We start from the raw sequence: 72,089 nt of genomic DNA on the forward strand, positions 1-72,089 counted from the left end.
TGATTTGGGATCGACTATTGACAGCTCAGAGTCATCAAAAATCATATTCTGACGTGCAACGACGAGATTTAGAGTTCAGGGTTGATGACTGGGTATTCTTAAAGGTGTCTCCTATGAAGGGTGTGATGAGGTTTGGCAAGAAAGGCAAACTTAGCCCACGGTATATTGGGCCTTAGAGGATCATTCAGAGAGTGGGCTGAGTAGCTTATGAATTAGAATTGCCCTCGGAATTGGAGTCTGACCATCTAGTTTTTCACGTATCTATGTCTTGAACGTGCATTGGCGATCCTACCCGAGTGGTGTCCACGAATGATGTACAGATTACAGAGAACTTATCATACGAGGAAATTCCGATTGCTATCCTAGACCGACAAATCCACAAGCTGCGGAATTAGGAGGAAGCCTCTGTGAAAGTGCTTTGGAGAAACAACAATGTGGAAGAGATGACTTCGGAGGCCGAGGAAAACATGAAGTCTAGATATCCCTAATTATTTCCTCCTCCAGAGAAGGGTCCGACTGAGACATCATAATTATAAGGTACGTGTTTAAATTCTTGTGTTGATTATTGTCATTAGTTATGTGAGGACATTGTCGCTATTAATAATTGTTATCCGGTGTAGCATTGTATTATTAAGCTTCTACAAGGAGAGTTGGTAGTAGTGTTGTTACAAAGGCGACCCTGCCAAAGTTATATAGATTACGGGGAGTTGAACATTCGAGGACGAATGTTTCTAAGGGGGGTAGGATGTTGCATATCACGTTTTTGTACGGAAAATTTCGTCTTCAATTTAACTGACGTAGACTCGGTGATGAGATCATATTGACGTTAACATACTTACGCTATTTATAATAAGCGATAAATAAGTGTTATGAAGGATAAAAGGGGTACAAGGATTAAAGATAATGAGTTTTGTTGAAAGTGGTCAATTTGGAATAAAATACGGGTCGAGCGATAATACCCGATAATTATGAACTAGTACCATGCAAGGTACCATACGATCACAGTAGTATAATATATAAAGTATATATGAAGTATTTTAAAAATAAATAGAATTTTAAGTAATTTGTGGTAATTTTTAAATTATGCGGGTAATAGATTAATTATCGGGTAACGAAACATTACCCAGTTAACCAATAAATGGATAAATATTTATAAAATATAACCATCTAAAATGTGGCAAAAAGCCACCATGACAAAAATGACTCATTAGTCATCATGCCATGTGGCAATGTAAGGGCTTATAATGCCATGTGGCCAAAGCCACCAAGACATAAAGTAACGTAAGTCTTACTAATTGAATGGTTATCTTAATTCATTTTGAAAGGAGTAGTAAACGTTAGGCATTTTCAAATCAGCAAAACAAACATTTTGCATTCTGCCGTTGAAGCCAAGAACGCAAGAACAAAATTTATTTCATTTCGTCCAAAAAAAAATCCTTAGCCAAAATTTTGAAATTCCCTGAACATCGATTTGGCTTCTTTAGCTGAATTTCATCCATATTTCGCAGAAGCATATTCGTTCAAATAATTCTAGGAACAGGTATGTTAAGGCTCTCCCTTCTTTCTTTTGGCATGATCCAAATTATACTGAAGGAACGAGCAAATACACAGTTTCTATAAATTACTCTATTCATAGAAATTGTAGGGGTGTCTATATTCTTGATTCCCCATGAGAATTATTATTATCTTCTATTCATGAGTCTCAGAATAATATGCAGTCGGAAAAGTTTATCCGGAATAAATATCGAGATTATTATGTATTTTTTGTGCATTTCACTCATTTATACATGTGCATTAACTCATGACCAGATGGCATTATATATGCGTATATATGTAAATATATGTATATGGGATATGGGAAAAGGTAACGGCGTTATATACGCACCACCACCTGATCAACTGGTATATGATGATGATGTTGTCACAGTGGCTGAAATATGATTCAAACGGCATTATATACGCGTATATATGTATGTATATGTATATGGGATATTGGAAGAGGTTATGGCGTTATATACGCACCACTATCTGATCAGCTGGTATATGTTGATGATGTTGCCCACACTGACCGAGACAATATGATGGGATGCCCTTAGTGGCTGGATGATATTATGTACACCCATATCTATTTCTCATCTTCCCTTCTATCTCCATTAGTCCTTGATCCAAGCATTCTAAGCTCTCTGTCGACTTAGTGGAAATCTCTTTCCATTCCCTTATCACTTCCATGTTTACTTTATGTTGCTCCAGATGCTTAGCTTCGGATTCAAAAACCCTTTTGCGTAGCCTCTTGTACTTCACCTGCGCCTCATCTACTTCGTCTATGGTCCTATCTTTCAGACTGATTCCTAGTTTGACGTCCCCAGAAATATCATCTTTTAACCATGATAGATAGTAGTACATAATGGAGTTCCAGCATAAGTACACTAGAATTCCAATGTAATATATTGGAGTTCCAGTCCAGCATAATATACTGGAGTTTGGAGCACCGGTGCTCCAGTCTCCAGTATATTATACTGGAGCCAGCAAAGTATACCGGTCCAGCATAATATGCTGAAGTTCATACACAGGTGCACCGAAATCCAGTATATTATGCTGGACCGGTCTCTGTTAAAGCAAAATAGTGGCTATTTTTTATGGGATTTTTACCTATCTATACCATATATCAAACCTTATTACCAAAAATGTTCATAATTTGTTATTTACCCGTGTAGTCCACACTTTTACTACAAATTACCAATCCAAAAATAGATAGATTTTGCCATAAAAACGCGCTAAAATGAAGGCACCAGATCTACGTGTGATTCTGTCAACATTAAATTCGAATTGCTGCGTAATTCTCTCCTTCCTCAACGGAAAGAGATCTCTCTTCTCTCACTCAACTACAATTCTCAAAAAACGCAAGCTACTGAAGCTCCAGTAATCAAACGGAAAGGAGATTTCTGTTCTTCATCTTCATCTTCATCTTCATCTGTTCTTCCATATATTTTCCACCATTGATAGCCATTAAAAAGCTTGAAAGCTTTGAATTCAAATTTGGGTTTTCAAAAATCATTATTTGTTTGGATTGGGTGTTGTTGTAAATAATTCGGAATATGTTTAGGAGTTTATATCTCAATTTTGAGGGGTTTTGGTGAAGATTAGACTTGGTTTTGACTGAATTTTAGATTGAAACTCGAAGAAGAAGAAGAAGAAGAAGAAGAAGACGTATTTCCAGAAATTGTAGATAAATTGTAGTTAAATTGTAGAATTGTAGATAAATTGTAGATAAATTGTAGATGAATTGTAGATTGGGAAGACTAAAACTTCTACAAATCTTCTACAATTATGTCGAAAATGCCAATTATGCTACAATTGAAATGAGAATTTGGATATTAAAATTCAATGTATCTATTTTGTAGATATCTTGTAGATAAATTGTAGATTATTTGTATTCTGATTGTAGATGCATTATTTTCTGTTTTCACAAATCCAAAACGACTAAAGCTTCTACAAAATCTTAATGCTTAATATACTTAATTTATTCTTAAATATACTTAATGCTTGCATATTGCACCAAATTCTAATGCTTGCATACTGAACCATATTCTCACATAAAGCCAGTTTTGCTTTCCTTCAGGCTTGAAAAGGACATCCGTTTTAACTATTTTTGGATGCGATATGCAAAATTGATCTCTGTAAGTCACAGTTATATATAATTTAAGCATAGGATCCTAAAGATAACTCTGGATATTAATTCATTACTAAGAATATGCATTTGAGATCCCTAAGCATAGGAGCATCGTGAGTTTTGTGTGTGTTGTGAACAGTTGAGATGAAAGGAAAGAGAAAATGGGAAGATACAGTCCTATAATTATGCCTAATATAAATGAACCCTTAATTATATCCCTAATTTGAATTATGGTATAGAAATGGTAATTTGGTATGCTTAAATGTAATAAACACAAACCTTAAACATTGAGGGTAACAAGGTTTGATATATGGTATAGATAGGTAAAAATCCCATTTTTTATTGACTTGGTAAACGCTGACTATTTTTGAATGATCAGTCCCAAAACTGGCTATATCGTGCTATTTTTACTAATAAAACTGGATATCTGCCAAATAATTCATTAAGCAGCCCAAGTCATAAGAGGCCCAGCTAAAAGTGGGACCCTCTGTTCCTCAATTCCTTTCCCTTTATCTTATCTGCCCAAAGAATCCATGGTGTGTAACTAACTATTCATCCATTTCCTCACTTCCTCTACAGTAGCCAAAATGGCTTCTTTGACACAACAATTCGGAGGGTTGAAATGCCCACCAATTTCAACAGCAAGGGTTGAATCCAAGAAGCTTAAGGTGAATCCCATTAATCATCAGAATAAGAAGGCTAACAAAGCAAGAATAGTAGCACAAGCTGCAGCAGTGGTCACAAATGCACAAACAAGAGAAAGACAAAAGCTTAAGGAGATGTTCGAGGATGCCTATGAGCGATGCCGTACTGCACCTCTGGAAGGTGTTGCCTTTACTGTTGAAGATTTTCACTCTGCCCTTGAAAAATATGATTTTGACTCTGAAGTTGGTACCAAGGTTAGCTCCCAACTTCTTCATTTTTGTGTTTAAAAAGGGATTCTTGGACTAATTAGGATAAATATTAGTTTATGATAGTAAATTGGGTCACATTTTGACAACATTTCAATGTAATTAAATTGGTACCAAGGTTGGTTCATTGCACGCTATATCTGTAGTCATATCAAATTCTTGATTCTGTTTTTTGGATGAAAAATGGAGTCTTGGACTAATTGGGAAAGCAATGAAATAGTTGAGTGCTGTTTATTTTTAATTGTAAAATGGGTTACATTTTGAAATGCTAATTTGGGTTAACAGGGGAATTATTTTAACCTGATAAGTATATGATTTCATAATAGCTTGAAATGGATGGTTTGGGATTAATTGATGTTAGTATACAATTTCATGAAACTTTCATATTAATCTGTTATTATTTATGATTCGACCTTTGAGCCTAGCTTGATTTAGTCAAAGAAAAGCTTATAGCTGGAGTTCACCAAATGAAGCAGCAAATGGATTTCATTTTTTGCACATCTTCTTTCCAGGTCAAAGGAACAGTTTTCTCTGTGGATGCAAATGGAGCTCTAGTTGACATCACTGCTAAATCATCTGCATACTTGCCTTTACGAGAGGCTTCACTTCACACCATCAAGCACGTAGAGGAAGCCGGAATATTTCCTGGTTTGCGTGAGGAGTTTGTGGTGGTTGGCGAAAATGAAGCTGATGATAGTTTGGTTTTGAGCTTGCGTTCGATTCAATATGACCTTGCATGGGAACGATGTAGGCAGCTACAAGCTGAAGATGTTGTTGTCAAAGGCAAGGTATGCATTTGTCCTGAATCATCAATGCTTTAGTAGCACATTCAATCCTGTAGCAATGGTCAAGTTTAGTTCTTTGGATGATTTTGCAGGTCGTTGGTGCAAATAAAGGTGGAGTGGTGGCTCTGGTGGAGGGGCTTCGTGGTTTTGTTCCGTTCTCGCAGATATCAACGGTTAGTTGACTATTCACCACATGAATTATAACCTATTTTGCGAAGCTGTGACTGTGAGAGGGGGGGGGAGGGAGAGAGAGAGAACTACTTGGTCATTTTATTGAAACTCAATAAAAAGTGGCTCCTTATACAGGACTTGTTACCCTATTCTAATAGGATAAGTCACCTAATTTACAAGGATCTTATTAAAACGAATTAATCTCCTAACTAAATGTCCAAAACTGCAATATTCTACGATTCTTACAGTGAATCTGGACTTGACAGATATTTCAGATTGACCTATCCAGCCATTTTTTGTTTATTTTTACTGACTGATGCCTCTTTTAATAGTCTGTTGCAGTTTCTGTCCTTTATTTAAGATTTGCATGTGGTGATAGCCTGATTCACTCTATTGTGCCGCAAAGATCCAACTTCTCACAAAGAGCACATTTATCAGCCCAAAAGTGAGACCAGCTTTTATTTGGCAGATAGATTGATACTTCTTTTCTGCTATTAAATGGCAAGCTAAAGAAATGTAAAGTGGGATTTACCCACCATTAAGTTGTTTGAGCTGGCTGAAAAAAGCGGTATTATGAGGCCTAGGGGTACCCACATCCACATGTTGAGAATAAAAAGAAAGGTTGCAAGTATGGGATATTGTGTCTACTATCTGTTTGTTTAAACAATCATTAGCGCAATTTACTTCTTGCAAGGCCTACTTTTGCAATTTTTATCATAATTTTACAGATATTCTAAAGTTGCATGTAAGATTTGATACTCGACTAGAAAACTTATTTAGTTAATTGTACCAGATTAGTATCTATGCCGATATTCAATTTCTCCTACAAAGAGAACCAAGAAAATTTCCAAATGGCCGGTGATTTTACTATATGGGGGACAATTTTGCGATTTGTTAGTTAAAAGACGATAGAATATAACTGAATAGCTATAAGTCTAGTTTTGCATCCATTATTGCCTCAGTGTTTTTCACCTATGAAATTATCTTATTAATTCGAAATCAAACCATGGGGTACAATTTGGTGATTAGGAGCTTTGTCTTTCCTTGTTACAAAAATAATTTTTTGGTAACAGTAGTGTCTTGGCCTGCTTGTACGTGCCTCAATTATTCCACAGAGTTACATGCTAACTTCCACGGGAACAGATAAAGGGTACTCTACCAACCAAGCCTTAGGCATATATGAAAAAATCACCTTGTATTTTTAGTCTTTGCTGGGATTTGAACCTTGTTCTCCAATGGTTTTTACCCACTTCATTGACCACTAGGCCACACCCTTAGGTGCGTTTCCAAAAAATAAATTTGCTATGATTACTTGAAACTCGCCTTATCAAATTAAATAAATAATTCTCTTTCAATATTTCAGAAATCAACTGCAGAGGAACTTTTGGAAAAGGAGCTTCCTCTGAAGTTTGTTGAGGTTGATGAAGAGCAATCCAGACTTGTGCTCAGCAATCGTAAGGCCATGGCTGATAGTCAGGCACAATTGGGAATAGGCTCAGTCGTTCTTGGAACAGTTCAGAGCTTGAAACCATATGGTGCTTTCATTGACATTGGTGGGATCAATGGCCTTCTTCATGTGAGTCAGATCAGTCATGATCGTGTCTCTGATATTGCAACAGTCCTCCAGCCTGGTGACACTCTCAAGGTGTGTGTAGAAATCTCAAGCTCGGAAAAGTTTTTCTATGACTGGAGAAATCTCTAATCATCTGCTCAATGTTGTTGTAGGTCATGATATTGAGCCATGATCGTGAGAGAGGTCGAGTGAGCCTTTCAACAAAGAAGCTAGAGCCTACACCTGGTGACATGATTCGCAATCCAAAGCTTGTCTTTGAGAAAGTAAGTATTTCCAAATGTTATTTATTTGTCTGCACTTCTAGTGAATCATCATTTCATGTTTGTGCATTTCTCCTACATTTGGCTTGGGCTTAGCTTTCATGATGTTGAAATAGTTTCTTTTTTCTACTATGGTTATGCAACTGGATATAGTTCATCATTTCTGTGTCTCTCGTCTCCTTTTCTGTTTCCATTAATCATTCTGAATGGAATTAATTAATTCTTTGAAAGTGCCAATACTTAAATCTGTATCTTTCCACTTGATCCATATGATTAAGTTACATTTTTGTCAAAATTCCATATTCTGGTTCTGAAAATGCTTTAGAAATGCAGGGTTAATAATCTCTTAGTGTGGCTTCTTGCTCCACTTGGATAATATTCGTTCTTGTTAAAAGCTTGTTTTAGCTTCTTTTTTTTTTATTACTCCAAATTTGCTGAGCTTAACCTTAATAAATGGCATGGTCTTTCCAAAAAGAAATTTGCTCCAATATTCCAAAAAGTAAAGCATGAGAGTTGGAAATTATGATATACTCCTGGAGAACATATAACGATCAATCTTTAAGCTGTGAATTAAAGCTTGGAGTTTTGTTTTCACAGGCTGAGGAGATGGCCCAAACATTCAGGCAGAGAATTGCCCAAGCTGAAGCCATGGCCCGTGCAGATATGCTGAGATTCCAGCCTGAGGTATTTTTATTATGTCTTACTAATATGACAATTGTTTCATTTTACAGGCATTGTAAAATATTATTATTTGAAAAGCTTTTTCTCCAATTGATCTTATATGAAGCATGCCAACATTATTTACATAAACTTATTGAGTTATGTGGAAATAGAACTCTGCCAATTAAATTCTCGCTGAGGAAGTAGAAAGAATAGGAAACAGGGAAAAAGGTGCTTTTTGGGTGTGTTGTACTCATCGGGTGGAATAAAAGGGGTGACATTTTTGCTAGAGGATAGAAGAGAGAGGAGATGGGATTAGAATTTGGATGAGAGGTGTAGAGTAACAAGAGAGAAGGAAATGGGGATAATAGAACAAAGAAAAGAAGGAAAAATGGATCCAGGTGGGAGGAGCCTTGAATAACAAAGGATATAGGAAAAAATTTAAGCTGTTGGTTATGAGGATACTCAAGTCCGGTTCTTGCTTAATCGTCTCCCTTTAATATCTTGGTATACAGTATGCTCATGCCCGCCAATCTTCTTTGCTCAGCTAACCAAGTATTATGGTTTAATATACAAATTGCTCAACTTTCTTATGAATTTCAGTACTATCACATCTATCCTATCTTATTTGATACCATCTGATCGGGCACAAACTTCAAAATATTAAAGTAATACATCGTTGGAAAATCTGTTTAATAGTCAACATATCAAATCAAAGTTCTAAATTTGAAGTGAATTTGAATTCTTGAAACTTATGAAATTTGTATAAAATAATAATGATGTCAAATGCTATAGAACGTCTAGAAACACAAAGTGTCATATAAATTAATTGGTCTTCTGTTGCTTCAATTGAAAGCTGAACTTATCGTCATATTCTTTACCTTGAAATAATTACATGTGACTGAGAGTATTGACTTGTGTAAGTCTCCTTTTCTTTTTTGGTAACTTCTCAGAGTGGATTGACCCTGAACTCTGACGGGATTTTAGGCCCGCTGACCTCTGAACTACCTGAAGATGGACTGGATTTGAGTGAGATTCCGCCAGCTGAAGATTTATGAATTCTAAATGGAGAACCCGCTTCTTTTTGACCTTTTTGTTGCAGAAATTGTATAAATGCTGTTTGTAGGTTTAGGAACCATTCACGATAAACGTATTCCTCCCGCAATCATTCTACTGTATTAATACCATGAGATTCTAAACAATTTGGCTTGCACTTCTTGCTAAGAATGAAGCATTGTTAAATAGCAGTAACTGTTAAAGTACATGAACTTTTGTTACTGTTGTAAGAATGATGTCCCGATATGATGAATCGTCTTAATACTGTAAACCTAAATAGAGTGAAATGTATGCCGAGGAATAGACTTCACGTGATCTGAGATTTATTACAATTGATACCTACTTTATGTGTCACTAAATAGAATATTGTGACTGCAATTTTTTCAAAATTTTAATAAATATTTTGAATTAACTATTATGACTTGAAGGACATTTTCATGTAGCTTATAAGCATGTAAACTTTCTTTCAAAAAACTTACAGGATTATATCCGCCTTCATAACGGAAATTAAGTAGTTTGATTTTACATACTGAATTCTCATCTCAATACACAATGATTGTCTTCTTATGTCATGGTATGTAGAGAAGTCCCAATGTCAAGAGTTGGTTTAGAATCTTATAATTGTTGAGACATTAAACTGGACCAAGATACTGCTCACGGGAAACAAAATTTGAAGATCGGTCAACGACTTTGGCTTGACAAGTTTGGGGGACAAGATGGGCTGACTGGGCAGAATTAAAGGTCAGCGGTACAAGAGGGGAAATCATCATATTATGGGATAATTGTCGGTGAAATTGCATAGACATTCAGTAATGATCTTACTTAATATCTTAGCTTGCTGGAAGGAGTACATGAGAAATTTCAATGGAGATTTACAAGACTATGCCCCACACACTAATCAGAAAAGGGAAGAGCGTTGGCATGAGCTAGCAGCAATGGAATGATCATTAATACATTGGGAGAGACTTGAATATTTGCAGGTATGAGAGTGAGCGCTTAACTGTGTGAGGAGGTCTAAAGCAATGAAAAGCTTCTCAGACAAAACATGAACTGAGTTGATCTTCCTTTATAGGGCTTAAATGGAACGACAGTTTCATGGTTGTGAACCAGCTTCTTCTTCCTAAGGTTATCTCAGATTACTGTCCTATCATGCAGGAAAGTGGAGATTGGGAAAGAAACTCTTCATATTTTAAATTTGAAAATATGTGATTTCAAGCTGAGGGTTTCATGGACAAGGTAAAATAATGCATAGTTACATGGTAAGAAGGCATTCCTGATTATATCTTAAGCAGAAACTAAAGTTTTTAAGTAAGGATATCATAACCTGAAATAAAGAAGACCTAAGCAGATGATGGACGAGACTCTGGAAGAGTGGCTTTCTACTGAGGTTGCTTTTGACGGGCTTGTTTTTGGTAGAATTGCATCGCAACAAGCATAAAAGTGGAAGCCTCAATCATAAGAGCAACAACCCAGATCACTAAACATGCAGAAATCGACAACTAGCAAAGGCAGAAGAAGTGTTATGAAGGCAAAAATTGAGGTGTCTATGGCTCAAAGCGGGTAAAATACTAAATACTTTCAAAAGAATGTCAGTTCATACAAAAGGGTCAACTGTATTGATTGACTATGAAATGGACAGTGAAATCATTGACGGTAAAGCGATATTAGAATTGCAACAAAACTACTAGTAATAGACTCAAAAGAGTGGTGGGAGAGGTGGTTTCCGGTCATCAAAATGCCTTTATAAAGAACATGCAGATCGCTGATGCTGCCCAATTAGCTAATGAAGTGCTGGGTTTGAAAGTAAAAGAGTGGGGGATCGATCGGCTATTATTTTCACGCTAGATATAGAAAAGGCTTTTAACCCACTTAATTTCTCTTACCTCTTCATAATATTAAGAAAAATGGGCTTGGCGAAGTATGAATCAGGTGGATGTGTGATGCTGCACATCCATTGTGAAATACTCAATTTAGTTAATGGAAGGCATGTAGGATTCATTTCAGGCAAAGAGACCATCTTTCACTTTTCCTCTTAGCAAAACGCCAGAAAAGCCAAGCAACTGCAACGAATGGAAGGCTTTAATGTAGGCAGGAACCTTGGCAACTCAATTTCGGTGTCACGTTTGATTTATGAATATGACACTCTTATTCCTATGGTGTAGAGAGATCCCTAGTACTCCATCTCAACTTAATACTGTGCATGTTTAAGCTTTGTTAGTGTCACGACTCAAATAATGCCAAGGTTGTGATAGCACGCAATTCCCTCGCTAGGTGAATCAACATACACACCACAAGTCTAAACATTATAAAATAAAAAATAAGTCTTAATAGAGATAATATCATAAGATAAGTCTAAAACTAGCATAACACATGTGGAAATAAACAAAACAACCCCTAGGAACTGGTGTTGCAAGCCTCGAAGTCACCCTCCTTATCTTTCATTTTTATTGTATTTCTCTAGTGCTATAGTAGATATTCTAGATTATTCTATAGAGCTTATGACTCAGTTCCACCGATTTTGGGAGAGCTGTGGTTGAGATCCTATTTTGGAAGTTTATATGAGTTTTCAGTCTTGCTTTAGAATTCCTGTTTGATTATTTCTGTTGAGTAATTATTACATGTTAGGCTTACCTAGTGTTAGAGATTAGCTGCCGATGCCATCACGACATTCTAAGGTGGTAAACTGGAGCCGTGACATCGTTATACTATCTGGCCAAATGTATCCCTACTGTTATACTATGTAGCAAAATTTACCCCTACTATCAACAAGCTTTTTTAAATTACCCTTTGATATGTTAAGTAATCCAAAATCTCTCAATCTCCTTTTATTTAAATCACTTGTTGTTCTTCTTGCTCCTCTATTTTTTAAAAATACTATTGATGTGAATGCTAAAGGTACTAGACTATACAAATTATTCATGGATATTTTTAATTACCAATGCACCCACTTCTATTCTTGTGATAATGAATTTGGAATTGATTTATTTTATTTATTTTTCAACCATATACATACTGTAGAATTCAATGGATCTATTTATTACGTATTATATGCAGCTGATTATGTACATGTATATTCGAATATATTTTGTTATTGTCTGGTTGGTATAGAGTTTAATAGACTAACTAAAGAGTGCACCATACGTAGGCATTTGATTGAAGCAATGTTGAATTCGACAATGTAAAGTTTCCAAGAAATTCAACTTCTATCATTAGTACTTGCAAAGTCTCCATAACTTTGGTACAACGAATTCATTAAAGTCGAGATGTTGTAAATACTTTTGAAATTTAGACAAGCTACATAATTTAAATTCTTCAATTTACTATACTTTGTTTACTAACTGTTGTATTATTTTTATATTTTTTTCTCTTATTTTTTTCAATCAAGAAAGTAGGTAAATGCCAATTATTTCGTAAATAGTGGATCAAGAAGAAGAATAAGTGACTTAATAAAAATAATTTGGGAGATTTTGGATCACCTAGCGGGCTAAGGGATAATTTTAAAAAGTTTGCTAATGGTAGAGATAAATCTGGCCGGATAATATAACAAAGGTTAAATATAAATAATATCCGAAAGTAGAGAAGTATATTTGACCCTTTTCCCTTTTTTTTTCTTTTCTAAAAGCTAGTTAGGCTGTGTATATTGTACTAGTAACAATACTAACGAGTTGCCTATAAAGAAGATTAAGGGGTCGTTTGGTAGGATGTATTAGATAAACTAATGCATGCATTAACTTTGTGTATTAATAATATCTTCTTTGGTACATTTTTTGAACATATGCATTAGTTATGCAAGCATTAGTTATACACCGTATTTGGTATTATCCTATGTATAATTAATGCATAAGAAACTATGGTATTAACAATGTAATGGATTTTAACGCATGCATTAGCTTAGTTAAAGACGAAATCGTGCTTTAAAATTTATGCTTGATTAAAAATGTTATTATATTAATGCAAGTTTGAAATAATCCAAAAAGTGAGAAATAAACTTATATCCCTAGTAAATAAATAAATACTTAGTATACTTTCTTTTTTATAAATAAATATTCAGTTTAATACTAAAATATAGATAGACAAATCAAACATTTTTTTTAAACCCTTTTTCATATAAAAACATTTCTCAACATATGTTTCATTTAAAAAGATAAAGTGATGGACTGGTTATGAGGGTATTTTTGTAAACAAATAATTCTTTTAAAAATTGTACAATGTTTTAATACATTAAACCAAATATAAATAAGAAATATGTCAGCATAACTAATGCAAGCATAATTAATATACCCTATTCAGCATTATTTTTATACACTCTACCAAACGACCCCTAATATTTAACATAACAGTGATGGGTTTTGACAAAATCAAAGTGAACTTAACCTAAGATTAGCGCCGAGAATGGATTTGATGTGGCCCACCACCAAAGGATTATTCCAGATTGTTTTTTTCTTTTCCGAGATTATTGATTGAATAACAAAAGAAAAATATCTCAACAACATAACCCTAGATTCTCCATCAGGCGCAAATCACGTGACCACCAAAATCACAAGAAAAATGGTACACAGCGCGCCGCAAACTATTCACGCTCGAGAAACACTACAATATCTACTTTCAGCCATTGGATCAGTCACCACGTCATCGATCCGTGTTATTTCCTGATTCAACGGCTGAGATGAAACGGTCTGCGTAGCTACTCTGAAGAACGAAGATGCTTCTCTATTCCCACTTTTTCTCTCTCAAAAATTTCTGAAAATTTTAATTTTGACTTTTCTGAAGGAAAAAAAAAGAAAAAGTCTCCGGTGAATTTTCTCCGACATGGCTATTATCGACGATGAGCGAGAGTTTGAGGAAGCAACAGTTCACGACGAAGTCGAAGAGCTTGACAAAAACGAGGAAGTGGACGCCGAGGACGATGATGAGGACGACGATGATGACGGCGACGAGGACGCCGAGGATGATGAAGATGATGAGAAAGAGGTCATACAGAGCTCGGGTAGTGGTCCACAAGTTCACTCTGTAGATGACGATGAGGATGACGAGGACGATGAAGACGACGAGGATGATGAAGGTGATAGTGACGATGACGATGACGATGATGACGACGAGGAGGAAGGTGAAGAAGATGAGGTAATGATTGAAAACTACCTAGTTTGTAATTTTCACTCTTTTTTGCCCAAAAATTACATTTTTGCTCTTTGCTTATGATAAGTTTGTTATATATGTAGTTATTTTTGTTGGTACCTATGCTTGTTGTTGTGTTCTTCAATTGTTCTTGTTGAAGATTCTCGGATCTGCTCTATTTCAGTAGTATTAGTTGCTTGCTTAAGGTAAATAACAGTTTGCTTGTATTTATTTCAGTTTCAATGTTCAAATAGTTCAGATCTGTAGTTTTTTGGATAGTTCTAATGTTTTTGTTAAACTTGGGTTTATTTGGCAATCTGATGTTTGGTCATGTTTGTTTGAAAGGAAGAAGTTTTTGGTGTATGTGAACTTTTTTATTTTCTATTTTGAGTTATTGGTGAGATAGTCTAAGTTACATATGCAGATCTGATGAATCCAGAAAAGAGATTTTGGTCAGTGCTTCTCTATGGTCCTTTTTGATAAAAATATATCCTTTGTGCTGTAAAATACGAGTTTTTCTCGTTTTAAAAAGAAGTACGATATTTTATCCTAAGATTCTATTTTTGGTGGAAGAAAATTATTTTCTGAATTTTGAATTGATAGTTTTTCTTCCCCCTTTTCTTTGGTAATACACTATTGAGTGAAGCTGGTATTTTGTGAATATTCACAAATATTTGGATCTCCAAGTAAAAATTTCTATGAACGTTTTCCTGGAAGCTACTTTTACTGTGGGCAAAAGGTCTCCTTTCTGGAATTTTTTTGGTTTGTGGGTTTGCATCCTGCACGATAGCTGCATACTAGTGAGATGACTCTTGTGTGTTCTCTTTCTCTTTTCTTTTTTTTTTTTTAAAAAAAAAAAGAATTTTGGTATGGTTTTGTGACTTGTTGTTGGGGTTGGTGGTTTGGGATTTCCTTTTTGGGATAAATCTGTGTGTCAAAATTATCACCTCGGCTCTTTTTTGGTACTCTATGTACTTGTATGTTTTTTCTTGAAATTGATGAATTATCACCTTGGAAGATTTCTTCTGGCTAGTACGTCTATTCACTAATTAAATGCCTATGTTAAGCCCAAAAAAAAATAAGGTCCTTGCTTTGTAGGTTACATAAAGAAGATGTTTACCTTCTTTTACATAATCATTGGCTGTACTTGTTTGAGTAGAACACGAATCTTATGAGGCCAGAACTGTTTCTGAAGATCTTTATTATTGCTAGAATTTTAAGAGTCCAGCAATTTGCGAATTTTCCTTTTGTTTTAAATACATTCGTTGGTTTTTTGGTTCATTTAGTCTTCTTCAATCACACTGTACTTGCCTGTGTGGCTTCTACTATGAGTCACCTTTGTTAGACCCTCTTCTTTGGTACTTCTGTTTAGTGCCTGGAGAGGGATTAGATTTGCTTGCATATTAGCTTGTTGTTTACGTATAATAGTTGATTATTATTGCCTTTGCTGCTAGTGAAAGAATTGTATTACGGGTGAAGTTGGTGAAGCTTAGATAGAATTTCATTCTTAACCACTCTAATTTATCTTGTAAAATTTCATTTCCTTTTACGTGTTCTTGCTGAAGATCAATGCCCACTCATATATTACTCTGAACTGTATGCCAGGGTGATCTGGGCACAGAGTATCTTGTTAGGCCAGTGGCCCGTGCTGAGGATGAAGAAGATGCTAGTGATTTTGAACCAGAAGAAAATGGTGAGGAAGATGCATTTGAGGAGGAAGAGGATGATGATGAAGACACTAGCGGAAAGGTGGAGGCGCCGCCAAAGAGGAAGAGATCAGGCAAAGATGACTCTGATGATGACGGTGGAGAGGATGATGAAAGACCATCTAAACGATAGGGCTTGGCCATCTTGAGAAGATGGCTGACCCTTGGTATAGAGGTCAATCTCCGCTTTCCTCTCCTTTAATCCAACAATACCTCTATAGAAAGACTTTATGTATGATGATGATTCTCGTAGTTTTAGTTCTAATCTCTTTTGGAGTTTGCATAGTGAAGCTGGGTTCTGCGATTGTGACCCAGTTTAGTTTAGTTTAGTTTTGTATAAGAACTTTGGTTCTAGCTTTAGCTGCAACTGCAAGGTTTATGTGTTGTTTTTAGTTGTTAAGCTTTGTTAGTCTGCCGGATGATATTTTGGTGCAAATATATGTGGTGGGCTTAATTTACAGTGTTCAGTTGTATTTTAAATAGCGTCATTATTATTATTATTATTATTATTATTATTATTATTATGATACTCTTGGTCTGGTGGCTTGCTGGCTTCTCTTGAGCCAACAAAACATGAGAAGTGGTTAAAGACGGTGGTCCGTGCCGGCTGAAAGGAGTTTGCCAGTGGGCCTAACGTAGTTACGTTGGATCTTGATGGACCTTAATTCTTGGGCGGTCTGACCTTATTGGACTAAAAGGAGCCGTTAACCCTCCATTGGAAACAAACTGTCTTTAACTAGAACTAGAATGGTAAAATTTAAACTTAAAGGGTTTCAGTGGCTGTTGAGCTATCCAATTGGATGGACGCAAATGAAATTGAGACACGTAAGAATGATTAAATAAAAGATTTGCCTGTGGGCCAATAAACACAACAAAGTGTCTTGCAACTTTGTTTTTACAATCTTCTCCCTATGATTGCTTCTGCACTCACTACACTATGACTTGACTGTAGGGGGACGTTTTAGCAATTTTAATATTACTACTCCCTATCTTTGTCCATGAGCTCAGTCAACTATCCTCTATTTGATGGTCCACTCAAACTGTAAATAGCTATTCGATTGGATTTTCAATCTATATTTAGGACTGTTGAATCAACTACTTCGAGTTTTAACTTTTGGAACCGATTTCATATTACTTCTTTTTTCCGTTTCCTTTCACTTCATATGCATACATGTATAATATGGCGAATACTGACTTGATCTTGCTGATTTATTCTAGGCCAGCTACGACTCTATCTGTGGGTAGAGAGAACACAAAAGAACCAGAACTGCTTCAAATTCAAACAATGCAATTTCAGCTGTCAGTTGACCTCCCTCTACTCGCTTTTGTTGGGGCATTGTATACGGGTAAAACCGAGCCCATGGGATGTCTCGGTTTCCAATGAAGTAAACGGAGCAAGAAATGTGAGGGAAGGAACCGGAATTGAGGCAAGGAGCCCCTCAATCCGGGGTCTGGCTAGAATACATGCCCTCGGGAATATCGGGGCCATGGCCCCAGGTCCAGTTCGAACCCCAAGGGCCTCGGAAAGCATTACCAGACGATCGAGTACGACCAACAGAATCGGCCGGATATCACAGCGTGAATTTCGGCGCGTATCAACAGAGAATCGGTGATTAGTTAAACATGAGAATTTTACCTTTTATGGGATTGTACTTAGGGTAAAACTCTCCTACTATATAAAGGGGAATCTGATTCTTCGCTAAACACACTGTAACACATGTATCAAGGCAATATACTATTATTTTCTCCGTTATTCAAAGTTTTCACTTTTGTTCATCAGTGCTTCGTTACTGTGAGTCCGGAATTGAGGCAGACACTTTGTGAAGGCTGTTATTGAGTCCGGAACCACCCTCTTAAGCGGTTTGACAATTTACTCAATCTCTTGTCTGTTTAATCTAACGCAATTTATCGTTTGTATTGAATTAATCCGCATATCCTTAAAATCACTTACGAATTTAATTATTATCCGCTTTTAGGGTAAACAGATTGGCGTCCACCGTGGGGTTAAGGATATTAGTGGCTATTTGATACAAATTTCCGCAACAAACTCTGCTTTACTTTTGTTCTTTGAGATCGTAATTTCAGGAAAACTTAAAGATGTCAAACTCTCAATTTGCTAACCTAAATGTTGGTGCTGAATTCGGCCATCATGGCGAGAACAACAATAAAGTGCCCAGCAATGAGGTTCACCTTGCTGACCCTAACGGAGGTCCTGATCGCATACCCAATCGATGCCAACTCCCATGAGGCCATCGACGCTAACTTGCCTACCGATCCGAAAAACAACGTTCGCGGGGGAGCAATGTCGATAGTCAGGGATATGCATGGCGGTGAAGGCGATGGGATCAACTTGCGGGTGATCTTCGAAATGCTCTAGGCTCAACAGGAAGTGATAGCCCAGTAGCAGAACCAAAGCCGCCCTCCCAATAGAGTTGAGCTCGAATCATCCCGGGATAATACTTGCAAGGATGAACTAGTCACAGAGAGGCCGAGTGAAGCTTAAACCGGGACCAACCCTGAGATAATAAAGATGCTCGAGGAATTAACGAAACAAGTAGAATAAGGAGGAAAGAAAATTGAAGCTAACGACAAAAAGGTGGAGACCTATAACTCCAGGGTCGATCAAATCCCAGGAGCACCACCGATATTGAAAGGCCTAGATTTTTTATTCCAAGAAGTTCGTCCAAAAGCCTTTCCCTCCAAGCGTAGCTCCGAAACTGATCCCTAAGAGGTTCCGTATGCCCGAAATCCCGAAGTATAATAGAACGATTGATCCAAATGAACATGTGACCTCTTACACTTACGCCATCAAAGGGAACGACTTGGAGGATGATGAAATTGAATCCGTTCTACTGCAAAAGTTCGGAGATACCTTATCGAAAAGAGCCATGATATGGTATCATAACTTACCCCCTAATTTTATTGACTCATTTGCTATACTTGCAGATTCCTTTGTAAAGGTGCACGCCCGAGCCATCAAGGTCGAGACCAGGAAATCCGAACTTTTCAAGGTAAAGCAAAGAGATAACGATATGCTCAGGGAATTAATATCGGGGTTTCAAATGGAACAAATGGATCTGCCTCCCGTCGTAGATGATTGGGCCGTTCAGGCCTTCACCTAAGGACTCAATACTCGAAGCTCGTTGGCTTCACAATAGTTGAAGCAAAATCTGGTAGAATACCCGGTGGTGACTTAGGCTGATGTCCATCATCGGTACCAATAAAAAATCAGGGTCGAAGATGATCAGCTCGGGGCCCCTTCCGAGTCCATTTATCCCGTTAAAGCTAGTGACAGACCCAAAAGAGACATTGATCGTGAACAAAGATCGAATAGAGACCGGTATCAACCATACATCAAAGATTGAATGGGTAATGTGTCTAGACGGAATAATGAGAAGTGAAAGAAGAAGCGACTGAGTTCATAATAATCAGGGACTCATGAGCAAAAGCGGTTTTGACAGACCCATCGGGCCTAAAGAGATCCAAGGTTATCGGAGTACAACTTCAACATCGATGTTGCTATCATTGTATCAGCCATCGGACGCATCAAAGACACTAAGTGGCCTCGACCTTTACAATCCGACCCTGCCCAAAGGGACCTCAATCTAATGTGTAAATATCATGGCACCCACGTCCACAAAACCGAAGATTGCCGACAACTAAGAGAAAAAGTAGCCATGTTATTCAACAACGGGCACATCCGAGAATTTTTGAGTGATCGGGCCAAAAATCACTTTAGGAATAGAGATGCCAACAAACAGATCGAGCAAGAGGAACCTCGACACGTCATTAATATGATCATTGGTAGAGTTGACATCCCCCAAGGGCTGATGTTAAAACACACTAAAATATCCATTATAAGGGAAAAGCGGACTCGAGACTATGTACCGGAGGGAAGCGTATCTTTCAACGAAGAGGACACTGAAGGCATCGTGAAACCATACAATGGTGCACTGGTAATATCTGCTCATAAATAAATCTCGAGTTAAGCGTACTTTAATTGATCCAGGTAGCTCGACCAATATCATTAGATCGAGGGTCGTGGAACAGCTGGGTTTGCAAGACCAAATAGTGACTGCAGTCCGATTCTTAAACAGATTTAACATGGCTTGCGAGACCACTAAAGGTGAGATAACCCTACCGGTAAACACTACCGGGACCATTCAGTACACAAAGTTTTACGTGATCGAAGGAGACATGAGGTACAATGCTTTAATCGGGAGGCCATGAATTCACAACATGAGGGCAGTACCCTCGACGCTACATCAGGAGTTGAAATTTCCTACATTGGGAGGTATCAAAATAGTTTACTGGGAACAACCGGCTGCAAAAGAAATATTCACGGCCGATGAGGTGGTCCCGACTTCCACACTTTCGACATCGAAAAGGCCGAGTTTAGTCACCAAGGGAGAAACCAAATAGCAATCATCGACACCGGCCCCAATCGAACCAGAGTAGGAGACATGTGAGGATGACGACTACGGAGTCCCTAGGTCTTTCATAGCCCTAGACGATTCCGATGCCACCAAGTCAACGGTTGAGGAGCTGGAGCAAGTCAGGTTGATCGAGCACCTGCCCGATCGAAAGGTATACCTGGGCACGAGACTAACTCCCGGGCTCAGGAAAAAACTCATTGAATTCCTTGTAGCTAACATAGATTGCTTCGCTTGGTCCCATCTTAATATGACAGGGATCCCGCCGGAAATAACTATTCACAAGCTGAGCTTGGATTCGAAGTTTTACCCGGTTAAACAAAAGAGGAGGCCTCAATCCGAAGTCAAGCATACGTTTGTCAAAGACGAGGTATCCAAACTTCTTAAAATAGGCTCAATTTGGGAAGTTAAGTATCCGGATTGGTTAGCAAACATAGTGGTAGTGCCTAAAAAGGGAAATAAATTGAGAATGCATGTAGACTATAAAGACATAAACAAGGCATGTCCCAATGACTCTTTCGCTTTGCCTAAAATCGATCGAATGATCGATGCAACGACCGACCATGAGATACTCAGCTTTCTCGACGCCTACTCCGGATACAACCAAATCCAAATGGACTCGGATGACCAAGAAAAAACTTCCTTCATCACTAAATACGACACCTACTGTTCTAATGTAATGCCATTTGGACTAAAAAATGCCGGTGCCACTTAACAACGCCTAGTAAATCGGATGTTCGAAGAGCAAATAGGAAAATCAATGGAAGTTTACATTGACGACATGTTAGTTAAGTCCCTGCGAGTAGAGGACTATTTGAAACATTTGCAGGAAACCTTATACATATTGAAGAGATACAATATGAAGCTGAACCCGGAGAAATGCACATTCAAAGTCAGGTACGGGAAGTTCCTTGGATTCATGGTGTCCAACCGGGGGATCGAGATCAATCCCAACAAGATCAAGGCCATAGAAGACATCACCGTGGTGGACAATGTCAAGGTCGTTCAAAGGCTAACCGGGCGCAGAACCGCCTTGGGTCGATTCATTTTAAGGTCCTCCGACAAGAGCCATCGATTCTTCTCGTTATTAAAGAAGAAGAATAACTTCTCATGAACCCCGGAGTGCCAACAAGCCTTGGAAGAACTCAATCGGTACCTTTCGAGCCTGTCTTTGCTTCATAATCCGAAGGCAGACGAGCAGTTGTACCTATACTAGGCGGTATCCGAGATAGCGGTAAGTGGAGTCCTAGTCCGGGAAGAGAAAGGTACGCAATTCCCTATATACTATTTAGCAAGAATCTAGGCGCGGCCGAAACTAGGTATCTTCACTTGGAAAAGTTGGCGCTCGCTTTACTAAGCGCCTCCAAATAGTTAAAACCGTATTTTCAAAAGAATGAATTTGTGAGCATTTCAAAAGAATCAATTAAATGTTCGGGTAAAAGCGAATACCATGTTAAGGCCACTTTTGTGAGGGCTTCTCCGAATTTTTTCAGCAGAACCGACTCAATTTCATGCTGAGCCAAGTCGTTTCCTTTCACTGCCATTGTATAAGTTGTGATGTGCTCTTGAGGATCTGAAGTTCCATCATATTTTGGTATGTCTGAAATCTTGAACCGTTTCAGAATCAATTCCGGTGATGCGCTCAGCTTAAACGATAACTGGGTGTACTTCTTCGAATCTGGGCCCTTCAAAACTGGTGGTGCGCCTGGAATTTGGTCCATTCGGGCATGAAATTCCTTCGCATTCTGGTCCATCTGCTCGTTCATTTCCCTCATGAATCACATGAGTTCGGTTTTGAATGGGTCATTACTACTGTCGTTACCTGATCCGCTACCGGTCCCCCCGGCTCCGTCGAAGTTGAGCTCACCCTTCATAGTGTTATTATTAACTCTTTGAGCCATCTGATTTGCAGGAGCGCGGGAGGAGCTGGGCCTCTTCCATTTATGTTGTTGGAAGTGCCAAATAATACCTGCTTTAGTTCTGTCATGACCTGGTCCTGCCTTGAGAAAATAGACCATGATGGCCTTTTACTGCTCTCTCAAGATCCTTACCGTATTCACAACATGTTCGTCCTCAGCGTCATCAGGAGTCGTCTCCCGCACATGTCGGGATATCGTCCACCATGGACCGGAGTTGCTACATCCCCTCGTTGCGGGTGTCACTGATTGAATCCTCATGTTGAGGCAGATTTTTGTGTGCCTCAACGTTGTGCGCGATGTTGACATCATTAGCTGCCATTTTTTCGATTTTTTCCTATGAAACAAAGAACCAAACAAGTTAATAATAGATGCAAGGATCAACTCAATTATGCATCTGTCTAAGCCTCACGGTGGGCGCCAAACTATTTACCCATAAAAAGGTACAGTTGAATTTGTTACGTGGTTTATAGACAAGCGAATTGGTTTGACCCAAAATGATAAAATAAATTAGATTAAAAATAAGACTTAACGTTAAAATCAAAGGAAATGGCGGGTCTGGCTCCGAGAGCGATGCTTCTGAAGGCAGAAATAAGGACAATAACAAACAGAAAGTAAAGTTATATTATTTAACTTGGGAATATAGTATAACATAAGTTTTGTCAGAGATTTCGTGTCCTACATTGGTTGTTGAAGCCACTATTTATAGCTACACCTAGGAAACAAGATCCTAGGATTAAGCCCTCTTAAATGACAATAAAGAGGCCATTGATGAAGGTGTAACGATAGACCATGAATGCCAAAATTCTTTGCAACGGCTGCCTATTCAATATTAGGGAATATTCTTTATTAAATGTCATCTGGTGACAAACATTCATTTTGCTCCCGTTGATTATGCTCCCTTCGGGTTCTATCTGACACCAATGCAACTGTTGTCCCCGGCCTCAGTCCTTACTCGATTCATTTTCCGTTTGCCTCTGGTTCCATGTGTCACACATCGATCATTTAATATAAATCAATTTTACCATATACATTTGCATGTTTAATATTCTTTAATATTGACCGTAAAATATTTATAAGTGTCAAAATCAAGGGGTTCAGTTATTACAAATATAGAAAAAGAAAATAAGTTATCCACTATGAGATTTGAAAAATAATTTTATGTCCTCCTTAATTAATATCAAAATAATTATTTATACTAATTTTTATATAGAAGATTTAATTTTAATATTATTTGCACATCATCCAAATAACTCAAATCATAATTTGACATAGTTTATGTCCGCCTATTGTGCCGATATGATACTAATTTTGTTTGAATAAACACGATGAGTATAAAACAGTGGGAAGTATATAGTAATAGCGTATTTGAATTCGTTATTACTCCCTAAAAGAAGAAAAGCAAATACTGATACTTTTGCATTCAATCATTTCACTCTTTTGATTTACTCTTTGATTGAAGTGTAGCCCCAATCCCAAACCTTAAAATCTCTTTATCCAATCTTGTGATTCTCGAGTTAGAAATTTGTGCCAAATTCATTTAAGGCTGGAAAGATAAAAAAATACTACCAAACATTACTCAGTAGAGTAAAAAATACAACCATCTCTTTCGTTTTTCCCCCTCTTTCATTCTGAGAGAACAGTACTCAGTAGAGTAATAAATACATGGAGAGGAATTACACAACATTTCCAAATCTAAAACACAAAGATTCACTGTCTTTTCTCATCCACCATAACTAGATCTGATGATTTCTCTTTCTTCTTCTATGATATTTTGATGCACACATCGTGAACTCATTTTCTTGAAAATAATAAGGTTCTCAGTTGTGAAGTGTGAGGATGTTACTCTACGGTCCCCTAACACCTGCTCAGGTTAGTGAATTTTCTAAACCCCATTTTTGGTCCTTCGAATAAAGTTCGAATTTTGATCCGTTTGCTTAGTTAGGTTGTGTATTAGCAGTACGACTGTGGTTTGTGCTCAATGCCTTTCCATTTTGCGCTTTTGCTTTTCCCTAAAATCCATTTTGATCTGGTTTATCAATGTTGTGTTTGCTTTAGTAGAATTTCGTAGATAGGAGTGTTGTGTGGCTATGTTTTGTGCTCAATGCCCTTTGCTTTTGTTAGTTAAAACAAGCTTACTTGGTAGATAAGATCTTGATTTTACTTTTCTGGATAGCAGTTGTACAGTGCCTACTTGCTCAATAAGACCTTCCAAACTTCAATTCTCTGATTGTTTTTTCTTGTTTCTATTGTCAGCAGTTTAATGTTATTGAGTTTGTAGTTAAAATGCCCTGGTGTCATGTGTGCTTTTGTTAAATGCTTTTATCTTACTCGTTGAAACATGCTTGTTCTCTCTATTACGTGTTGCATTGATTAATGAGCGGATTTGTGGACTAAGCAGCGTTTGCTTCATAGCTTCCCAGTGGCTTAGTCTTTTCATTGAACTTAAAGTTAACTCATGCTTCTTGATTTTTTTAAAGGGTTTACTCCCACTCCACATCATTGTATGATGTTCAATGCTTGGGTAAGTGGCATTTAGGATGTTCTCGATGTGTGTATCCTTTGTGTCTACATTTTCAAATTGGAAGTGGAAGCATGCTTATATTTCTTTGATTGGATCTTTCGTTGGTTGTTTTGAACTTCCAAGTTTTACGGGAGTTTTGAGCTTTAAGTCTTTCTTTTTGTCTTCTCGGTTTCTAATTTCATAGAATTTTCTACTTACAAAGTGGTTTAAGTGATCTTTGCTATGTGATTAAGTGTTCGTATTTCCAGGCTTCAATGAGTTGATTTTGGTCAATGGATGGTTGTTATAAATGAAATGTAACTTTCCTCTGAATGAATTACAGGTGTCATTTTTTCTTGGAATTGTGTCGATATGTGCTGCCTGGTTATATTCAGAGTATCTGGAGTACGAGAAAAATTCAGCATCATCTAAAGTGTAAGTGGAAAAAACCTCTTCAAAACTGTACTTTTGGTAGCAAAGTTGTTGGATGACAATAGTTTTTTTTTTAAATTTTTCTTTGACAATATGCAACAACAACAACAAACCCAGTGTAATCCCCATTAGTGGGGTATGAGGAGGGTAGAGCTAAGTTGCTCCGACACGGTAGTTTAGGTGCCCCACCCGTGTCGACACGATACTAGTATGGGTGTGGGTATGGGATCCATGCCGGATCTGGTCAAATAATTTTGGGTACTCAACCACGACGAACGGAAAAATTAAAGACGAGATACAATTTGATTCCCGAAATCATAACCAAAACTGGGTTAAATTTGGAAAAAACAGCATACCTTATCCAGAAAATCAATCATTTACTTATCTACAACTTGAGAATAAAAAAAATACATACTTTACCAGCTATATGTAAGTATTCCATAAAATTTCTCATAATTTAGAGTTATTTTTATATTTTTATTTTCTTGAATTATTTTCAGCCGGATCCCAGCACCCGTATACGTACTAGGATCCGTATCCCCGAATCTTAGAATTAACATCTTGAAGGATCCGAACTCTAGATCCGCACTCGTGTCTGAGCAACTCAGGGGTAGAGTATACGCAGACTTTACCCCTACCTGAAGAAGGCAGGGATGCTGTTTTCGGAGGACCCTTAGCTCAACAAAGATAGAGAGGAAGGAGTAACAACAAGCAACAACACCAGCAAACCAAATAGAAAACCAAAGCGAAAGAGACAATAAGCAATAACAGAAATCTAATAATAAGAAAGTACAAGACTACCATCGAGGAATGCATTAAAACTACTGGAACGAGTAAGGATAGCGCTCGGCTACCTTACCTTGTACCTTAATTCTCAACCTCCACTCATTACTATCCAAGGACTTGTCCTCGATAAGCTGTAGAATCGCCATGTCTTACCTAATCACCTGTCCCCAATGCTTTTTCGACCTACCTCTACCTCTCCTTAGGCCTTCCAAGACCAATCTCTCACACCTCCTTACTGGGACATTTGTGCCTCTTCTCTTCACATGTCCGAACCATTTAAGTCTCGCTTTTCGCATCTTGTACTCCACAGGGGCCACGCCCACCTTGTCTCGAATAACTTCATTCCTAATTTTATCTAACCTGGTATGCCCGCACATCCATCTCAATATCCTCATTTCTGGTCCCTTCATCTTCTGGATATGGAAGTTCTTGATTGGCTAACACTCAACCCAACATAATCGGTCTGACCACCACTCAATAGAACTTACCTTTAAGTTTTAGTGGCATATTCTTATCACACAAAGCACCGGAAGCAAGACTCCATTTCATCCATCCCGCGCCAATACGATGTGTGACATCTTCGTCAATCTTCCCATTCCCTTGTATAGTTGACCTAAGGTACTTGAAACTCTCTCTCCTAGGGATGACTTGTGAATCAAGCCTCACGTCTTTGTCCACTTCCTGAGCCATTCCACTGAACTTGCACTCTAAGTATTCTATCTTGGTCTTACTCAACTTGAAACCTTTAGACTCCAGGGTCTGCCTCCAAAACTCTAACCTCGCGTTAACACCACCTTGCGTCTTGTCAATAAATACAACGTCATTTGCAAAAACATGCACCACGACACCTCTCCTTGAATGTGGTACATTAGTGTGTCGATCGCCAGGGCAAATAAAAATGGGCTGATGGCTGATCTCTGATGTAGCTCCATCATAACTGGGAAGTGTTTCGAGTCCCCTCTCACTGTCCTCACCCGAGTCTTAGCATCATCATACATGACCTTAATAGCCCTAATGTATGCTACAAGAACACCTCTAGCCTCCAAACATCTCCACAGAACCTCCCCCGAGACTTTATCGTAAACCTTCTCTAAGTCGATGAACACCATATGCAAATCCCTCTTCCTCTCCCTATATTGCTCCATCAATCTCCTAACAAGATGAATAACTTCTGTAGTCAAACATCCCGGCATAAATCCGAACTGGTTCTCGGAGATAGACACACTCCTCCTCACCCTCAGCTCCACCACCGTCTCCCAGACCTTAATAGTATGACTAAGTAGCTTGATACCTCTATAATTGTTGCAAGTTTTGATATCATCCTTGTTCTTGTACACAAGGATCATCGTACTCCACCTCCATTCTTCGACATCTTCTTTGTCCTAAATATGACATTAAATAACCAGTGAGACACTCCGAGCCTGCCTTGCCTTCATTCTTCCAAAAATTCGACTAGGATTTCATCTGGCCCGGTCGCTATTCCCCTGCTCATCTTAAGCATAACACTCTCTACCACATCAACTTTTATATGCCTACAATTCCCAAATTCTCGACGTATTTCCGTGTGTTCCAAGTCACCCAGCACAATGTTCCTAACCCCCTTCTTCGTTCAAGGGTTTTTGGAAGTAAGTCTGCCATCTCTGTCGAATATGTGCCTCGTCAAACAAAACTCTGTCTTCCTCGTCTTTGATGCACTTCACTTGGTCCAGGTCATGTGCCTCCCTTTCTCTCACCGTGACTAGCCTCTACAGTTTCTTATCCCCGCCTTTGCCCCGAAGTTCTTCATACAGGCATTCAAGCGCTGCAGTCTTAGCCGCCGTAACCGCTAACTTCACTTCCTTAGCCATCTTATACCTCTCCCTATTTGTCCTCTTCTCCTCCTCATCCACACTCTCCAATAACTTTAGATACATCGCTTTCTTGGCTTCTACTTTACCTTGGACCTCTCCATTCCACCACCAGTCCCCCTTTGTGACTGCCAGAGTAGCCCTTCGAGACCCCTAGTACCTTTCTAGCAGCCTCCCTAATGCAATTCGCAGGAAGATGATGAATATATTGTTCTTTTTTTTTTTAGTTTGGATAGTATGCCTTTACTGCACCACAAATACATGATGCATATCTTCATCCAGCAAGCGCTTTCATCCTCAATCTAATTTGGAGAGTTCCTCTCACATATCACAGTAGGCATTCTGATATCAATTTGGTTGAGTTGGGAAATGAAGCAGTCAAAGAAGATGACAGAGCTGTTCTATTGGAAGGAGGTGGCCTTCAATCAGCATCGCCTAGAATGAGGAGCTCATCTGTGACATCTCAGATTGCCAGGTTTGAAATTCAATATTAGCTATAATCAGATATTCTCAGTTCATCAGCTCATGTAAGGTAAACACCTCAGGTTTTGCTTGATGGATGAAAGTTTCTTTCTTGAGAATCGATTAACTCTTAGAGCAATGTAAGTGGATTTTCATGATCCAAGACGTAAGTTCCTGACCATGGCTCAGCTTGTTGTTTCTCATCTCCACCTATTTATCTGCAGATCAGAGTTTGGTGCCCTTTTGACTTACTTTTACCTATCTGACCGTACAAATCTGTTTGGTGAATCAAAAAAGGTATAGTAAACCTTTTCCTTATCTTTGTGCTTTCACCATGGGCCAGTGATGTTGTGTATGTATAATCGTTAACCAGAGAAATACTGAAACTGTCTTTTTGAGGTAAAAACATGAGGACGAGTTTTAACTGTGCAGCATTTGCACAATTAACTAAAATAGCTGGGACAGATGCACTCTGACTCTCCTTTTTACTGTTTTCTTGTTTGCTACAGTTTGACATTTTAGGCCAAGTATTTTTTCAATATTAGGATGGATAAGATGGTGTTTTTGTTCCTGAGTTCTGTTATAGCACCCTGTGATTGTGCTTACAATAATAATGTTACATAAAACTGAGTTGGCCCATGTTGTGTGCTATATCTGGATGGAGCATCTTTATATCCTTTCACAATGTGGAGATCCAGATTCAAGGATAACCAGTACATTTCCTTCAACATGAATAAGCAAGTACAATCAATATTTGTTTTTTAAAAAAAAAGGCCAAAATCATACGCAGCCCCTTAAACTTGTCCGGCTTTTCCTCTTAGACACCTTATCTAAGATTTGTTCCGATTGAATACTTAAACTACTCAAAATTTTGAACCAATTAAACACTTTTTTAATAACCAGCAAAAAACTAAAGAGAGTGTAATACACTTGCCAATGATGTGGCAAATTGACGAATTATCTAATGACATTTGGCATTTGGGTCCAAAATAATATTTAATAAAATGAATTATGAGCAAAAAAACAAAAGCTATTTTAAGAAAAAAAAGAGAAAAATAATAACCCCACCCCACGCACCCACCCAGGCCATCTCTTTCCTATTCTTCAGTTAAGTCCATAAGCTGGCATCTCCAACCACAATGTTCTTTTTTTTTCTTTTGGTTTATAGAACTAATTCATTGTAATTTTAGATCTGATGGTTTTAATTTTTTTTATCTAAATAGTTTCTGAACAAAGAGAGGAGGGGGATAGAAAAGAGAGTGGCAACAGTGATGAGTCTCCATTTTTTCCGGCGAGCAAAATGGTAGTGGTTGTCAGAATTAACGAAAAAAGGAGGAGATAGTGGTGGTGGTTTTCAGATCTGAAAAAGATGAAGAAAATGGTGATTGGAGTGGTGGTAGCGTCGGCAGTGATAATGACAGAAAGTGGTGGCGCTGGTTCCAAAAAGGAGGAAGAAGCGGCGTGGTGGCAGCAGTAAGGGAAGATCGGAAAATAAAACGACGGTAGTGGTAGAGGAGGTAAGGTGGCTGAAGAAAGAAGAGAGGTGAATTGTGGTGGTGCCGGCGACGGTGCCAATGGTGGTAGATGGTGGAGAAGTTATGGCAAAGAAGATTGAAGAAGAAACAGAATAAAAAAAGAGAAAAACATTAAAAATAATACATCTCACGCTCTTGGGGTAAGTGTATTACAAACACTATGCCATATCAGCAAAAAGTGTTTAATGGGTATCAATTTTGAATAGTATAAGTGTTCCATTGGAACAAGTCTTAGATAAGGTGTCTAAGAGGAAAAGCCGGACAAATTTAGGGGGCTGCGTATGATTTTAGCCAAAAATAAAAATACAACTGATCAAGTATCATAAACTCTATTTTGCATATTTTTTTATTAGTTCAAGATCATTTGCAACTTGGCATAAATTTAAAAGTTCTAGTCTTTAATGTTTCATTTATGTGCAGGAAGCTGGTTGTATGTGGTCTTCTGGTTCTAACCAGCTTTTGATTGTATTTGCAGAGCTACAATCGTGATCTTTTCCTCTTCCTCTACTTCCTTCTCATCATAATCTCGGCAATCACTTCTTTTACAATCCACCATGATAAGTCACCTTTCTCTGGGAGATCCATAATGTATCTGAATAGGCATCAAACTGAAGAATGGAAAGGATGGATGCAGGTAAGTCAGCTTTTGGCATGATCTACTAGCTGATAATCCATGATATCTTTTCTCTTACTTTTTCCTGCATATGTCAGAACGAGAAACTGACTTCGTGTTGTAACGTTATCTTTCACCATTGTTGTGAGTTTTAAATCTCCTCATTACACGAGTTTGACAATCAGAATTGTTGGAGAATAGTAAATGGCTGTAATATATGCAATGAGAAAACTTGGACATGCTTTCCCATGTTGAGTATGCGGCCCGAAAAATAAAAAGGATTCTACTGTAGATACTAGGAGAGAATAGGATGTCCGAGCTTGAATAAACGCTTCTCCCAAGGGGGCTTATTTGAATAAGGAAACAAAGATGTCGATCCGCAGCATTTACAACGGCATAACTTCATTCCATCCGCAACATTTATAATGGCCTAACTTCAATTATAAGGAAAAATTGATGGCATAACTTAAAAGTAAATTTTTTATTCCAACTGCAATACTTGGAAATGCATGTTTCTTATACTACTTTGACAACAAGGCAGTATCTTTTGGATAACTCGGAATCAGTGACAGTATTCCTTCTCATAAACATCTGTCAGTTTATTTTCTGTCTATAAGTTTCAGCTGCATTCGCCGCACCACTTCTGGGTTCTCACATTTTGATCTTTTGTAACAGGTATTATTTTTAATGTATCACTACTTTGCTGCTACAGAAATTTACAATGCTATACGAGTTTTTATAGCTGCATATGTATGGATGACTGGATTTGGAAACTTCTCTTACTATTACATCCGCAAGGATTTCAGCATTGCAAGATTCACTCAGGTACTCTCTTCCCCTTGACTTTGCAGATCTTATGTACAGGGAGTTTCCTTAATAGGCTTCAGAAAATTTTACTTTATGATGGACAGATGATGTGGAGGCTCAATTTCTTGGTATTCTTTAGCTGCATTGTCCTTAACAACAATTACATGTTATACTATATATGCCCCATGCACACTCTTTTCACTCTGATGGTTTACGGAGCCCTTGGTATATTCAACAAATACAATGAGAATGGGACTATTATTGCTGGTAAAATCATTACCTGCTTCTTGGTTGTTATTCTGATGTGGGAAGTTCCGGGAGTTTTTGAAGTGGTTTGGAGCCCATTTACTTGCTTCCTTGGTTGGTAGCTTGGATTTGTTTTTATCTTCCTTCTCCTTAGTCACGACTGATTACTAACGCTTCTGTGTATGCATATATTTTAGGATATGCTGACCCAGATCCTTTAAAAACAAAGCAGTCTCTCTTGCATGAGTGGCAGTTCCGTTCAGGTCTTGATCGTTACATATGGATAGTTGGGATGATATATGCATACTACCATCCAACAGTAAGTTCTCGTTCAGATTTTTCAACTTTTACCTGTCAGAGTAAGGGTGCTGTCTGTTGTCTTTTTCTGAAATATTCAGTTCGTTCCTTAACGATGTAAGTTCATAATTGATTCAAGTTTCATCTATCAGGTAGAGAGATGGATGGAGAAACTTGAGGAAACCGAAGTGAAACGTAGGATATCAATAAAAGCAGTTGTTGCCATAATTTCACTTGCGGTATCTCCTCTCTCTTTTTCCACTATCTGGCGTTTCAAACTTCTATCCCATGTTTACATATTGTACAAATTTCAGATGGGATATCTTTGGTATGAGCACATATACAAGCTTCCAAAGATCACATATAACAAATATCATCCTTACACATCTTGGATTCCGATAACGTATGTCTTTTTCTTCTATTGATTGCTCAGTAATTTTGGAAGTTTCTTCTTTCACTAGTGAATAATGTCCTGCATGTTCCCTTCTAATATACTGTTTGGTGTTTTTATCTAACAGTGTCTACATATCCTTGCGGAATGTAACCCAATATTTTTGCAGCTACTCATTAACCCTTTTTGCGTAAGTAAATTTGCATTATAAAGTTTCATTTACAGTTCCTTTGTCATATGTTTTAGTTCATGAAAAGGCATTGAAAGTCGGTGAATTCATGGAAGAAATATAAGTAGATATTGGATTTTGGTTTGTTACTTCAAGAGAGACCACTTATTGCAGTATATTGCTTTCTTGACCTGTAGATGGCTTGGGAAGATCACTCTGGAGACCTATATATCCCAAATCCATATATGGTTAAGGTATGAAAGATGAATTAAAGGTTGATTTCTTTCATCCCCAGCCAGAGATCGTACATGGTTTTTAAGACAGTATGCTTCGCTTGTTCTTATTTATTCATGATTTTATACCCTTCCTCTGATCTGCACATCTAAGCATAAGACCATAGAATGTTATCAGAAGACTGATATGAGTTTCACTTTTGGCTGTTTATTATGTAGTGTTCCTCAAGCTCTTATCTTATTTGGTAATTGTCATTGAGTTGGTTACTTGGTTATGAAAAGATAGTACTATAGGTATTTTGGTCACCTCGGGATGCTGGAGTTGGCTAACGTTTTGGCATAGTGGCCACTGTAATCTCTAACAAAGTGATTTTATGGAAACAATGAAATCTTAGTACTACTGTTTTTGTTAGAAAAAAAAAAAAGAATTGTGTATAAAACTTATGTGCGTGTTTAACGTATCTATAAATAAATGCAGATCTGGTGTTCCAGATGGACAGCCTAAAAAGTTGCTATGTTTGATCCCGAACTACCCATTGCTGAACTTCATGCTTACTACTGCCATATATGTCGCAGTAAGTAGATTTGTTTCTTATCCATTGCCTTTCTTGAGAGGAACACATGAATGCACGAATCAACTTCCCGTTTCTTTATGTATGTGCAGGTTTCTCACAGATTATTCGAATTGACTAACACTTTGAAATCCACATTTATTCCGATGAAAGACAACAAACGTCTTGGCTACAACATAATTGCGGCTTTAGTTGTATCAGGTCTTCTATATGTCTTGTCCTCCGTATTCCTAAGGGTACCTCAGCTGCTGGTAAGTCATTCTGTGTGTTTCCTTATCATCTTTAGTCATTGCTTCAGCTTTCGCACTTCTCAAGTTTGTGTAAAAAGTGATCAGAAATATCAAACAGAAAGCAAATGTGTGCGTTAGATTAGTCCAAAGTTGACACCTATCAAATAAAATTTATCGGCTATATTGAAGAAGAAAGTGGAAAATTTCTTTTTCTCATTTTGATTAGTGAAATACGATCGTTTATATACTCATTATAAAAGGATGATTAGATGGGAATTATTATTAAAGAATTAGTTAATATACTCATTGTTTACCCGTAAAACGTTACTGTTGAATTTATAGCGTGGTTTATTGAGAAGCGAATCAATTTGATCCAAAACGATAAATAAATAAGAACAAAAATAAGATCAAAGACTGAAATTGAAAGAGATGACAAGCATGACTCAGAGCTCAGTCTTTCATGTCCCTACAATGGTTGTTAATCCTGCTATTTATTAGTGTTATCAAAGGCGAAAGACACAAAAAAACTCTAAGATCTATCGGGGCTTTAAGCGCAAAGCACAAATAAAGCGTGTGCTTTAATGAAAAAAAGTGCAAGGGAGAACAAAATACAAAAATTGTAAGTGTAGTAGAAGAATAAGAATTTTAAGCATGAATAACAAATATATGAACAAAGAAATTGAAAAAAAAATTTACGATAAAGTGAAAATATCAATTGTTTTGTGTCGCCTCTTCGGGATTACGCTCATTGGCAAGAATTTCATGTCGCCTCTTCGGGATTACGCTCATTGGCAAGAAAAAGTATGCTTTAGAGCCTTGATGACGACACTGAAGCGCCCATTAAGCAAGGCGAAGCGCTCAACATATTTTGAGCCTCACTTCAGGGCTTAAGCACGCTTTAAGCGTGCCTTTGACAACACTGCTATTTATAGCCTTACTTAGGGAGACAAAATCCTAAAATGAAGCTCCTCTTAAATGAGAAATAAAATGTCATTGATGGGTGCATAACGGCTGGCTTTGAATGCAGATATTTTCTGTAACGATTGTTCATTAAATGCTATCTGATGTCAAAACTTTGAATCTTTATTATCGGCTATGCTTCCTTCGGAGTCCATCCTGTTCCGATTACACATTTCACATCTGGTGCCAGTTATTTGCTGACTCGTCTTTTGCATGTCTTCGGTTCCACGTGGCACCTCACAATTCGACCACCTGTTATCAACCAATTTCACCCCATACACTCATCAACTTTAACCATTTAGCAGTTTATAAGTAAAATCGATCTCTGAGTAACGAGCTTCTCTAATTTACAGGTGTAAAAGTGTACGTACATTATATTCAATGAAGGCAGATATGATACAGTTTGCGAGCCGGCTACAACGTGGCTACAGGTTTTTGTTTTTGGTTCTTTTACATATTTAAACGGAGAAGAGAAGAGAGGTACCGATTGGGTTATAGCTCTTAGTTTAATATTCTTTGTGTGTATATATAGTCTAGCTCTTGAACTCAAATTTTCGATTGAGCAGTTTGTATTTTCCATAATTTGCTTAGCCATGTTTTAATGTGTACCTTCTAAATGAGGTCATGTCCCATTTTACTTATCAGTACTATTCCACCGTAACAATTTATTTACAGTGAATTTCACCATAGAAAACAAAGTTTCATTTCTTTCGAAAGTTTGCAAACAGTTGAAGGAAAAACAAAAACGCACCGTTCCCCGTGTGATCTATATTTGTTTCCCTAGTTATCAATATAATCACATGTATAAACACAACGATAAAAACTTCACGATCTCATTAGTTATAGAAGATTGTTCCAATGTATCGTCAAAGATTGTATTCGCTCTTCTTAGGAATCTTTCACAGAAGTTCACAAAAGGAAGGTAGAATCCATGTATGATGGAAATGTTAATAAAGATAGTCCAAACAGAACAAATAGTCATTGAATATGCAGGAGCTCGCCCAAGGATCAGAGTCTTTCCTAAAGGCATGGATCCAGAGAATTCATATTGATTGTTTAAGTATGGATTAGTTGATGCTATTTATTTCAACAAGGATTAAACCATAAGAATGTTGCCCCATCTTTGTAAGAAATGCAGTACAGGCGAAATATTTATGAAAATTATTAGTGCTGTACCGGATTATACCGCTTCTATTAATCAGTTACGAGGAATCACCACTAGAAATCGGTTGATTTATTTTGGAATCTTTAAGCAAATAACCGGTCGCATATATAAAGTTTATACTATTATACATATATTATATTATACTAGTTTCTCCGCATGCGCGTCGCACGTGTATGCCGAGCCATGTAGTATATAATTTTTGTAAAATCATATTAATATTATCAAGATAAGGCTTTGAGTAAGTAAATATATTTAGAAGAATAAAACACAAATTTATGTGAATAATGAATATGGATCGTCGAATGATGGCTTATTAAGAGGGATATTATCACTTTTAGCCCGCGCCAGAAATTATTTACCTCCGGTAGCAGAAAAAGTGTATAAAATTTATATAATTTTTGTGTATAACATACAAAATGTATATATGTACAAAAAATATACATTTTTCGGCTATTATTTTGAAAGCGGCTATACAGTGTCATTTTCCCTTATTAGGATGACAAAAGATGCATCAAGAATTTTTTGCGACTTATGAATATATGATGATGATAAATTACAAATATCTCCCAAATTCACATAGGAAAATATTTTAATATTAACTACTAATATTTTCTAAAATGCACTAATAAAACTAAAGAAAATCAATCTATAAGCTATTACAATAAACACGCCTCCGTTTTCTTACTCTAGCTAATAAAATATTTGGTAACCAGTATATTTTGCTTTTCCAGTCATGTTTCTTCCAGTTATATTGGTTGAGTGATTTATCCCTTCTTTGTAAAGTTGTTCCAATTATAATTTTTCTTCATATAAAAGTAAACATGTACTTATGAATGCACGCACACGCACATTATCATACGTATGTGTGTAGATGATTTTGTGTTACATTCTAGCTATAAATGACCCCTCCTGACTGGTCTATTGGCTATAATGTCACACTATTTACATGTGATAATTTTCGTAATTGTGGAGTATAATATTATCAATCAGAAATAATTTTATTATACCTATTTTTTTAATGCACTCATGATTTGTTATGTTTAATTTCCACGCATTAGATACAACATATACTTCCATCTTCCACATATTATTTAACATCTTGCACTGATAGTATCTAATCTTCATTTTGTATATTGACATATTTCTAATTAGTAAAAAGCAGAAATGTTATAGATTATATGACAGAGTAATTCAACTAATCTGTTAAACAGTACAAAACAAATTTATATCGAATAAAATGTTCTATAGCTGAGCATGAATCTATTGTGCTTGTCAATTTATGTTTACAAAAACAGTTTAGTTCATATTTGAAAAGAAATAAACTACATGGAAGGTCATACTGTTAAATTCCCTTTCAAGCACTTTGCCAAACAATTGTAGGCTATAGTATGTGAATATGACGTCCCCGTCAAAATTTTGTGTAATAACAATACCAACGGGCAAACTCATTATACTATCACCAAACTATCATACCATACAACAAAATCACAAAATATATTAAGTTTTAAAACCCTAGACTTTCAATTCCACTACAGTTGCGAGCACTTTCTCCTTTCTATTAACCTATTTCATTATCATGCTTATTTATTTATTTTTTCACATTCCTCTACCTAGCAACCTATATTATTGTTGGAAAACGGACATCATTTTGATATTTGGTGCACAAAGCCAAACAAGAAGATACTGGAATTCAATAGGATTTAGATTTAAAAGGTAAACCTTAATTATGTGTTTGTTGAAAGATTTCTCACTAAAATTAAAATTTTAAAACTAAATTTACTTAGAATATACTTTTCAATTTTATTTCACTTAGACTCTTGCTTTCATAAAATTATAACATCCGGCTACATCAAAATATAGAATTCAATTGCATGGTTATGTACTTGGACAGAAAAAAGGAGTAGGTTAATCAAAAGGCTGAAGCGATATCTAAAATATTATAGATAAACAAATATAGTCCTTCTAAACAAAATACTTCATATTAGATAATAACTTGAAAGCAAAGTTCCACATGAACTTGTGCATGTAACTTACAGAATATGCAAATTAATGAATCTAAGTTTAGCAATGGAACGAAGAAGTTAATTTTGATATTGCTTAAGCCTTCTAACAAAGTTAATTCTGATATTAACTAATGCATTCCTAAACACAAAAACACATGTATCACAAGACCATCACAATATAAGTTATTTATCCTAACATTTATATTGATTGTGTTTCACAAAAACCCCAAAAGTAGAAATAAATAAAAAGAGAAGTTAAGATAAAAATCCGATTTTCTTGTCACTTTCTCTTGATTTATTATTCAGATTCTCTCTAATTGTCTTTGCCTATATAATCACTGGTTCCGTAGACGAATGTGTATAAGTCTTCTATTCCTCTTCTTCAATTCCAAATTCGTAAATACTGCTAACAGATAAAAAACAGCCACAATATTCAAGGCAAACATAGAAGGTGTTTTTTCAATTTGTTGCAAATAATCATTGTGATTTTTCAAGTATAATCTTGATAGTGTATTGAACTACAAATTTTCTAAGTCTCATGTTGAGAGAACGCGAAGTACAAGTGACTGTTAAAGGATGCGTCAATACTCAATAGAATGACAAAGCCGTTATTTATCTTTTTGTCCGGAATAAGTAAATCGGGATTATTTTTTTGCAACTCTTCACAAGTAGGGCTCTTTAATTAATAGGGTACTTAAATAAATAGGATGACATTTTAATTAATAGAACAATAACATCCCGGCAAGGGAATCAACAAGTACATAATACGAACCACGGAAAAACCAAGAAGCACGATAACCTCAACAAAACAACAAGACATAATAAGCACGTGATAACCACAACAATTGGACATGTAACATATTTGCACGAAGTCATAGAGGAACTCACAATCAAGAAGTATCAAAACAATAAGGAAGGCAATCACTTCAATTAAGGCAATTAAGGGTCAATGTAACACGTAAGAATTAGAGGAAAGCTAACAACATCATATGGAGCATATAGAGGCAATTTAAGCAATTAGGAAACCCAATCATAACGGGATACTTTCCACATAATGAACATAAGGACCTAATTAAGAACTCTAGAGCAAATTTCCCACAAATAAGTCCGAGTACACACTCGTCACCTTGCATGCACGGACTACAATTAGCATAGAAGACTCAAGTCCTAAGGGGAAGTCCCCTACACAAGGTTAGGCAAGATAATAACCTCAAAAACGACAAACCGATACTCTAAAATGCACTTCTCGGGTAAAAAGATTTCCGAACGGCTCAAATCTAACCAAATTAACTTCAAAGCACAAATAAAACACATAAGAAACTATTCCGGATCATAAAGTCTCAATTTTTAGAAAAATTTAAAAATCGGTCCAAAAGTCGACCCCCGGACCCGCACCTCGGAACCCGACAAATTTTACAAAAACCAAATACCCATTCCAACATGAGTTCAACCATACAAAATTTATTAAATTCCGATACCATTTGGCCCCTCAAATCATAATTTTTCATTTTAGGAATTTCCTTCAAAAACCAACATTTCTCCCAGCCCAAAACACAAATAATATGATGAAAAAGAAGATAAAATCATGGAATATGTTTGATTCTAGGTGAAGAACACTTACCCAATCGATTTATATGAAAAGCCCTCAAAAAATCGCTCAAAACCGAGCTCCACAAGTCAAGTTATGGTAAAAATGGTGTAACCCTCGATTTGGAAAACTTATATTCTGCCCAGATATTAAAGCATCGCGAACGCGGAGAAGGGCTCGCGTTCGCAAAGAAGAGAAGAATGAGGCTGCCAAAAAGTCCCTATGCGAACGCGAGTGAAGGGACGCGATCGCAAAGAGTAAGAAACAGAAGCTACGCGAACACGATGGAGGGGCTGCGGATGCGAAGAAGGGGAAGGCAGACCTTCACAAACGCGAGAGGTTGAACGCGAATGCAAAAAAGAAATAAATCACCTTCTAAAGTAACACTATGCGAACGCGAAGGCAAGGACGCGAACACAATGAAGGAAACCAGATGACAGATTCAACAGTTCAAAATAGGAGGAACATGACCCATATCTCACCCGGAACACACCCGAGGCCTCGGGACCCCGTCCAAACACACAAACAAAGTCATATAACCTAACATGGACTCGCTCAAGGTCTCAAATCACATCAAATAATGCCGAAACAATGAATCACACCAAGAATCGAACTTAGGAACTTTCCAACCTTCCAACTTCCAAAACTCGTGCCGAAACCTATCAAAAATCAACCCGGAATGATGCCAAATTTTGTAGACAAGTCCAAAATGACATAATAGAGCTGTTCCAACTCTCGGAATCGAATTCCGACCCCGATATCATAAAAGTCAACTATGGGTCAAACTTCTCCATTTTCCAAACTTCAACTTTTCCAACTTTCGCTGAAACGCCTCAAATTACCCTACGGACCTCCAAATCCGAATTCGGACGCGCGCCTAAGTCCAGAATCACCATACGAAGTTGTTGATATCACCTACAACCCATTCCAGGGCCATTTACTCAAAACTCCAATTCCGGTCAAATTCTCACCATTTAAACTTCCAAAATTAGTTTCCTTCTTCCAATTTGACTTTGAATCATTTGTTAACTTAATTCAACCATGCATGCAAGTCGATACAAATATTATGAAGCTGCTCGAGACCTTAAACTGCTGAACCGAACGCAATTTCTCAAAAGAACCAGTCGGGTCATTACATCCTCCTCCACTTAAACATACGTTCGTCCTTGAACGTGCCCGGAGTCGTTCCAAAGCCATCGAACCATTGCATGAACTCACTATACATACACCCGGTGGTGATTCCCCATTACCCAACCTAAGCAGAACTGACAATGCAACTTAACTAAAGATCTCATCTCCTCCTTAGCCTATAACCTTAGAACAGAACCCAAACCTCAACATCTGAAATTTATCATCGGATCCGAATCCCACGTCATCACACTACATGAACCTGAACAAGCTGAACTGAGCAAAAATTCCAATCCAGAATATAATCACATGTTGTTCCACACGACTCAAATGCCCGAAGCAATAACCTTTGACCACCATAGCTACTCAATAACATCTTGGATGCCGTCAATACACTTCACATTGGATATAACCTTGTTCCATACCTCCACATCACTGCTCATGATAAAGAAACATACGGGAACTCATAGCCGTCCATGAAGACAACAAGTCAAGAAGCTCTCTCGCCCTCTAAGGGCCATTACCCAAATCTTAGCAGAAACACCCTCATACGTCCAAACACTCCTCACCCCCAATACCATAGTACAAATCTCAGGTCTAAGAATCTCATCTCAGCCAATACAAGCAACCCAACTAACATCTCATCACAGAACCACACAGATTCTCACATTACACAGTTCGTACACCAAACCAACAATAACTCAATTATGCAGCACAAATAAAGAAAAGCAAAGTGTAAGAATTATCTAACGAGTACAACATGTGTAACAGCAAAAGTATAGTTTTTATCAAATCATCCCACAGAAAGAAAACACAATACCAAATAAACACAAGGAAAGGGGTATCCCATATAATATCCGCTGCGGTGTGCAACCCACTCCTAAATGCTCATTGAGCCAAAATACTCCGGTTCACTGATCATATAAGTACTAATATCAAGTACAACAGAATGCACAAATAAAACTATGGGAAAATGATTGAAAGTGCTAAAGCATGAAAGAAGCAAGCACAACTAAAGTGCAATGAGCAAATCAACATCACGAGGGCTATCTCGCCCGCATCGCCATAAGGCCTAAACAGAATTACAACATGCGTGGGGAATAATCATACAGCCTCACCGCCTAACACATCATAAAAGAGTGGCATATAACATAGTCTAGGGGCACAAATAATATCCATTCTGCCTGATAACATAACCAAAGTGACAATCTCACAGAGGCACACAAACTTGATCTGACACAACATACATATTCTCATTGAGCTTTCAAATAGCCCCCAACCCAAATCCTGATTATTTCCAAATAGGTAAATATGCTTTCCAAAAATCCACAGCGACCTATCAATCATGCATGCTATTAGTTACCTCATCCTCAACGTTTCTTCACAATCCCGCCAATAGGAAATGGTCCACATATGAGGGCATCAAGCCCAAAACCTTAGGAATACCAAAATTTCCATACTCAAACTCCACTACGCAAATCAAATGGCCGATATAACACTTACACCCTATCATTCTGTTGAAGCACTCATATAGAGTTCCTGGTCACGTAACAAAACATGGACCTCGAAAGCCTCAAAAGCCTCAAAACCCAATAATCACCATGCTACCAGCCACACACTCGCAAACCAAACCTCAAGGTCCTTTCCAAAATGCACACTCTTCACATATGATAGCCAACAATAGCAATACCCTATTAATTCCTAATACCTATTTAGAAGAAATCCACAATGTGCAACATATTCCTTATGGCCGTAGCAGCCAGCAGAATCAAGCCATTGCCCAAACTATCGAGAACTCCCGGAGATCCACCCGCACGTAACTAAGCCATTAGGACCGTATCTCCCCAACTCAACCGAGTCACACAAACCTTCCAATAATAGAGTGCTGCCACAAATGCTAGTAGAGAGTTCCCATTCAAAAGGACCAATTACTTCCATTGCTATACTAACCCAACACTACTGAGCTAACCCATTCCTTCGGATAGTCGATATGAAATAATCCCAATCAAAGTCCCAAATATAGATGATCCTAACATGAACCACGTAGCCAGAAGCTCATAAACCACCGCATTTCCTCTGAAGCACCCCTTCTACCGCAACTACGATACTTACGCTGAATAGACCTTCTGTAAATCTGAAGTTGTTCCTCCGACTCCCCTTGATGCTGAAATGTAATCCATTATTGACGTAGAAATACTGTAAGCCCCAACATCATCTCGTGCAAGATCTCAAACCCCAGTCATACCCCTAAAATCCGGGAACCCACCAATACTACATACACAGATACCTCAGGCCAAAATTGGTGTAAATTTGACTCTGCAATCTGAATGCCGCTATTGGACTCCTCCACTTGGCGCAAAGCAATAGAAAACAACGTTTTATGATCCACAAAACTAACCTTCACAGCTCGCACAACACAAACCACAAGTTACTCCAATACCACCAACTATTCCCAATCAACATCCACCTCGCGACCTTGCCACGATCTCGATGACTAGCCAATCAATTAAACCTTCCCAAGCTCGCACTCATCAACTAGATACCGAAAACCGCTACGCCTCCATATGAACAATTGAATAGCCTCTCAATACCTCTGTGTCTTCAATCTGGACATCCTGTTGAGACAGTTCCTGAGCATTCCTGACTCCTTCATAGATCGTCTGTAGCATCACGAACCATTGGCGCATAGCGGACGCTGAGAGCATAATATTATAAACCTGAACATCAAATCCAGGTGCTACGGGCTATCAGGCATGACTGGTACCACATAATCCTGAGTAGGTGCAACCGGCTGGGCTGATGGTGCCTCTGGTGTCTATAATACCTAAACAACCTACTCGGGTGTACGGGCGGTGGGAGTCTAAGTGGCTGCTCCAGCCTGGGAAGTAGCTGATATAGTAGAAACCGCAACCGCCTGAGCAAGACTAGTGCACACATTCAAGATCTGAGCTAATGTCCCGTGAAGACCTGGGATAATAATAGGTATAACCGAAGCCTGAGTTGGTCCCGCTGGAGCATCCACAACTAGGAGGCTGGTGGATCTGTAGGTGCTACCCTAGCTGCTGTGCAGGCTACACCCTTGCCCCTACCACGACCTCGACCACGACCTTGGCCTCTCGCGACCCCAACTGGTGATATTGATGGCCGTCCATCCTGACCGGTAGCACGTGCTCACCATGTGTGAGAGAATAGAATAACATAAATTTAGTTACCAGAATCAACAGATTCACATGACAAGAATTCAAGAATCTGAAGTTTTCCTAAAGGTTCTGCAGCCTCTCGAAGATAACTACAGGTGTCTCTGTACCGATCCACAAGACTCTACTAAACCCTCTCATTACCCGTGAGACCTATGTAACTTAGGCTCTAATACCAACTTGTCACGACCCAAATCTACTATATCGTGATGGCGCCTATTGTGGAACTAAGCAAGCCGACTCTTTTACCAACACAATCCGATATTTCAATTTAAAGGTTACTTCAAGCTATTTAATTAGTGAAACTGCAAAAGATAAATCTGAATAACAAAGTGTGAAAAGAAAAGCCCGATATTAGGGTGTCACTGGTCATGAGCATCTACTAAAAACTATCCGAAATTGCTAAGACTAATACAATCTAGAAATTAACTAATAATATCTATAAGAAGATAGGAGGGGGAAGAGCAAGACTGTGATCAACATGCAGCTACCTTGCTAACTCCAACAGATCCGCGACGGGTGAAATCAACGCCCTTTAGCACTTCCAGCAACCCATGGATCTGCACACAGGGTGCATGAAGTATTGTGAGTATGCCAACTCAGTAAATAATAAAATTAAATAAAGACTGAGCAGTAGGAAACACATAAAGTCCACATCATGAAATCTCAGTAAGCACAACATATTTTCAAATCAATATGTGAGTCAAATCATCTCGTTTAAAATACAGTTTCAATGAAACCGTTTAAAACATCTTTCAACAGTTTTTCCAACAAAGTGATGAAATAGTGAGTAAAAATGATGAAAACATAAATAGCCCATCGGGCAAAAAATCACTCGTGAATAGCCCCTCGGGAAAATAAGAATCATAAGGGCAAACTTGACAATCGCTCGTAAACAACTTCTCGGGCATAACATGAATCAAGAACAGCCCCTCGAGCAAAACATCATATCACTCACTCAGGGTACTCGCGCTCACTAGGGGTGTACAAACTTCGGAGGGGCTCCTACAGCCCAAACGCTATAAAAAGCCACCTCGTGGCATAAATCAATCAGGCCCTTGGCCTCTCAAAATCGTAAGTCAGTAACAACCTGCTGTAGCGCGCAACCCGGTCCCATAATATCCTCACAAAACAGGCCCTCGGCCTTACTCAGTCATAAACCTCTCAAACTACTTGGGCTATCAGTAAAAATCCAGGTGCTAAACCCAAAATAACATTTTATATGTATCAAAACGGTATAGTAAAGATTCAGTTATGAAATCAGTAAAACATAACATTACTGAGTGTAGATTTTAAATCAAAACAATGAGAGGATAATTAAAAAAGGCCCCTAAAGGTCCAAACATCTTTGTCACAAGGCCGAAATATGTCATACAACCCAATTTATAGAAATTCTTTCTAAATCACATAAGTATCATATAATTTCAGTCAAATACGCAATTTAATAGTTCATACAGGATAGACCAAGTCAAAATCCCCAACAGTGCATGCCCACACGCCCACACACCCGTCACCTAGCATGTGCGTGACCTCAAAGTAGTAAAACGATGTGCAATCCGGGGTTTATATCTTCAGGACTAGATTTACAATCATTACTTACCTCAAACCGGTCAAATCCCTACTCCGCGATGCCCTTGCCTCTGGAATAGGCCTCCAAACGTCCTAATCTAACCAAAAGCAATACAATGTAATCAATATAGGCCAAGAGACCAATTCCATACGAAAAACAATCAATTTAGACCAAAATCCCGAAATCCACCCAAACCCGGTCCCCGGGCCCACGTCTCGGAAACAGACAAAAATTACAAAACTAGAAAGCCTTTTCACTCACGAGTCTCTACATACCAAATTCATCAAAAATCCGACATCAAATAGTCCTTCAAATTCTCAAATCAAACTCTCCAATTTCCAAGCCCTAACCCCTCAATTTCATCCCTAATTTCTACTAATTACATGCTTAAACAATTGAAAATCACCATAATTACGAGTATTGAGCTCAAGCAACTTACCTCAATGGAAAACCCCCTTGATTCCCTCTTCAAAACTCTCCAAAAGCTTCAAAATCCGAACAGGAATGGTGAAAATAACCCAAATTGCGCGAAGGGTTCCTTATATACTTTCTGCCAGGCATCTCGCACCAGCGGCCCTTTTCCCGCATCTGCTGTCCAAACAACCACATCTGCGATTTCCACTTATCCAAGACCGCATCTGCGCCCTAGGCACCGCACCTGCGGGTCCACATATGCGTCAAACTCACCGCATCTGCGGCTCTTCTCTTAGCCCTCCAATTCCGCATCTGCGGCTTCCCTACGCATCTGCGACCTCGCACCTGCGGTCCTCAATCCGCAGGTGCGGAAACATCAGAAGCAGTAGCTTTTGCTGCACAATTCCATTTCCAATTCCTCCGCTAACCATCCGAATTCATCCCGAGGACTTCGGGACCTTAACCAAAAATACCAATAAGTCATATATCAACATACAAACTTAGTCGAATCTCAAAACAACATCAAAACACCAAATTACCCTCGGATTCAAGCGTAAGAACTTCTAAACTTCTGAATTTCGCAAACGATGCCTAAACCTACCAATCCTCGTCCGAATGACCTAAAATTTTGCAAATATGTCACAAATGACACTATAAACCTACTCCAACTTCTGAAAATTCCATTCCGACCCCGATATCAAAATTTCCACCACCGACCGAAAATCGCCAAATTTTCAATTTCGCCAATTCAAGTCTAATTCTACCACAGACCTCCAAATCACATTCCGAACGCGTTCCTAAGTCCAAAATTACCTAACGGAGCTAACTGAACCTTCGGAATTCCCATCCGAGATCGTTTACACATAAGTCAATATCCGATTGACTTTTCCAACTTAAACTTCTAAATAGGAGACTAAGTGTCTCATTTCACTCCAAAGCCACTCCGGACCCAAACCAACTAATACGATACTATGAAATACAGTTGAGGAACACATAAAGAAGCAAAAATAGGGGGAAACGGGGTTACAATTCACGAAACGACTGGCCAAATCGTTACAGACAATTTGTGCATTTTGCTTCTTCAAACAATACAATAAGTATTGATATGCGTATAATATAAATGTTGCTTGTATAAATAAAGAAATTCAGTTAGACCATCATCAGGAGGATTATCCGAGAAGTCTTTTATAGAGGGTGAATGAGAAGCCGACTAAATACAGCTCTGGGAAACTTAATTACTATCCTGTTTAGTGCAGTCTATGAACTTGGTGGATTCGGGTAGTTAAGGATATGATTAATAGTATTTTTGCTTCCCATATTTAGATGAAATTCAGGTGCAGTTGTATGTACAGAATGTTACTTGGTAATAAAAATTTTATTGACCAAAAAAAGGAAAAAGTTCTTCTAAATTTAATTATTTAGCATAAGGAAGTTGCATTTCTTTTCTATTGAACTCATAATTTTCATAGTGCCTCTGGCAAAGAAACCCACCGTGCATTTTGAAAATTTTGAATTTTATCAATACTTTTTTTAGCCCGTCTAACGGTTAAGCAAATTTGAAGGAACACGTTTGAAAAGTTACTTCCTAATATGAAAGAACACATCTTTTCAAATAAACTTTCTCTATTTTTCTTTCTGATTAAATAATTATCTAATATATATATATATATATATATATATATATATATATATATATATATATATATATATACATAGACTAAAAATCGATAATAATGGATACTATTGCATGTTTAAATTTATAAGTAAAGGTAGCTAATAACCATGCTCGAACCTTTAGAATTAATATGAATAGAAAAAAATCATATTATACATGAGTAATTATTATGCAATCAATTAAAAAAATTACATTCAATAAATCTATATAGTAATTTATTTAATAAGAAAAGAGTTGTGTCTTTTACTATGTTTTCCGCCTAACTCTTCTACCTGAGCAAGCGCAAAATGGAGTTAAATGCACACATAATTTTCTTTTTTTTATAAAAAATATTTTTCTTCAAGATATGGAGTTGCTTAGTGAATATCTGGTGCTTTTTCTCAATAAAGAGGGTTCCTCGTCAATATGCGAATGATCATCAATTGTGATGTATAATCTTGAAACTTAAAATAACATTGTTCATCAAGAAAACTTAAATTAATAGAGGAGAAGAGGAGTAGATAAAATATTATCTATTGAGTAAACAGAAGGTCTATGGACATATGCACTTGGTTTACCTTTGGAAAGCAAGCTTGACTCGATCATTCCAGGATTATGTCGACATAATCACAATGTGCTTGCTGCTCAATGTGTGTCATGTGTCTTCATATACTTATATTATCGCATGCTCCTCAACTGATAAATGATACAATAACTCTAGGATGGGAAGTTCCCTAACTTTGATTATTGAAACGAAAATTCAGAGACAATGTTAGCCTCTCATGGCACATGAAAAAACATTTTTTTCACTTGAAATTATTCTTCCAGATCAGTTCGTAGCATGTCCTGCCAAATAATTTTTAAATAGTAGTTACTAATGAAAGAACACAACTATTTAGAGGAGGCACAATATAAATAATTACATTTTTAATTTTTTATCTAATTATTATTATTAAATATTAGGATATTATTAAAAGGGTAATTTGGTAATTCAACTTTATAGTTTAGGGTTTCCTACTTTTAATTTAGTATAGATATAAATATAGAAATAGATTATTATTAAATATTAGGATATTATTAAAAGGGTAATTTGGTAATTCAACTTTCTAGTTTAGGGCTTCTTACTTTTAATATAGTATAGATATAGATATCACCAACTAACAATAATAATATAACCAGTATAGTCCCACGAGTGAGGTATGAAAGGTGTATTGAGGATGCAACCTTACCCCTATCTTTATGCAGGTAGATAGGTTGTTTCCGATAGACCCTCGCCTCAAAGCTGGCATGCATAATCACAAATATATAGCAGAAGACATGCAATAATGTAGAAGTCATTGAAGTGAAGCAGTAACAACAAGATAAAAGTAAATACTAATGATAAACAATATCAGGTATTAATAGAAATATAAGAATATGAAAATACGAGAATAACATACCAATACTGGTATGAGAAGACAGACGCTCGACTGTCCACTAAGCTTTTACCTAATTCTCAACCTCCACACCTTCCTACCAAGGGTCATGTCCTCGGTAATATGCCAAGTCCTTCCTAATCATCTCTCTCCAATACTTTTTCAATGTACCTCTACCTCTCCCGATACTCTCCATTGTAAATATCTCACACCTCCTCACAGGGGCATTCAGACATCTGCCCTTCACATGTCCGAATCATCTCAACCTCGCTTTTTTCATCTTGTCCACCATTGAGGCCATGCCTAACTTGTCCTAAATGTTGTCATTCCTGACCATATCTCTCCTAGTATTCCCACACATCCATCTCAACATCCGCATTTCCGGTGCTCTCATCTTTTGGACGTGAGAGTTTTTGACTGGCCAACACTTACCTCCATAAAATATAATCGGTCTAATAGCTACCTGTAGAACTTATCATTAAGTCTTGGTGGCACGTTCTTATCGCACAAGACATCAGATGCTAGCTTCCATTTTATCCATTACTCTCCAATATGATGTGTGACATCATCATCAATCTCTCATTACCTTGATTTATCGGCCCAAGGTATTTGAAACTTTCTCTCTTGGGGATGACTTGTGAATATAGTATCACTTCCACCTCAGCTTGCTGGGTTGCATTACTAAACTTACACTCCAAGTATTCTATTGTAGTCCTGCACAACCTGAAACCTTAGACTCCAGAGTTAGTCTCCAAACCTCCAGCCTAGGGTTAACTATGCTTTGGGTCTTGTTATTCAGTACTATGTCACATGCACCATGGTATCTCTCCTTGAATATGACGTGTCAATACATCCATTACCAAAGCAAACAAAAACGAACTAAGAGCTGATCCATGGTATAACCTTATCACAACCAGAAAGTGTCCTGAGACTCCTTTCACTATCTTTACTCATCCATGCCACATGCTACTCGCATCCCCACTACTCATCCAAGCCCCATTTACCATCAATTATCCCCCAATTCTTGCAATTTGTCCTCAATATACATCTGCCAACTATTGTTAATTTAATAAATTGGGTGGATGATTATTTAGGTTAGATCTTCATTAATTAAAATTGACAAAAGTTTGAGAAGATTATATAATTATGTACATAAATAACCAAAGAGTCAATAATCTTGTTTGCTTGACTAAGAAAATATTGTAGATGGGCATTACTTCGTTTATAGGATCAGCTCTTGAATTGTATAAGAATTATTGTAATAAAAGGTTGTCTGATTATGTTCGCCTTTTCCTTCTTGTCTGCAAATTTTCAAGCCAAAGTGTGTTAGTCTTATTTCTGTATACGATCGAAATCAGGTATGTCCGATTTCCTACGCTCGGGGAGTTGCTTCGAGAAAAATCTCAAAACGGACCTAGCTCGAGCCCCATGATGGAGTATAGAACTCGAAGACCGAAGTGCTCGATGAGGTCCAAGACCGAGTATGACCAACCTCAAGATAGTACCATTATAGTTTTATTAACAGAAAGAGCGAAATTCCCGCAACGACCCGAAGATCCCGGCGTAAATTTCAGGATATATTTGTACTTGGCGGTTAGGCAACTGTATAATGAGATTCCGTACCATAATTAGAAGTGTACCTTATTTAGGATTCCCCTACTATATAAAGGGGATCCCATTCATTTGTAAGATACGATTCATTGACAAAGGAATATACATTCTTCACTTTCTTGCTTACTATTCATCAGAGTTGCCTTATTATTTTATTATTCTTACTAATCTACCTTGAGGCCACCATAACACGGCACACTAGTTTGATTTGCTTTACTTCTACAATTTATATATTTAACTCCTTGCTTATTAATTGGTATTGGATTAAATCATATATCTTTAAAATTACAATAGAAGTTTAATTGTTACTCGGATTTTAGGGTAAACAGTTTGGCGCCCACCGTGGGGCTAAGGATAATAGTGATTGTTTTGGTACTGATTCTAATAACACATGTTATTTTCACACTTGTTCTTGTTAATTTTTTTTGTTCTTAGGGCAAAACATGTCAAATTCCCAAAACGCACCTGCATATGGTGATGATGGTCTTGGATTTCACGGGGAAAATGATAACGTAATTGCTCCTGGAGCTGGGGTGCTACCGGTTAACTGCGAGGGAGTGCCAGCCAATCCAGTCGATATCAATTCACACATAGCATTTAATGCGGATTTAGGCACAGATCCCGAAGGAAGTGTACATAGGGAAGGCCGATCTGGTGGCCAAGGAACACAGGGTATTGGAGACGGGGGAGTTAGCCTCTAGGTAATATTCGAGATGCTACAAGCTCAGCATGTTACTATTGCTCAGCTTCAAAGTCAAGATAAACTCCGAGTGTGGTCGAACCAGAAATCACTCACCGTACTGAGCTGATGCCAAAAAGGTTGAACGGTAATGGATCGGGTACTAATCCTGCAATTATGAAGATGCTCGAGGAGCTCACCAAAAGAATTGAGCTAGGAGAGAAAAAAATCGAAGATAATGATAAGAAAGTGGAAACATACAACTCCCGTGTTGATCAAATACCGGGGGCACCCCCGATCTTAAAAGGTTTAGATGCAAAAACGTTCGTGCAAAAGCCATTTCCTCAGAGTGCGGTTCCGAAGCCCATTCCTAAGAAGTTCCATATGCCGGATATACCTAAATACAACGGGACAAGCGATCCTAATGAACACCTCACTTCGTACACATGCGGGATTAAATGAAACGGCTTAAATGATGACGAGATCGAGTCAGTTTTGTTGAAAAGATTTGGGGAAACTTTGTCAAAGGGAGCAATGATTTGGTATCACAACTTGCCATCAAATTCCATCAACTCATTTTCTATGTTAGTGGAATCTTTCATGAAGGCGCACGTCGGGGTCATAAAGGGCGCGACAAGGAAATCAGACGTTTTTAAGATAAGACAAAGGGGTGACGAAATGCTAAGGGATTTTGTATCCTGATTTCAAATGGAGCAAATGGAGTTACAATCGGTCAAAGATGATTGGGCCGTTCAAGCTTTCACCCAGGGGTTGAACGAGCGGAGTTCGATAGCGCCACGACAGTTGAAGCAAAACCTGATCGAGTATCTAGCTGTAACTTGGGCAAATATACACAATCGGTATCGATCAAAGATCTGGGTCGAGGACGACCAGCTGGTAGCCCCTTCGGGTTCAATTCATCCAAATAGATTGGCAGTTAAAGCCTGATGGATACCGACAGGGAACCAAGGTTGAATAGAGAGCGGGATCAGCCATATATCGCAAATCAAAGAAACAATGGTTTGGGGCGCAATCCTCCTCGGAATGATCGAGGAAAGGATCGAGGGAAAAATTCTTGAGGACTTATGAGTAAGAGTGGTTTTGATAAACATGCCGATCCTGTAGAAGCACCTTAATTATTGGAGTATAATTTCAGTGTTGATGCATCGGTGATTGTATCGGCTATCAGAAGGATCAAAGACACCAGGTGGCCCCGACCTATACAGATTGATCCTTTTCAAAGGAACCCAAACTTGATGTGTAAATATCATGGCACACATGGGCATAGGACCGAAGACTGCAGAAAGCTGAGGGATGAGGTAGCTCGATTGTTCAACGAGGGCCACCTTCGAGATTCCTCCATGATCGAGCTAAGAATCACTTCAGAGAAAGAGACGCCAACAGAAATAATGAGTAAGAAGAACCACAACATGTCATTCATATGATCGTTGGCGGGTTCGATGTGTCACAAGGGCCTATATTCAAACGTACCAAGTTGTCGATCACCAGAGAAAGCGGACTCGGGGTTATGTGCTCGAAGACATCTTATCGTTCAGTAACGAAGAAGCGGAGGCATTTCTCAACCACACAATGATACCCTGGTAATATCTATTTTGTTAAATAAATTTCAAGTTAAACGTGTTCTAGTGGATCTAGGTACCTCAGCAAACATAATCAGATCGAGGGTCGTAGAGTAGCTCGGCCTGCAGGACCAATTTGTGCCTACATCTCGAGTCCTAAACGGCTTCAACATGGCAAGTGAAACAACGAAGGGGGAGATAATCCTACCAGTAAACGTGGCCGTGACCATCCAAGATACAAAATTCCATGTCATCAAAGGCGATATGAGATATAATGCACTACTCGGAAGGCCCTGGATCCATAACATGAGGGCAGTACCGTCAACCCTTCATCAAATGATAAAATTCCTGACAATGGATGGTGTGAAAATAGTTTACAAGGAACAACACACGGCAAAGGAAATGTTTGCAGTCGACGAGGTGATGCCGATATCAACACCTTCAACCTCAGAAAAATTGAGCGCCAAAGATAAGCAGACGGCCAAATAACAATCACCGTCCCCAACCTCGACCGAATCGGAGAAACAGGTAATTGAAGAAGAAGAGTATTTCCTTACTCCTCGAAATTTCGTTGTTCCCAAAGAATAAGATGCAACCAAGTCAACGGTCGAGGAGCTGGAACAGGTGATACTGATCGAGTATATACCCGAATGAAAGGTATACCTAGGAACAAGGTTGACCTCCGAACTCAGGAAAAAACTTATTCAATTTCTTATTGCTAACATGGATTGCTTTATGTGGTCCCATTTAGACATGACAGGGATACCACCAGAGATAACAACTCATCGGCTGAGCCTGGATCCCAAGTTCAGACCAATTAGGCAAAAGAAAAGGCCCCAGTCCGAGGTAAAACATGCCTTCATAAAGGACAAGGTAACCAAACTTCTCAAAATAGGATCCATTCAGGAAGTAAAATATCCCGAATGGTTTGCTAATGTAGCTGTAGTCCCCAAAAGGGGAACAAACATAAAATGTGTGTAGACTATAAGGACTTGAACAAAGCATGTCCGAAATACTCTTTTCCCCTGCCTAACATCGATCACATGATCGATGCCACGTCCGACCACGAGATCCTTACCTTTCTCGACGCCTATTCTAGGTACAATCAAATCTGGATGGACCCAGAAGACTAGGAAAAGACTTCTTTTATCATTAAGTATGTAACTTATTGTTACAATGTAATGCCCTTCGGGCTGAAAAATGCAGGAGCTACATACCAATGCCTAGTTAATAAAATGTCAAGGAACTGATAGGTAAATCAATGAAAGTTTACATTGACGATATGTTAGTTAAGTCCCTGCGCGTAGAGGACCATTTGACTCATTTGTAGGAAACATTAGAAATCTTGAGGAAGTACAACATGAAACTTAACCCCGAAAAATGTGCCTTCCGGGTTGGCTCGGGCAAATTCCTCGGATTCATGGTATCAATCGGGGAATCAAAATCAACCGCCATAAGATTAAGTCCATCGAGGATATCACCATCGTAGATAGTGTGAAAGCCATACAAAGGCTAACCGGGCAGATAACTGCCTTGGGCCGATTCATTTCGAGGTCGTCAGATCGAATGTCACGCCCCAAAACCGAGGGGCGTGACCGGCACTCGACCGGGCAGCCCTAGCCAAGCGGACCTGGGTGCCTTTCCTATTCCACGTGTTACCCCGCGTTTCCATTTCCCATTAACCAAGTGAAATAGCCATTTATAAATTTAAACACATTCTTACGAGATTTACATAGCATACATAGTTACTTAGCGTGGTTTACAAGTTATACTGCCCAAAATACATAAGTACATAACCCACATTTCCTGTCTACGGAGCCTCTAGGGATACAAAAGAGTGATACAATACTTGCCGGTAACAAAGCTCCGGCTATACCTTACACCAAAAACCAAAACAAGACTCCGAAATAAAAAAAAGCGGCATGAGCCACGCAAGGCCCCAGGAGGAAAAGGGCTCACCAATGCTTTTGGAGGAAAGTGAAGGGGAGCTACGGTCGGTGGACTGGAGTACCTGCTATGGATCTACCTACAATTATAACACGAATGTAGCGCCCCCAGCAAAAGGGACGTCAACACATTTGAATTGTACTGGTATGTATGAACAAACTTGCCCTAAGTAAACTCAAACCATACACAAGTAACAAGTAGTCATGGAACCAACAATCAAATACACATGAAAGAAAACCATCAAGCCAAACAAGTTACAATCTCTCCATTTCCCCTTCAACATTTTCACATCAATGATTTCACAACTTTCTCATATTTTCATTTCAATAGTGATTTCGATCACTTTTCCACCCTTATTACCTCGGCCACCCTTATTACCTCGGCCACCCTTATCACCACAACCCACACCTTATTACTTCGTGTTACGGCGCGCAACCCGATCCCACCGAACAATCACAATTCACAAACAACACAACAACAACAACAACAATTCACAAAGAACAACAACAACAATTCTCAAAGAATTTCTATAGCCATCAATACTATTTCCATCATATTCAACAACTCATATGCATTTTATGTCACCGCGATAATTGCCAATACAAGCCATATATGTTCTTACCACAGTTGTTCCAACTGCATCATTTACGATTTCCTTCCATCATTTGTTTCTCAACTCTTACCACATAACACATTCACAATCACACATTTGGTTTATTGCCAATTACGTACACCATTATATCGGGAGACTTAACCACGATCAATCAAATCATACCAATCACAAGAATTCCACAAATAATCCACGTAGATATCACATACCAAATATTCGTACACCAAACAAAGTGACTTTACAAAGGTCAAAGTTAGCCATACATACCTTTCTTGATCTTTCCTTTAATTACTACGATATTCCGGAAATTCTAGCAACTTCAATCTATTTTGAGACATAACAAAATTTGAACATAAATTAGGAAGATATTCATAATTCTAGCTCATTTGAGAATTTTATCAATTACTAGTTGTGCATCTTGATTTCAAATCTTTTTTACAAGATTCCCTTCATTTTCCAACCCAATCTTTACTTGTTTATATTCAACAATCTTTCCACAAACCTAATTTATACATGCATGAATAATGAATACTCTCACATCCAAGAATCATCTTACTAATTACCCATTTCTAGTAAAATTTCAAAGTTGAAGAATTGGGGAAAAGAAATTCTTACCTCTTTGAAGCCTTAGCAACCCTTTGATGCGATTTCAAGGTGTGATTCAAGGAAGAGTAGTGAAATCTTTAGTTTTCCCCTTTCCTCTCTCTAGAATCGCTCTCCCTTCACTCTAGAATACCAGAAATTTCTCCAAAAATAAACCTCAATCGAGTTAAATGAAATGGGGTTCGGGTCTTAAAAACCCATTTTTTGTACTGCCGCGCCGCGTGGGGCGCCGCGGGGCACGGGGCGTCTGTGCAAAATGTGTCTGGAAATGAAATTTCGGACCATACTGGAATTACTACTGGCGCGGCACCGCGGTAGTTCAAATTTCTGCGCTGGTTTGGTAATTTGGTCATAACTTTGTGTAGGAATGTCCGAATGACGAACGGTTTGAAGCGTTGGAAACTAGACTTAAAGAACTTTTATTTGATAGGCTGTGAATCACACAAATCCTTATATAACTAGAGATATAATTGTCCAAAGTGAGGTCTTGTGCGCACTCATTTGCAACTTTCGTCTATTATGAAATTTTATAACTTGGCTTAGACTTAGGCCTCTACTTAGACCCCAATTCACTTCTAATATGACTTATACACTTATTAATATATCCAATTGATATCCATAATATCCTTAATCCTCATTTTTATGCAAGATAAAATATTTAGCCTACCTTGGCACCACGAAGTCTTAAATTACTAAGCAAAATTTTCTGGGGCTTTACATTCTCCCCCGCTTAAGATCATTCGTCCTCGAATGAGGATAAAGTTTCATTCATTAGTCATCCTTATGTAACTTCTGCTTTTCACATTATGAAATATATCATCAGCCCCGAATTTGGCTAACTCCTTAAATTTCCGAAAATTTCGCCAGAGTTTCCTTTGTAACTAGGACTATCCACCTATTAGAGGGCCCCAAATACATATCCTAACAGCATATACATGTTCCATAGACATAACATAACTTGTTCAACACCAACCACGGCCGCATAGGCAACATACATAATCAAAATGGAATAGTTTAACATAGATCAAATCAAAAGATAAGAGTTTATAGGAACCAAATGCATGAAAGCTATTATATAACTATTCAAACAAATATGGGTACTTCTTTCTCATTTCTTCCTCGGCTTCTCATGTGGCTGCTCAACTTGCTGGTTCTGCCATATTACTTTCACGGATGCCTTTTCCTTATTTCTTAGTTTTCGAACTTGCCTATCAAGAATGGCAACTGGGACTTCTTCATATGATAGCTCTTCATTCACCTCAATAGTCTCGACTGGAACGATGGTGGACGGATCCCCTACTACCTTCCTTAACATAGACACATGAAAGACCGGGTGTACTAATGACATCTCGGGTGGTAGCTCGAGTTTGTATGCCACCTGACCAATTCTCTGAATGATTTATTATGGTCCGACATACCTCAGACTTAATTTTCCCTTCCTTCCAAATTGCATGATACCCTTCATTGGGGAAACTTTCAAGAATACCCAATCGTCTTCTTTGAACTCCAAATCTCTGCGACGCACATCCAAATAGGATTTTTGGCGACTTTGAGCAGTTTTCAACCTTACTTTAATAAGCTTGAATTTCTCCATGGCCTGATACACGAGGTCCGGCCCTATCAATTCCGCTTCTCCAACCTCGAACCATCCGATGGGAGACCTACATCTCTTACCATACAATGCTTTACGGTGCCATTTGGATACTAGCATGGAAGCTGTTGTTGTAAGCAAATTCTATGAGAGGCAAATGGTCATCCCAACTACCCTTGAAATCAATAGTACAAGCATGTAACATGTCTTCAAGCGTCTGAATAGTCCGCTCTGCTTGCCCATCGGTTTGTGGATGAAAAGCTGTGCTAAGGTTTACCTGCATACCCAAACCTTGCTGAAACTTCTTCCAAAAATGGGTTGTAAACTGAGCCCCGCGATCTGAAATGATTGAGACTGGAGTTCCATGCAACCTGACTATTTCTTTGATATACAGCTGAGCATACTGTTCCGCTGTGTCGGTAGATTTAACTGGCAAGAAATGCGCTGATTTCGTGAGTCGATCCACGATCACCCAAATTGAGTCGAATTTGCGCGGAGTGCGCGACAACCCTACCACAAAATGCATGTTAATCATCTCCCATTTCCACGTTGGAATTTCTATGCATTGAGCCAATCCACCGGGCCTTTGATGTTCGGCCTTCACTTGTTGACAATTCGGACATTTTGCCACAAAATCTGCCACATCCCTCTTCATGTTGTTCCACCAATAAATTTCCTTGAGATCATGATACATTTTTGTAGAACCTGGGTGCACGGAATACCTGGAAGTGTGAGCCTCTACCATGATCCTTTCCGGAAGACCGTCGATATCAGGAACACACAGGCGGTCTTGGTACTGTATGGTACCATCATTCATGCCAACGGAAAAAGCTGTGGTCTTGTGTTTATGAATCCCCTCTTTCAGTTGTGCTAGCAACGGATTGTTAAATTGCTTCTATTTCATCTCTGCCACGAGCGATGATTCAGCCCCATTCTGTTCAATTACTCCTCTTTCATTAGAGTCTGCAAGGCGAACTCCCAAACTGGACAATTGGTGAACCTCCCTGGCAAACGGTCTCTGATATGCCTCCAAATGAGTCAAACTTCCCATGGATTTTCGACTAAGAGCGTCTGCCACAACATTAGCCTTCCCCGGGTGCTAGAGAATATCAATGTCATAGTCCCTGAGTAATTCTAGCCATCTTCGTTGCCTTAGATTTAACTCCTTCTGCTTGAAAATATATTGAAGACTCTTGTGGTCCGTGAATACATCCATATGGACCCCGTATAGATAATGTCGCCAAATCTTTAGTGCGAACACCACCGCTGCAAGCTCTAAGTCATGAGTTGGATAGTTCTTTTCATGATTCTTGAGTTGCCTAGAAGCGTAGGCTATAACCTTTCCATGTTGCATTAGCACACACCCGAGCCCGACTCTCAAAGCATCGCAATACACCACAAATCCCTTTGTACCCTCTGGCAGGGCTAATACTGGTGCTGTTGTCAACCTTGATTTTAATTCTTGAAAACTCTTTTCACAAGCATCGGACCATTGGAATTTAACTTCTTTCTGTGTCAATTTAGTCAAAGGGGAGGCGAGGGTAGAGAATCCCTCCATAAACCTCCGATAATACCCCGCTAAACCCAAGAAGCTATGGATCTCCGTCGGGGTCGTGGGTCTAGGCCAATCTTTTACTGCTGCAATCTTCTGGGGATCCACCTGAATCCCTTTACTGGAAACAACATGGCCCAGAAAGGTAACAGACTCCAACCAAATTTCACATTTTGAAAATTTAGCATACAACTGGTGCTGATAAAGGGTCTACAGAACTACCCTGAGGTGATCAGCATGATCCTCCCGGCTCCGCGAATAAACAAGGATGTCATCAATAAAAACAATCACAAAGGAGTCTAGAAATGGCTTGAAGACCCGATTCATAAGATCCATGAAAGCTTCTGGGGCGTTAGTTAGCCCAAAAGACATGACCAAGAATTCAAAGTGACCATAGCGAGTTCTGAAAGCGGTCTTAGGAATATCCTGCTCTCTGATCTTCAATTGGTGATACCCGTACCGTAGATCAATTTTGGAGAAGAACCTTGCACCTTGCAATTGGTCGAACAAATCATCTATCCGAGGCAAAGGATATTTATTCTTGATGGTGACCTTGTTAAGCTGCCGATAATCAATACACATCCGGAGTGACCCATCCTTCTTCCTGACAAAAAGAACCGGAGCACCCCATGGCGACACACTTGGTCGTATGAACCCCTTTTCTAATAAATCCTTTAGCTGCTCCTTTAACTCCCTTAACTCTGCTGGCGCCATTCTGTATGGTGGAATAGATATTGGCTGCGTATCTGGCAATACATCAATCCCGAAATCAATCTCCCTATATGGTGGTATCCCTGGAAGCTCGTCCGGAAACACTTCAAGAAACTCATTCACGACTGGCACGGACTCGGGGGCAGACACTTCTGAAGTGGTGTCCGCCACCCGGACCAAATGGTAGATACACCCCTTCCTAATCATCTTTGAAGCCTTAAGGTAGGAAATAAACCTACCTTTCGAGACCACACCATTTCCCTTCCACTCAATAACCGGCTCATTAGGGAACTCAAGCCTCATGACTCTCGTTCAGCAGTCAAGTTTAGTAAAGCACGAATAAAGCCAGTCCATTCCCATAATCATATCAAAATCCACCATTCCAAGCTCAATAAGATCGGCCGTGGTAGCACGACCACATACCGTGACAACACAATTCCTATAAACTCGCGCGGCTGTGATAGAATCACCAACCAGAGTTGATACAGAGAACGGCTCATGAAGCTGTTCGGGTTCTACCCCAAAACTTGAAGCAATGAATGGGGTGACATAAGACAAAGAGGACCCTGGATCAATAAGAGCATAACAATCAATGGCCTGAACAGACAAGATACCTGTGACAACATCTGGAGAAGCCTCTGCACTCTGGCGACCACTCAAAGCGTAAAATTGGCTAGGTCCACTTCTACCACGAGCTCCACCCCTAATTGCACCACGCCCTGCTGGAGCTGGAGGGCGCGCGGATGATGTAGCAGCTGAGGAACCGGATGGCTGAGCAAATCCCCTACCCGTGCCCTATCTGGGCGCATGACAGTCCCGCTGGATATGACCTTTCAAGCCGCATCTATAACACACTGGGATATCCAAATAACAAGCCTCCGTATGGAATCTCCCATACTTGGGGCATAGAGCTCCCCCTGCTGCTATGATCCCCCTCCTGGATGACCGGACTGATGGGGTCTCCTGCTATCTGAACCTGGTCTCAAGTGACTGCTCTGCTGATAACTGTGCACAGATGGCGGTGCGCTCGCTGAGGACTGGGCATATGGCTGGGATGACCTTGATGGCCCCTTTCTCTGAACTGGTCTCCCTGAGTGACCCACTGATCGGGCCCTGCTGTTACTCTCCCTTTCTGCCCGTATTTTCAACTTCCTAGCCTCTGTGGCCTGAGCGAATCCCACAATATTCCCATAATTCATATCTGAGTGTAAGGCCACTGTAGCAGCCTCGTTCACCACCAAGGGACTAAGACCCTGAACAAATCGCCGAACTCGATCACCCAGGTCGACACTAACTGGGGAGCATACTTGGACAATCTCACAAACTCCATGTGGTACTCCCAAACACTCATACTGCCCTGCTTGAGGACCTCAAACTCAGTGGCACGGGCCGTCATTGTCTCGGCAGGCAAGAAGTGGTCCATGAATGCATCTACAAACTCATCCTATCTAGCTGGAGGTCTTTCCTCCCCACGGGAATCCTCCCACATCTCGAACCATGAATACGCTACTCCCCTCAACCTGTATGAAGACAACTCAACCCCCTTCGTCTCTGTAGCCTTCATCACTCGAATGGTCTTATACATTTCATCAAGGAAATCCTACGGATCAGCCTCTGGGTCTATGCCTGTGAACTATGGAGGGGCCAACCGCAGAAACTGGTTGACTCTGGAGCTGGCGGAATCTCCCTGTCCGCTGGAGGACGTAGGGGCATCATGGGATCTCTGGGCCTGAGCGGCCACTAACTGGGTCAACATATGGATGGCTCCTCTAAGGTCCCCATCAGAAACCCCGGGACCGAAAGCTGGAACTGCATCAGGATCTAGAATATCAACGGGAGGGATGTTAGCACCCTCTACCACAGCTGGAACAGGAATACTTGGATCTGGAATAAATGGGCCAGGCAGATTCAAGACCGGGGAGTCACTCTCACCCACGACATCAGGTACATGATTCATAGCCAAACTTGGGGTGGCATTGGTCCCAAGGCCGAGTCTAGATCTCTTCTTAGGTGCCATTACTGAAAATTTGGAACAGAGCACGAGTTAGAGGTAAATACTTCCACTTTTCACTTCACTGCACGATATAGAGTAACAAAGAAGAAGGTAATTTCCTAAATTCCCATGTAGCCTCCAACTTATTGATGTGGTCGACAACACACCGATAAGAAGCACTCTACTAGACACGACTCCGAGACATCCTAGGACCCTTTTAAAACCTTAGGCTCTAATACCAAGTTTGTCACGCCCCAAAACCGAGGGGCGCGACCGGCGCTCGACTGGGCAGCCCCAGCCAAGCGGACCTGGGTGCCTTTCCTATTCCATGTGTTACCCCGCATTTCCATTTTCCATTAACCAAGTGAAATAGCCATTTATAAATTTAAACACATTCTTACGAAATTTACATAGCATACATAGTTACTTAGCGTGGTTTACAAGTTATACTGCCCAAAATACATAAGTACATAACCCATATTTCCTGTCTACGGAGCCTCTAGGGATACAAAAGAGTGATACAATACTTGCCGGTAACAAGGCTCCGGCTATACCTTACACCAAAAACCAAAACAAGACTCCGAAATAAAAAAAAAGCGGCATGAGCCACGCAAGGCCCTAGGAGGACAAGGGCTCACCAATGCTTCTGGCGGAAAGTGAAGGGGAGCTACGGTCGGTGGACTAGAGTACCTGCTATGGATCCACCTACAATCATAACACGAATGTAGCGCCCCCGACAAAAGGCACGTCAGCACATTTGAATTGTACTGGTATGTATGAACAAACTTTCCCTAAGTAAACTCAAACCATACACAAGTAACAAGTAGTCATGGAACCAACAATCAAATACACATGAAAGAAAACCATCAAGCCAAACAAGTTACAATCTCTCCATTTCCCCTTCAACATTTTCACATCAATGATTTCACAACTTTCTCATATTTTCATTTCAATAGTGATTTCGATCACTTTTCCACCCTTATTACCTTGGCCACCCTTATTACCTCGGCCACCATTATCACCACAACCCATACCTTATTACTTCGTGTTGAGGCATGCAACCCGAACCCACCGAACAATCACAATTCACAAACAACACAACAACAACAACATCAATTCACAAAGAATAACAACAACAATTCTCAAAGAATTTCTATAGCCATCAATACTATTTCCATCATATTCAACAACTCATATGCATTTTATGTCACCGCGATAATTGCCAATACAAGCCATATATGTTCTTACCACAGTTGTTCCAACTGCATCATTTACGATTTCCTTCCATCATTTGTTTCTCAACTCTTACCACATAACACATTCACAATCACACATTTGGTTTATTGCCAATTACGTACACCATTATATCGGGAGACTTAACCACGAACAATCAAATCATACCAATCACAAGAATTCCACAAATAATCCACGTAGATATCACATACCAAATATTCGTACACCAAACAAAGTGACTTTACAAAGGTCAAAGTTAGCCATACATACCTTTCTTGATCTTTCCTTTAATTACTACGATATTCCGGAAATTCTAGCAACTTCAATCTATTTTGAGACATAACAAAATTTGAACACAAATTAGGAAGATATTCATAATTCTAGCTCATTTGAGAATTTTATCAATTACTAGTTGTGCATCTTGATTTCAAATCTCTTTTACAAGATTCCCTTCATTTCCCAACCCAATCTTTACTTGTTTATATTCAACAATCTTCCCACAAACCTAATTTGTACATGCATGAATAATGAATACTCTCACATCCAAGAATCATCTTACTAATTACCCATTTCTAGTTAGATTTCAAAGTTGAAGAATTGGGGAAAAGAAATTCTTACCTCTTTGAAGCCTTAGTAACCCTTTGATGCGATTTCAAGGTGTGATTCAAGGAAGAGTAGTGAAATCTTTAGTTTTCCCCTTTCCTCTCTCTAGAATCGCTCTCCCTTCACTCTAGAATACCAGAAATTTCCCCAAAAATAAATCTCAATCGAGTTAAATGAAATGGGTTTCGGGTCGTAAAAACCCATTTTTTGTACTGCCGCACGGCGTGGGGCGCCGCGGGGTACGGGGCGTCTGTGCAAAATGTGTCTGGAAATGAAATTTCGGACCATACTGGAATTACTACTAGCGCGGCGCCGGGCGTCGCATGGGGCGCCGCAGTAGTTCAAATTTCTGCGCTGCTTTGGTAATTTGGTCATAACTTTGTGTAGGAATGTCCGAATGACGAACGGTTTGAAGAGTTGGAAACTAGACTCAAAGAAATTTTATTTGATAAGCTTTGAATCACACAAATCCTTATATAACTGGAGATATAATTGTCCAAAATGAGGTCTTGTGCGCACTCATTTGCAACTTTCGTCTATTATGAAATTTTATAACTTGGCTTAGAGTTAGGCCTCTCCTTAGACCCCAATTCACTTCTAATATGACTTATACACTTATTAATATATCCAATTGATATCCATAATATCCTTACTCCTCATTTGTACGCAAGATAAAATATTTAGCCTACCTTGGCACCACGAAGTCTTAAATTACTAAGCAAAATTTTCTGGGGCTTTACATTGAAGCCACATGTTCTTTTCCTTACTCAAAAAGAAAAATGATTTCGCATGGACCCCAAAATGTCAGCAAGAATTGGAGGAATTGAAGTGATACTTATCGAGCCCGCCTCTGCTCCACACTCCGAAGGCAGATAAGAAGCTGTACTTATACTTGGAAGTGTCCGAAATAGTGGTAAGAGGTGTACTAGTTCAAGAAGTGCAAGGTGCGCAGTTTCCTATTTATTACGTAAGTCAGACTTTAGGAGATGCTGAACTAGGTATCCACACTTAGAGAAATTGGTACTTGCATTAATAAGCGCATCTAGAAAGTTAAAGCCATATTTCCAGTGTCACCCCATATGCGTGATAACCATTTATCCACTCCAAAATGTTTTGCATAAGCCCAATTTATGGGGCCGATTGGCCAAATTGGCCATCGAACTTGGCGGGTACGATATCGAATATCAACCCTGAACGGCCATTAAATCTCAAATTTTAGCAGACTTCGTGGCCGATGTTACGCCAACCCTCGTACCCAAAGTGGAAAAGGAACTTCTACTAAAATCGGGTACATCATCGGGGGTATGGACCCTCTTTACGGACGGTGCCTCGAATGTGAAAGGGTCCGAGCTTGGCATTTTTTTGAAGCCATCCACAGGTAGCACTATCAGACAATCTATCAAAACTTTTAGGTTGACTAACAATGAGGCTGAGTATGAGGCCATGATTGCAGGTCTCAAGCTAGCTAAAGGCTTGGGGCCAGAAGTCATTGAAGCCAAGTGTGACTCCTTATTGGTGGTGAACCAAGTAAATAAAAGCTTCGAAGTTCGAGAGGATAGGATGCAAAGGTATTTGGAAAAGCTACAAGTAACTTTGCACCGCTTCATGGAGTGGACTCTAGACCTTTTACCTCGAGAACAAAATAGTGAGGCCGATGCACTTGAAAATTTGGGATCATCAGTCGAGGAAGATGATATTATCCCGGGGACTGTCATCCAATTATCGATATCTGTGGTTGAGGAGTGTCATGCCGAGGGATAATATTGGAGGAATAAATATATTGAATATTTAAAGAATGGAAAGCTCCTATTGGACCCTAAAAAGTCGATGGCCCTACGAACCAAAGCTTCCCGATTAACGTTGGATGGAGATGGAACATTATACAAAAGGACGTTTGATGGACCATTGGCAGTATGTTTGGGCCGGGAGACACCGATTATGTTTTACAAGAGATTCATGAAGGTACTTATGGGAACCATTCTGGCACCGAATCTTTGATTCGCAAAATCATTAGAGAAGGATACTATTGGGATAGCATGGAAAAAGATACTAAGGAGTTTGTTCGAAAATGTGACAAATGTCAAAGGTTTGCACCGATGATCCATCAACCCGAGGAACAACTTCATTCAGTCCTATCCCCGTGGCCATTCATGAAATGGGAAATGGATATCGTCGGCCCTCTGCCAACGGACCCAGGTAAAGCTAAATTCATTTTATTTATGACTGACTACTTTTCTAAATGGGTGGAAGCACATGCCTTCGAGAAGGTCAGAGAAAAAGAAGTTATAGACTTCATCTGGGACCACATCGTGTGTCGATTTGGGATACCTGCTGAAATTGTATGCGATAACGGGAAGCAATTCATCGGCAGCAAGGTAACAAAATTCCTCGAGGAACACAAAATAAAAAGTATCTTATCAATACCGTATCACCCAAGTGGAAATAGATAGGCTGAATAAACAAACAAGACTATTATTCAAAACATAAATAAAAGGTTGAACGAAGATAAAGGGAAATGGAGAGAAGTTCTACCCGAAGTTCTTTGGGCGTATCGAACGACATTGAAATCCAGCACGGGGGCAACCCTGTTCTTATTAGTATATGGCTTCGAGGACTTAATTCTAGTTGAGGTCGGGGAACCTAGTGCTAGACTTCGACATGCAACAGAGGAATCAAATCATGAGGCCATGAATGCTAGCCTCGAACTATTGGATGCAAAACGAGATGCTGCGCTTGTTCGGATGGCTGCACAGAAGCAAAGAATCGAGAGATATTACAATAGAAGAGCCAATCTTCGCCACTTAAGAATCGAGGACATAATTCTAAGGAAAGTCACCCTCAATACTCAAGACCCAAATGAAGGGAAACTAGGCTAGAATTGGGAAGGACCATATCGAGTCATTAGCTTCATCGAAAAAGGATCTTACAAACTTGGCACGATGGAAGGCGAACAATTGTCGAACAATTGGAACGTGTCACTACTCAAACGATATTATTGCTGAGGTATGACTCTCTCCCTTTTCCATTTGTATTTAGTACTAATGTTTTGCAGGTGTTCGATCGAGGTATCGAGGAAGCTCTCCAGCACAAAAATCTTAGGTTTTAAAGTATGCGTTGCACTCTTTTTCCCTTAGATCGGTTTTTATCCTGAATAGGTTTTTTCGACAAGGTTTTTAACGAGGCAAAAATTATGTGCTACCTGAGGAAAATTCAATAGTATCCAAGGCTTCTTTTCAATCAACCTCAAATACTGGGGGGCATCACCTTTGGGGGTTATATTTTCAAGGAAAATACTTCATGTCAAAGGGTCTCAATAGGAAAACCTTGTAATGGGCCGAACGGTCGGATGAACCGTGTCCATATAGAATAGTCGAGCCCCGATGGCAAAGCATGTACGCATGTATGAATTATTCAAAGAAGCATTCTTTCTATATCAAATGCTTTGTGTCTCAAAGAAATTTGCTACTATACGAGCTCCATACTTGTGATAAATGGCTCAACGGCCAAACGCAAATACACCTCGAACACTCAAGGACTGTCATCGACAGTCAACACATTCGAGTTATCTAAACTCGAATTCATAAGACCTCAAAGAGGCACCCCTATACACATAGGCCAAGGCCATTGTACTCGGGGACTAACATTTTGAACAAGTTCAAAATGATATCGAGGAATGAGTCCAATAGGCATACCCGAAGGCTACAACCATATTGAAGGCTATAGCCGAAATAATGCGGCTTAGAGACATCCGAATCCTGCAATAAACAATAGGCCTTAAAATACTTTGAAAAAACCAGTTAAAAGGCTATCCCCGACAAAACGATTAAAAAAGGCTTCGATAAAATCAGCCCTCGAAAAAACTTAAGAGGTATAAAATTACCTTAACATGAACGTGCTAAGGCACAAAAAGCAAAGGGGTCTCAATCGACATCGAACTCTCAAAAAACCCAATGGGTAAAAAACACATGCTAAGGCATAAAGAAGTTTTTACTAAGTCTTTTGAGCTGAAAAGGGGAAAATAATTGCCATCTTTTAGAGGCCATAACGACCCGATCTAAAAGAGCCTAAGGGCCAAATACACTTAGGGTTTGAAACCTTGTTCTCACCCCATCTGAACCCAAGGGTTTGATTATCCCGAGCCCAAATAAAATAAAAACTTGATTATGGCTCGGGGACTCACCATTATTCGGCACAAGCCCTTAAGTGCCTATGCCCTAAAGTTTTAACCTTATTCGAACTCAACCATGACAACTTCGAGGAAGCCATACGAGACAAAGTCTTGAACACGCCGTTCAAAGCATGAAAACTATGCAAAATTTTTGCAAGGCAAGAAACATGTTCATAAAAGTTGAGAAGACATTCAAGGAAGTTTTTCTTTTATATATATTTGGAAAAAATATGTACAAGAGACCAACAAGGGGTCTTATAAAAAGAAGAAGAAAAATACCAAAAGAAAAAGAAAAATCCTAGCTATGCCCGGGGCTGGTTTCTCCCTCGGAAGCAGCTTTCTCTTGGGGCCCCTCTTTATTGTCAGACCCGCCTCAATCGTCGTCGGAGGAGACGAGAAATCTGGCATTATCTTCAAATGCCTTTTCTTGAGCTATCTCTTCAATGAGGTTGAATTCTCAACCTTGGATTTCCTTGAGGGTCTACCTCTGGGATTGGCACTTAGCCAAATCATTGCTCCGTCGCTCTCGGTCGGAGGCTTCCCTTAACTCCGCTTGAGCAGCCTCAACATCCCTTAAGTACACAACAACAGTTTTATCAGCCGTGACCTTTGTCTTCTCGACCTCAGCCCTGGCCTCAACAAGTTTGACCTCGAGCTCGTCGATCCTTTTGGCTTGGGCCAAACTTTTCTCTTTAGCACCCCAGAGTTGGGCCTCAGGCGATGCCAGTTTGGATAAAGTAGCCTGTTTCTCTGCAGCAATGTGGTCCATATTCTCCTTCCACCAGTTGCAATCGGCCTTGACCTGATTGACCTCCTCTCAAAGCAGCTCGATCCTATCCAGTTTTTGCTGCAGCTGAGACACTGAAGTATTAGCCTCCACAGTCAGATCAAGTAGACCATACTCTTTCAAAATGACAGTTACCTACTTTTATAGCTCATCCGCATCTTCACGAGCCTTGACCAAGTCCGCCCGAAGGTCCTTGAGCTCCTCTTTTTGACTACAAAAGAGATTTAGGGCATTCCTTTCATCTGAGGTCTTCTGGAGCTCGGCCTAATAGTGGCTCAGGTCGGCCCTAAACCTGGTGAAAGCCTACACAAAAAAAAAGGATATCAACTAGGGTAAAGGGAGAGGAAGAAAAAGAAAATTGCAACGATAGGAATTAATGCTTACTTGAGAGAAAATGCATTGAGCCTCTTCGAAGAGGGTAGATACATCGTTGAGATCGACAACATCATCAACCCGGTAAAACAATCTTGAAAAGGATCTTCTTCACCAGGGACTCCGTATGAGTCGGGCATTTGCAAAGCCCGAGCTTTCCTTATGGACTCCCGGAATAAGTCAGTATAGGGGGAGAGTGACCTATTGTCATGGCCCCGAGGAAATTGCTCGGGGCGCTCTATTTAGCCCTAGGGGTTTCGGAACCTGTCCCCTTCGGTGTGCTTGTTGATGGCTGAGGAACAATCGCGACCTTAGGCGATTCAGGGGCTTTGCCCACGTTTTGCTTTGGAACTTCCTCACCACGAGGCAAGGAATTTGATTCAAAGGGCTTGGCAACTTCAACTGGCTCATGTCACCAGCGCCGATTCTTCACCCTCATATTCTTCTTCATCATTCAGCTGATGAACTGAGTCTATGTCCATAGGAATGAGATTCCTCCTACGTCTTCGAGTGGGACCCCTTGTATCTTGGGAGTCTTCAGGCTTCGAAACCCTTTTTCTCTTATTATCTTTCCCCGATTTCAGAATCGGGTACTCGGTTTCTTCCCCGGGCAGGGTTGGCCTCATTTCAGAGACATCTCTAATGCTTACATGAATGAAAATTAGGTATGAGTGAAGTAACATCTCCGATAAAGGGGAAAGCATAAAAAACATACAAAAAGAACTTAACGTTGTGTTTGGATTCCCATCTGCCCCTTGCCAAGTCACGCAAGCGGTGCTCATCATACGAGGAGGTCGCAACTAGTTTTTGGACCCAGTCTTCGAGGTTAGCGACCTCATGGGGCATCTAAGCAATCGCTGCAAAAAAAGTTGAAGGCATCACGCAATGCAAAAACAGAATACAAAAGGCTACTAAAAAACTTCACTTACGTTCGGGGTTCCACTTCTATGGGAACGACATTTTCTCCTCTATGATGATGTCGCAAGTCCTCACTCATACAAACCGGCTCATCCAACCCCGGTCCTTATCCTTGTCATTGCTAGCAAAGAAGGCCTTGGTTTACCGGCATTGGAGCTTGATCAACCCTTGGAAAAGTTGAGGCCGATACAATCAGATAAGATGATTGAGGGTGAACTCTAGCCCCTCAGCCTTGCTGGAGAAATAGCGATGCATGATCACTATACGCCAGAAAGAAGGGTGATCTGGCCGAGGGTGACCTGATACCTCTTGCAGAAGTCGATGATGATTGGGTCGATGGGACCCAGCGTGAAGTGGTAAGTGTAAACACTAGGAACCCCTCCACATGAGTGGTGATACTCTCCTCATGGGCAGGGATCTGTACCATGACCTCATCCCCCATCCATAATCCTCTTCATGGCCCCAAGGTGCTTATCCATTATCGAGCAAATATACCTTGATACACGCTCTTATCAGCCATGAATCATAGGGGGATTTTCAACTTTGAAGTCTTTCTTTATGATATAGGGGTTGAGAATAATATCGTGAAGGGCCGGCGAGGCCGGGAAAAGGAAAAGGAAGCTTTCTCCTTTTGAGGAACTGTTTTTGAGGTTTTCGCCATTGATTTGGGTTAGAAGAAGCGGAAATAGGTGGAGCTTGATATCATTCGACACTAAAAAGATGGGAGTAACAGGTAGTGAGAGAGAGAGATGAAGAGGGGGAGAAATAAGGGAAGTTTGAAGGTGGTTTGAAGATGGACATAAAGTTTTTGATTCGAATTTGAGCCTTGTATTTATAGGCAAACAACGACGGTTCGACGACGCTTGTGGCCGACCACCACTGGCGAGCATTTAATATTTTGGGGAAGCAAATCGACAGGATGTTTTGGTCACTTCGAGCACCTACATCAGGGGGATGATGTCATTATCAGGGGTTACGGAAAATCGAGGCTCAAATCATTTCTTATCATCTTATTCTAAGAAAGGCGGGGACTATCTGTATACGGTCAAAATCATGTATGCCTGATTTCCTACGCTCGGGGAGTTGCTTCGAGAAAAAGCTCAAAACGGACTTAGCTCAAGCCCGATGGCAGAGCATAGAACTCGAAGACCGAAGTGCTCAATGAAGTCCAAGGCTGAGTGTGACCAACCTTGAGATAGTACTATTATGGTTTATTAACAAAAAAAGCGAGAATCCTACAACGACTTGAAGATACCGGCGTAAATTCCGGGATCTATTTGTACTTGACGGTTAGACAGCTGTATAATGAGATTCCCTACCATAATTAGAAGTGTACCTTATTTAAGATTCCCCTACTATATAAAGGGATCCCATTCATTTGTATGACACGATTCATTGACAAAGGAATATACATTCTTCACTTTCTTGCTTACTATTCATCAGAGTTACCTTATTATTTTTGTTTACCGTGAAAATGGTAATAACAATTAAATTTGATTTTATAGTTATAAAAATAAGTGATCTACTTTTATGCTAGTTGTTAGGCAATGAATGCTAAGTAAAAGATTAGAAAGTAAGATTATAACTTAGATGCGCTATGATAATCGAACCAAACGGCTGGAGATCGGGGCCTCGAGCTATTGTGTATGAGGCCTCGAGGTTGAGTTGGGCGGCTGGCTTAGAGAAACTGAGGAAGGATTAACAGTTAGGAGAGAAGCGATGATGACACTTTACGATCAATGATAATCAATAAATGATGAACAATAAATAGAACACAATGAATATAAGCAATAGATGAAAGTAATGAGATCAAGATAATATGTTAGAGAGTAGAGAGAATGTTCTTGTATATTTAATATTAGGTATAAGATCCTCTACAAAATGACAAGGATACCTTTTATATATGAGGGGAATCCCAACATAGTACAAATACATTTATTACAAAGATATGAGGCTGGTACATCCATTTAATCCCTTGATTTGGGTATGAACTAGCCCATTAGACTTTGTCAGCTCTAGTTACGCGCCTTGGGAACTTCTCACTTTCTACTTTGATGGCACCAACATGTGCCTTTATGAAAGAATCTGCCAGCATGGCAAATGAATCTATCGGGTTTAGGGCCAATATGTAATACCACATCATTTCCCCCTTTGAAAGCATTTCTTCGAACCTTTTCAGTAGGATGGGCTCGATCTCATCGTCTTTTAGGTCGTTACCCTTCACTGCACAAGTGTAAGCAGTAACGTGTTCATTATGGTCTGAGGTTCCATTCTACTTCAAAAAATCTGGCATTCTAAACTTCTTTGGAATGGGTTTCGGAACCGCTTCCTATGGGAATGATTTCTGTACTAACTTTTTTGAATCCATACCTTTCAGGATTGGGGGTTCGCACGAAATTTGGTCGACCCTAGAATTGTAGCTCTCTACCTTCTTATCGTTAGCTTCTATATTTTTCTCGCCCGACTCGATCCTCTTTGTGAGGTCCTCAAGCATCTTTACGATGGCGGGGTCGGTTGCCGACATGTTGTTGCTTGATGTTTCTGGTACCTATTCGGCCTGAGGGGCCGTTCCTGGGGCTGTTGTACTTGGTTTTTTTTGATGGCTCTGTAGCCGAGTGATTGCTAGCTGTTGTGCCTTTAACATTTAAAAAATAACGT

The 72,089-nt window shown here is 39.2% G+C and overlaps 4 protein-coding genes across 4 annotated transcripts; 3 read left to right on the plus strand and 1 right to left on the minus strand.

Annotated features, from left to right (window-relative positions):
- Positions 1 to 4,199: 4,199 nt before the first annotated feature.
- LOC104248747 (small ribosomal subunit protein bS1c) lies at positions 4,200 to 9,292 on the plus strand. Its single transcript, XM_009805056.2, has 7 exons — positions 4,200 to 4,569; positions 5,094 to 5,369; positions 5,459 to 5,539; positions 6,901 to 7,182; positions 7,263 to 7,373; positions 7,968 to 8,054; positions 8,984 to 9,292. The coding sequence occupies exons 1-7, from the start codon at positions 4,258 to 4,260 to the stop codon at positions 9,086 to 9,088; spliced, it is 1,254 nt and encodes a 417-aa protein (XP_009803358.1). The 5' UTR covers positions 4,200 to 4,257; the 3' UTR covers positions 9,089 to 9,292.
- Positions 9,293 to 13,577: 4,285 nt separating this feature from the next.
- LOC104248746 (acidic leucine-rich nuclear phosphoprotein 32-related protein) lies at positions 13,578 to 16,365 on the plus strand. Its single transcript, XM_009805055.2, has 2 exons — positions 13,578 to 14,207; positions 15,807 to 16,365. Exons 1-2 carry the CDS (start codon positions 13,896 to 13,898, stop codon positions 16,038 to 16,040), a joined length of 546 nt encoding a protein of 181 aa, XP_009803357.1. The 5' UTR covers positions 13,578 to 13,895; the 3' UTR covers positions 16,041 to 16,365.
- Positions 16,366 to 23,660: 7,295 nt separating this feature from the next.
- On the plus strand, positions 23,661 to 34,983 carry LOC104248744 (protein REDUCED WALL ACETYLATION 2). Its single transcript, XM_009805054.2, has 16 exons — positions 23,661 to 24,128; positions 25,103 to 25,194; positions 28,159 to 28,299; positions 28,370 to 28,426; positions 28,511 to 28,583; positions 30,297 to 30,455; positions 31,110 to 31,259; positions 31,346 to 31,601; positions 31,685 to 31,806; positions 31,937 to 32,023; positions 32,099 to 32,187; positions 32,303 to 32,365; positions 32,542 to 32,598; positions 33,056 to 33,152; positions 33,242 to 33,400; positions 34,693 to 34,983. The coding sequence occupies exons 1-16, from the start codon at positions 24,096 to 24,098 to the stop codon at positions 34,696 to 34,698; spliced, it is 1,641 nt and encodes a 546-aa protein (XP_009803356.1). The 5' UTR covers positions 23,661 to 24,095; the 3' UTR covers positions 34,699 to 34,983.
- Positions 34,984 to 56,611: 21,628 nt separating this feature from the next.
- Positions 56,612 to 57,097, minus strand: LOC138878264 (uncharacterized). Its single transcript, XM_070157932.1, has 2 exons — positions 56,922 to 57,097; positions 56,612 to 56,810 (listed from the first exon to the last, which is right to left on the minus strand). The coding sequence occupies exons 1-2, from the start codon at positions 57,095 to 57,097 to the stop codon at positions 56,612 to 56,614; spliced, it is 375 nt and encodes a 124-aa protein (XP_070014033.1).
- Positions 57,098 to 72,089: the final 14,992 nt, after the last annotated feature.

The sequence above is a fragment of the Nicotiana sylvestris genome, chromosome 9, assembly GCF_000393655.2.
Source record: "Nicotiana sylvestris chromosome 9, ASM39365v2, whole genome shotgun sequence".
Taxonomy (NCBI): Eukaryota; Viridiplantae; Streptophyta; class Magnoliopsida; order Solanales; family Solanaceae; genus Nicotiana; species Nicotiana sylvestris.

What these genes read in the sequence shown, in the direction of transcription:
- LOC138878264 (XM_070157932.1), bottom strand. Translation starts at nt 57,097, where the DNA reads ATGGAGAAATTCAAGCTTATTAAAGTAAGGTTGAAAACTGCTCAAAGT. An exon ending in AAGGGAAAATTAAGTCTGAG is followed by an intron (nt 56,811 to 56,921) that starts GTATGTCGGACC and finishes GTCTATGTTAAG; the next exon opens with GAAGGTAGTAGGGGATCCGT.
- LOC104248744 (XM_009805054.2), top strand. Translation starts at nt 24,096, where the DNA reads ATGTTACTCTACGGTCCCCTAACACCTGCTCAG. An exon ending in CGATTAACTCTTAGAGCAAT is followed by an intron (nt 28,427 to 28,510) that starts GTAAGTGGATTT and finishes ATTTATCTGCAG; the next exon opens with ATCAGAGTTTGGTGCCCTTT. An exon ending in TACTCATTAACCCTTTTTGC is followed by an intron (nt 32,366 to 32,541) that starts GTAAGTAAATTT and finishes CTTGACCTGTAG; the next exon opens with ATGGCTTGGGAAGATCACTC.
- LOC104248746 (XM_009805055.2), top strand. Translation starts at nt 13,896, where the DNA reads ATGGCTATTATCGACGATGAGCGAGAGTTTGAGGAAGCAACAGTTCAC. An exon ending in AGGAAGGTGAAGAAGATGAG is followed by an intron (nt 14,208 to 15,806) that starts GTAATGATTGAA and finishes ACTGTATGCCAG; the next exon opens with GGTGATCTGGGCACAGAGTA.
- LOC104248747 (XM_009805056.2), top strand. Translation starts at nt 4,258, where the DNA reads ATGGCTTCTTTGACACAACAATTCGGAGGGTTGAAATGCCCACCAATT. An exon ending in ACTCTGAAGTTGGTACCAAG is followed by an intron (nt 4,570 to 5,093) that starts GTTAGCTCCCAA and finishes TCTTCTTTCCAG; the next exon opens with GTCAAAGGAACAGTTTTCTC. An exon ending in CGTTCTCGCAGATATCAACG is followed by an intron (nt 5,540 to 6,900) that starts GTTAGTTGACTA and finishes TCAATATTTCAG; the next exon opens with AAATCAACTGCAGAGGAACT.